General features: G+C 45.9%; 1 protein-coding gene across 1 annotated transcript; it reads right to left on the minus strand.

Moving 5' to 3' along the window:
* Positions 1-31,293: 31,293 nt before the first annotated feature.
* LOC119331641 (O-glucosyltransferase rumi-like) lies at positions 31,294-41,612 on the minus strand. Its single transcript, XM_037604801.1, has 3 exons — positions 41,268-41,612; positions 31,773-34,158; positions 31,294-31,694 (listed from the first exon to the last, which is right to left on the minus strand). Exons 1-2 carry the CDS (start codon positions 41,553-41,555, stop codon positions 32,746-32,748), a joined length of 1,701 nt encoding a protein of 566 aa, XP_037460698.1. The 5' UTR covers positions 41,556-41,612; the 3' UTR covers positions 31,294-31,694; positions 31,773-32,745.
* Positions 41,613-72,089: the final 30,477 nt, after the last annotated feature.

Below are 72,089 nucleotides of genomic sequence, written 5' to 3' on the forward strand. Positions count from 1 at the left end.
GCTTACGCGAGACTGGTTCTACCGACGTGCTTTGCACACAGGTGGTTGGCGGGTGTCAGTTTCTCCAACTTTAGTTGAACCGAGTGTGGCTACGCCCGGTCCTTGCGAAGGTTAAAACAGCACCAACTTGACAAACTATCGTTGTGGTTTTGATGCGTAGGTAAGAACGGTTCTTGCTCAGCCCGTAGCAGCCACGTAAAACTCGCAACAACAAAGTAGAGGACGTCTAACTTGTTTTTGAAGGGCATGTTGTGATGTGATATGGTCAAGACATGATGAGATATAAGTTGTTGTATAAGATGATCATGTTTTGTTGAAGTTATCGGCAACTGGCAAAAGCCTTATGGTTATCTCTCTATTGCATAAGATGCAAGCGCCAAATAATTGCTCTACTTTATCGCTATGCGATAGCAATAGTTGCAAGAGCAATAGTTGGCGAGACGACCATGTGACGACACATTGATATAGATCAAGATGATGGAGATCATGGTGTCATGCCGGTGATGATGGAAATCATGACGATGCTTTGGAGATGGAGATCAAAGGCACAAGATGATGATGGCCATATCATATCACATATTTTGATTGCATGTGATGTTCATCTTTTATGCATCTTATCTTGCTTTGATTGACGGTAGCATTATAAGATGACCTCTCACTAAATTTCAAGATAAAACGTGTTCTCCCTGAGTATGCACCATTGCCAAAGTTCGTCGTGCCCAGACACCACGTGATGATCGGGTGTGATAAGCTCTACGTCCATCTACAACGGGTGCAAGCCAGTTTTGCACACGCAGAATACTCAGGTTAAACTTGACAAGCCTAGCATATGCAGATATGGCCTCGGAACACTGAGACTAAAAGGTCGAGCGTGAATCATATAGTAGATATGATCAACATAGTGATGTTCACCATTGAAAACTACTCCATTTCACGTGATGATCGGTTATGGTTTAGTTGATTTGGATCACGTGATCACTTAGAAGATTAGAGGGATATCTTTCTAAGTGGGAGTTCTTAAGTAATATGATTAACTGAACTTAAATTTATCATGAACTTAGTCCTGGTAGTATTAGCATATCTATGTTGTAGATCAATAGTTCGCGTTTAGCTCCCCTATTTTATTTTTATGTTCCTAGAGAAAACTAAGTTGAAAGATGTTAGTAGCAATGATGCGGATTGGATCCGTGATCTGAGGTTTATCCTCATTGCTGCACAGAAGAATTATGTCCTTAGTGCACCGCTAGGTGACAGACCTATTGCAGGAGCAGATGCAGATGTCATGAACGTTTGGCTAGCTCAATATGATGACTACTTGATAGTTTAGTGCACCATGCTTAACAGCTTAGAATTGGGACTTCAAAGATGTTTTGAACGTCATGGATCATATGGATGTTCCAGGAGTTGAAGTTAATATTTCAAGCAAATACCCGAGTTGAGAGATATGAAGTCTCCAACAAGTTCTATAGCTAAAAGATGGAGGAGAATAGCTCAAGCAGTGAGCATATGTTCAGATTTTCTGGGTACTACAATCGCTTGAATCAAGTGGGAGTTAATCTTCCAGATAAAATAGTGATTGACAGAATTCTGTAGTCACCATCACCAAGTTAGTAGAACTTCGTGATGAACTATAATATGCAAGGGATAACGGAAACGATTCCCAAGCTCTTCGTGATGCTGAAATCGACGAAGGTAGAAATCAAGAAAAGCATCAAGTGTTGATGGTAAACAAAATCACTAGTTTCAAGTAAAGGGACAAAGGGAAGAAAGGGGAACTTCAAGAAGAACAGCAAGCAAGTTGCTGCTCAAGTGAAAAATCCCAAGTCTGGACCTAAGCTTGAAACTGAGTGCTTCTACTGCAAAGGGACTGGTCACTGGAAGCGGAACTACCCCAAGTAATTGGCGGATAAGAAGGATGGCAAAGTGAAAAAGGTATATTTGATATACAGATTATTGATGTGTATATTACTAGTGTTCGTAGCAACCCCTCGGTATTTGATACTGGTTCAGTTGCTAAGAGTAGTAACTCGAAACGGGAGTTGCGGAATGAACAGAGACTAGTTAAGGGTGAAGTGACGATGTGTGTTGGAAGTAGTTCCAAGATTGATATGATCATCATCGCACACTCCCTATACTTTCGGGATTAGTGTTGAACCTAAATAAGTGTTATTTGGTGTTTGCATTGAGCATGAATATGATTTGATCATGTTTATTGCAATACGGTTATTCATTTAAGTAAGAGAATAAATTGTTGTTCTGTTTACATGAATAAAACCTTCTATGGTCATACACCCAATGAAAATGGTTTGTTGGATCTCGATCGTGGTGATACACATTCTCATAATATTGAAGCCAAAAGATGCAAAGTTGATAAGGATAGTGCAACTTATTTGTGGCACTGCCGTTTAGGTCATATTGGTCTAAAGCGCATGAAGAAAATCCATGCTGATGGGCTTTTGGAATCACTTGATTATGAATCAGTTGATGCTTGCGAACCATGCCTCATGGGCAAGATGACTAAGACTCCGTTCTCCGGAACAATGGAGCAAGCAACAGACTTGTTGGAAATCATACATACTGATGTATGCAGTCCAATGAATATTGAGGCTCACGGCAGGTATTATTATTTTCTGATCTTCACATATGATTTGAGCAGATATGAGTATATCTACTTGATGAAACACAAGTCTGAAACATTTGAAAAGTTCAAAGAATTTCGGAGTGAAGTAGAGAATCATCGTAACAAAAATAAAAAGTTTCTACATATGATCACAGAAGTAAAATATTTGAGTTACGAGTTTGGCCTTCAGTTAAAACAATGTGAAATAGTTTCACTACTCACGCCACCTGGAACACCACAGTGTAATGGTGTGTCCGAACGTCATAACCGTACTTTATTGGATATAGTGCAATCTATGATGTTTCTTACCGATTTACCACTACAGTTTTGGGGTTGTGCATTTGAGACAACTGCATTCACGTTAAAAAGGGCACCATCTAAATCCGTTGAGACGACACCGTATGAACTATGGTTTGGCAAGAAACCTAAGCTGCCATTTCTTAAAGTTTGGGACTGCGATCTTTATGTGAAAAAGTTTCAACATGATAAGCTCGAACCCAAATCGGAGAAGTAAATCTTCATAGGATACCCAAAAGAAAATGTTGGGTACACCTTCTATCACAGATCCGAAGGCAAGTTATTAATTGCTGAGAATGGATCCTTTCTAGAGAAGGAGTTTCTCTCGAAAGAAGTGAGTGGGAGGAAAGTAGAACTTGATGAGGTAACTGTACCTGCTCCCTTATTGGAAAGTAGTTCATCACAGAAATTTGTTCCTGTGACTCCTACACCAATTAGTGAGGAAGCTAATGATGATGATCATGTAACTTCATATCAAGTTACTACCGAACCTCGTAGGTCAACCAGAATGAAATTCGCACCAGAGTGGTATGATAATTCAGTTCTGGAGGTCATGTTACTTGACCATGACGAACCTACGAACTATGAGGAAGCGATGATGAGCCCAGATTCCACGAAATGGCTTGAGGCCATGAAATCTGAGATGAGATCCATGTATAAGAACAAAGTATGGACTTTGATTGACTTGCCCAAAGATCGGCAAGCCATAGAAAATAAATGGATCTTCAAGAGGAAGACGGACGCTGATAGTAGTGTTACTATCTACAAAGCTAGACTTGTCGGAAAAAGGTTTTTGACAAAGTTCAAGGTGTTGACTATGATGTGATTTTCTCACTCGTAGCGATACTTAAGTCTGTCCGAATCATGTTAGCAAATTGCCACATTTTATGAAATCTGGCAAATGGATGTCGAAACTACATTCCTTAATGGATTTCTTAAAGAAGAGTTGTATATGATGCAACCAAAAGGTTTTGTCAATCCTAAAGGTGCTAAAAAATATGCAAGCTCCAGCGATCCATCTATGGACTGGTGCAAGCATCTCGGAGTTGGAATATACGCTTTGATAAGTTGATCAAAGCATATAGTTTTATACAGACTTGCGGTGAAGCCTATATTTACAAGAAAGTGAGTGGGAGCACTACAGCATTCTGATAAGTATATGTGAATGACATATTGTTGATCGGAAATAATGTAGAATTATTCTGCAAAGCATAAAAGAATGTTTAAAAGGAGTTTTTCAAAGAAAGACCTCGGTGAAGCTGCTTACATATTGAGCATCAAGATCTATAGAGATAGATCAAGATGCTTGATAAGTTTTTTCAATGAGTACATACCTTGACAAGATTTTGAAGTGGTTCAAAATGGAACAGTCAAAGAAGGAGTTCTTGCCTGTGTTACAAGGTGTGAAGTTGAGTAAGACTCAAAACCCGACCACAGTAGAAGATAGAGAGAGAATGAAAGTCATTCCCTATGCCTTAGCCATAGGTTCTATAAAGTATGTCATACTGTGTACCAGACCTATTGTATACCCTGCCCTGGGTTTGGAAAGGGAGTACAATAGTGATCTAGGAGTAGATCACTGGACAGCGGTCAAAATTATCCTTAGTGGAATAAGGATATGTTTCTCGATTATGGAGGTGACAAAAAGGTTCGTCGTAAAGGGTTACATCGATGCAAATTTTGACACTGATCCAGATGACTCTAAATCTCAATCTGGATACATATTGAAAGTGGGAGCAATTAGCTAGAGTAGCTCCGTGCAGAGCATTGTTGACATAGAAATTTTTGAAATACTTACGGATCTGAATGTGGCAGACCCGTTGACTAAACTTCTCTCACAAGCAAAACATGATCACACCTTAGTACTCTTTGTCGGATTCCGGGTTCCGGCAGACCCTTGAGGTTCAAACACTGGGGTGCGCGCGGAGATTTCGCCTTCTACCTACCTGCGCCCCACCGCCACGCTAAGATCTAAGGTAAGGAAAGAACAGCACAAGAGACACAGGGTTTATACTGGTTCGGGCCACCGTTTTGGTGTAATACCCTAATCTAGTGTGTGGTGTGGTGGATTGCCTCTTGGGCTGATGATGATGAGCAATACAAGGAAGAACAGCCTCGCGAGGGTCTGTTCTTGGCTAGGGCGATGAACTGCTGGGAGGAGTTCAATCACCCTTCTCTCTCTCTCTCTCTCTTCTCGATTCTCTCTCCGATTTCGATCCCGGTCCTATCTCTTGATCGCCCTCCTATCTCTTGAATACCATCCTCCCTTCCTTGTGGGTGGCTAGTCCTATTTATAGGCAAAGGCCCTGGGCCTCTTCCCAAATATTGAGCGGGAAGGGCGCCAACAATTGGCCATTTTGAAGGAGAACATCTGGTACACTTATCCTGACTAAAGTTGGTCCTCGCCTGCCAAAGACTCTGGTGATGTCGCTGGCTTGGGCTCCACAATGACTTCCTCCCTGTCGTTGGACTGGTCTTGGTCACGTTGCACCGAAACGGGTGCCTTTGCTTGATGCTCTCGCCTGCGCTTGCTCCCTTTGCACCAAAGAGGAAAGGAGGACACTGCACGGCTGGCGCCCGCCTGGAACCTTCGGTCGTCATGGCTTGCATCACGGGCACCACGTGAGGTACCCCGCCTTGATCTCTCCGCCTCCTCGCGAGCCAGCCTGATGAGGCCGTGCCTGAGGAAGCTCCGTGTCGTCTGCCCCGCGAGGCTTGGCCCCTCGCGAGGGTCTTGGGTCTGCGTTGAAGAAGATGGGCCGCGCTGGGCCCCCTTTTGAGCCACGCCGCAGGCCGCAGGCAGGCAAGTCTGGGGACCCCCGTTCCCAGAACGCCGACAGTAGCCCCCGGGCCCAAGGCGCGCCCGGACTTGGCCGTGCAGGGAGGCAAAAGGGCAAGTGCGAAGCGTCGCGGGCCCTAACAGCCTGTGGCCTTGGGCGCCGCGTGGCGGTTGACTGGACGTGGGCGCCTCAGTAACCGCGCGAGTTGATAAAGGAGCGGCATCTGCCTAGGCTTTGCTTTTTGCTTTCTCCGGTTGCTGCTCAGATCCCCTTTCTTGCGCCTCTCCTTCCTTCCTCCAAAATTTCCAGATCTACTCCGACCGCGTGACCTAGGAAGCCATGGCGCGTCGTCAGTCCCCGGCCAGAGCTTGGTACTCGTCTACCCTGGACTCGCCGAACATGTCGGAGGCGAGCCTCGCCCGGTTGCGCCGGATGGCGGCGACGCAGGGCATCGACGGGGCGAAGGTGTTCATGGCCGGCTCCGCCACCCCTGAGGGCCAGGGGAGCACCTTCTATCCGTTCTTTGTAAGCGCCATTGCTGCTGGCCTGGTGCCTCCCTTCTCCTAGTTCTTCTTCTCTGTCCTCCGCCATTATAAGATACAGGCTCTGCATCTCCACCCCAACTCCGTCCTTCTCCTGGCAATCTTCGCCTATTACTGCGAGGCTCATGTAGGGGTGCAGCCTTCAGTGGCCTTGCTGCGCCGCTACTTCTACCTCCGGACCTCTCGCGGTCCTGCTTCCGCGTGCGCGAGCTTCATCGCGTACGGTGGCGCCATTGCCATTTCGAACCCCGGGAAAAGGGTTGAGGGCTTCAGGAGCAAGTGGGTCTTAGCAGATGCTGGGCGCATCCACCCTCGGCTGATCTTGCCCACGGAGCAACCCACGAGCTCCAGCGATTAGGGTCGTGCGGAGCTCGCAGACCCCCGCGTGAAGCTGGTGTTGGAGAAGATGGACGCGGATCTGAGGCCGGCCAACATGAGGCGAAGCTGACAGGCGCGTCGCTGCTGAGGGAGTTCCTGGAGCACCAGCTGGCTCCGCTTCGGCAGTACTCACTTCCGATGTGGAGGCCCCATCCGAGCCCCGCGGCCTTGGCCAACAAAGATCTGGCTGCGGTCCTCCAATCTCTGGTCGGGGGCGATGTGGCAAGGTTGGAGGGCGCTCCTACGCCCTTGTTCCTCCGCGACGACTGGGAGCAGGTAGTGGAGTCCATGCACGTCTTCAACGGGGATGGGCCCGTCCCATGGAAACTCCCGAGGAACCGGTGGACGTGCCCTCCGACGACTCCAGCGAAGAGGAGGAAAGAGGGGAGCGGGAAAAAGGGCCTGACTCCTAGGCGACTGACGGAGAGTCGAGGGCTCCCCTCCCCCGGTGCAGGTCCCGCGTTCTCCGCCTCTCTCCGAGCAATGAGGATGATGACGAGCAGGACGGCAGGAGCTTGCCCCCGATCCCGAAGAAGGACAGGACCGGGCTGATCTCCCGCGGGTCTGCCCTGGCCCCGAGGCAGACCGCAGACGCGCCTTCCGCTCCCAAGCTTCCCGAGGTTGACCCTTCCAGCCGGCTTCTGGGCTTCAAATTTGGCCGGAGGCTGCTTGAGCTCACTGGCGACGACCCGTAAGCGCTTGATTCTTGTCTTTATTTCTTGTTCTGCTTCTGAGGCTTGACGTCCGCATCTCTTGGATAGGCTGGCGCTCGCAGCAAAGAAGCCGAAGGGAGCTCCTGAGGTTCCATCCGTGGCAGCGCCTATGCCCGCGAAGGAAGGTGACCGCGATGCACGGGCTTCTCCTGCCCGGTCGTCCTCGTGAGGCCTGGTTGAGCCGGCTGGGGCGAGCTCAACTCCCATGGACCAAGTGACTCCCGAGGTGCCTTTGCCTGCTGCCGCCACTTCAGCCGTTGGGGCGCAGCAAGCTCCGCCTCAGGATGCTGTGGTCGTGCTGCCGCCTTCTCCTCCTACTCCACTGACTGCTGTCTCTCCGACTCCTCCGGCCATTCTGGATCGTGCTGCTGCTGAGCTGGACCGGCTGCGACAGGATCTTCTTGGCGCCGACCCTCACTTGGTTGCCAGGCGCTTGGAGCTGGCTTCAGGATGGATTCGCTCCGACGCTTCAATTCGGGTGGCGCTGGTCCAGGCCTCGTCGGCTTGCGATGAGGAGAGGTAGGCCGTCCTTGAGGCAAAGGCTGCTCGTGACGCAGCCCTGGGGGAGGTGGTCGATGTCCGTGGTCGCTGCAAGGAACTGGAGGATGAGCTGCAAGGCCTGCGGGACCAGCTCGTGAAAGAGGTCCGCCTTCGCCAAGAGCAGGAAGAAGGCGTGAAGGCTCGCGAGGCGGCCGTCAAGGAGAGGGAGGTCAAGCTCAGGAGGCTCCGTGACCGCCTAGGCGCGCTGGAGCAGGAGTTGGAGGCGAGGAAGGTCGAGTGGACGACAAGGCCCAGGTTCTTGCCGAGGACCGCGTGGCCTTCGCGGAGATGGAGGCGAAGGCTCGCTCCTCGCTGAGGACGCTTTACGACAGCGGCCTGGAGAGCCCGCTGGCTGGCGCCGAGGACGGCCCCGCCAAGCTGCTTCCCTTCCTGGTTCGCGCTCTTGAAGATGTCGCCCTTGTCCTTGGCCCCACGGCCGAGGCCGAGGCGTGTGTCCTGTCTTCTGCAGCGCTGACGCGGGTCCTCACCCACATCTACCTTCGCGATCCCGGCGTCGACCTCGACAGCCTGCTGGAGCCAGTAAGCGGCGAGCGTGCCACTGCCGCTGCCGAGGCCGTGAAGGGTCATGCGGAGGCTCTGCTGGGGAAGTTCCGAGCCTTCAGCACCAAGCCGAAGCAGGGCGTTGCCGACCCCGCTGCTCCATGAGGCGAACCCACTCCGCGCTGCTCCACCGCCGACAAGTGACTCCGTTGTGGCTCCTGTCCTGCCTTTAATTCCTGCACATATATCATGCCTCGAGGAGGCGTTTAAACTTGCGTTTGGCATTGAGATAGCAGTGTGGACTATAATATTTGCTTTTTAATTCCTTGAAATTTATGCTTTTCCTTCCTACTTTCTTATGTTCTACGCCGGCAGAGCCCGACCCCGCGCATACCTCAGCTGCCGTTAGCCCCGACCGGAAACCAGGACGGGACCAAGGAGTGAGGGGCTACGTGACAAGTTAGGCTCCTGAGTCGCGATGCTCAGGAGTCCCCCTTGGTGCATGAACAACAAGTAGGGAGGTGTGATGTGGGTGGATCTACCGTTCTACGTCTGCAGAGCCCGGCTGCGCGCATACCTCAACCGTCGTTAGCCTTTCGGAACTAAGGAGTGAGGGGCTACGTGACCAGTTAGGCTCCTGAGTTGCGATGCTCAGGAGTCCCCCTTGATGCTCAAACGGCCTTCTTACCTTGGCTCCGCTTGGGGAGAGACGCGCGGCGAACCAGACCCGGGGGGGCTGGCTGGGTGGCGTGCGTCTGGGCGTGACCCAGGCGCAGCCCCCGTGCCCAGCCCCCTCGCGCGGCACTCCCGAGGGGAGGCGTTACGATGAGGCTAGACACTGAGCTCTGGGCTCCCTGAGGTTGATGCGGCGCGGGGGCCACCCTCAGTTGTTTATCACCAGCGCGGAGCATAGCGCTTCCGTATGTGTACGGGCATAGCCACTCCTCGGCAGTGTCGTCAGCCAGCACGGAGCATGGTGCTTCCACTGGTACGTGGGAGGGGGCTCCCCTCCAGGAGGAGTCCCCGAGGCGTGTACAGCCCCGCCCTGACACGTGGCTGGCACGGTAGGGCCTGGCGAGGTGTATCTGGGCACCCGTGAGCCAGCACGGGACTCACGGGGCCCTACCTCTAGGCGGGTTGCGCCTGGCACTGGGCCTTATCTTGTGATGTGTCCCTGCAAATTTGGTTAGATGCCGGCACTCTACGTCCTCGGGTCCCGGCCCTCGAGCTGGTCTTAGCCGTCACTGGTATGCCAGGTCGCGATGCCGTGGACAAGGCCAGAGGGTGAGGGCTGGAGAGCCAGTAAGAGCCCTGAGTCGCGATGCTCAGGTACCCCCCCCCCTTTAACGTGCAAGTGGTCAGCATGGAGAAGAAGAGGTGCCGTGGACAGGCATCAAATAATCAAGCATGGTGGGTCGAACGCATAGCCGGAAATAAACGCAAAAGGGATACATGCCGCTGGGTCTGGCCCGAGTGACTTGGGGATGATGCAGCCCGTGGGGCGCCCCCAACAAAGCAAGCTAACAACATGAAACAAAAGGGATACATGCCGCAGGGATGGACCCACGCGGCCTGGGAATAATGCGGCCCTGGGGGCGCTCCTAGCTGGAAATGAAACTTGAAAGATGTCACCGGATGATGTTGAGGACGAAGGAGTGCTGGTATACCAGGCTCGGTGGGCTGCGGAAGCCGCTCCTCACGAGCCCCCAGGCCCAGGGGCCTCGGGAGGCTCCGGAGGCGCTGGTGGCTCCTCGCGGACCATCTCCATCTCCGCCAGGGCTGCGGAACGCCTGGCCTCTTGAGCCTCCATGATACCCCTCATGAGGCGCTGGTACGTGGCAGCCGCGTTCGGCAAGCCGTAAGGCATGTGAACATAGCTGTGGGGTGGACCTTCGCAACGCCCCACTCGTGAGGGCCAGAGGCGCTCCAGAGAGGCAACCCGATTGAGCCCTGGTATGTCGATACAGACGCGCAGCCCACCATCCTCGCCTGGATGGGGAGCCACAGCTGGTAGGCGGCCACCGCCTTTCATGCCTCTTGACTCCTGTAGCTCCTGAATGGCCTTGCTGACGAACTCCTGAGGGTCTGGCTCTCCTTGCCTTACTCCTTCTTGAGGGAAACGTGCTTCGAAGCACGCCTCCATGTGGTTCCCAAGCGCCTCCCTTGTGACCTTAGCCAGGTCGGTGGCCCTCCAGGGGAGAGCCCCCGAGCCCTGCCTGAGGAGGGCGTCAGGCGCGCTTTACTATGCGATGGAAGGAGGTTCCCCCTGGGCAGGCGCGGGCCCTGAAGGGCCTGCCTCCTGAGGGGCCGGGCCGGACAATGTCTTCTTCTTCTTGGGGGTGGTCTCGGGAAGCCTCCTCCTTCCGCGATCCGGGTCTTCCAGTGATGCGGCCTGAAAGGCTCGTTCCAGGGAACACACCGCGTCCTTCTCTTCACAGGGCACCGTGATGACTCTGCCACTTCCTGGCATCTTGACGACGTTGTAGCCGTGGTGAGTTACGGCCATGAACTTGGCCAGCGCTGGGTACCCAAGGATGGCGTTGTACGGCAGGCGAATGTGAGCGACGTCGAAGTCGATGGGCTCGGTGCGGTAGTTGTCGCGTGCCCCGAAGGTGACAGGGAGGCGGACCTGCCCAATCAGGACCGTGGAGCCGTCGGTGACTCCGGAGAAAGGCTTGGTTGGCTGAAGCTGGTTGTAGGGCACTTGGAGATTGTTGAATGTTTCCACGGACAGGACGTTGAGCCCTGCCCCAACATCGATGAGGGTCCTGGTGACCACCATGTTGCTGATGATTGGGGAACAAAGCATCGGGAGGACTCCGGCTGTAGCCGCACACTTGAGCTGATCTGCTGAGCTGAACGTGATGGCGCACGCCGACCACCTGAGAGGGCGCGTGGCTTCCAGCTTGGGAAGGACTGCATTCACTTCGCGGGCGAACTGCTTGAAGATGCCTTGAGAGGCTGGGGCTTGAGCCCCTCCCAGGATGCATGCGATCGCGCGCGGCTCCTGGAAGCCCCCAGCACCCTCGTCCTGATGGCGGTCCTTGTTTCTTCTTGGCTGCGGCGGCAGCGGAAGGAGGCCTGCGTTGCCTTGCGGGCGATACTCGCGAGGCTGATCCCTCCAGTTTCCCTCGCGAGGCGGGTCTTGCCAGCGACCCTCGCGAGGTTGATCGCGCCACCCTTGGCGCGGGCAGCGGTCTTCCCAGTGTCCTACGTTCCTTCCTCCTCCTCGACCGTAGCCCCCGTCACCGCGGTCTGGGCGACGGCCGATCCTTCTTTCTCGCACAGCTCGGAGCTCTTGACATTTGTCGGTGTTGTGGGTGTGGAGGTCATGGAACACACAATACCGACTGCCCTCGGAAGGTTCGAGCTGATCTCTGCCTCGCTTGGTGTCTGGTTCTGCGCCGAGCACGGCAGCCCCCTTGCACTTCACATCCTTGGCCTTGGGCTTCTTCTCTTCTGGGTCTGCGGCAGGCAGCCCGTGGAGGAAGAGACGCCCTTCCTCAGCCCTGGCGCACTTGGTTGCCAAGTTGAACAACTCTAAGGAAGTGCACAGGTCTTCATGCATCGCCAGCTCCTCCTTCATCTTGACATCGCGCACGCCGTCGGAGAAGACTGAGATGATGGCCTCCTCAGTCACCTTGGGAATCTTGAGGCGTGCGTTGTTGAAGTGCTAGATGTACTTCTACAGGGTCTCTCTGGGTTGTTGCTTGATGCGGCGCATGTCGCTCACGGCGGGTGGCCGGTCGCGAGTACCTTGGAAGTTGGCGATGAAGCGGGTGTCCCAGGAGGAGATCGTGCCTGGAGCCATGTTCAGGAGCCAGGTGCGGGCTCCGTCCTTGAGCGCCATGGGAAACCAGTTCGCCATGACCTTCTTGTCTCCGTTGGCAGCTTCGATGCCCAGCTCATAGAGCTAGAGGAACTCTGCGGGGTCGGCCGTGTCGTCGTAACGAGGAGGCAGGTCTGGCTTGAACTTGCCGGGCCACGCGACGCTGCGTAGCTCGATGGTGAAGGCACGGCAGCCTGCCGTGTCCACAGGAGGCCTTGGGTGACGGAGAGCTTGGTCTTGCATGTCCCCACGCGCTGCAGCTAGGAGCAGCGCAGGGTCTTGACGTGCGGGAGCAGGAGCATGGTCGCGACGTGCTGGAGCAGGGAGCGCCTGGGCAGCTTCTTGCGGGCGAGGGACTTCTTGGCAGCTCTGCTCTTGACGCGCTGGCACCTGACGGAGCGGGTTCCGCCCAGGGGACACGCGCCTTGGAGCCATGGCGCCTTCTTGAGGAGGAGGAGGCTGGGAAGCCGCCGGAGCTTCGTCGCTCGCGCGGGGAGGGGTGCGGTGCAGCAGAACGGACGGCGCAGGAGAGCCCCCTGCGGCGCGGACGAGCTCGGCAACGTGGTCGAGCCATTCTTCGTAGACATCATCGACGGGACGGTAGCGCAGGACCTCGTTTGCCGCAATGAGCGCAGCTCGAGCCTCCATGGGTGCGCGGAGCGCGCGGGACGAAGAACCAGCTGGGGTGAGCGAGGGAGTAGCGGTGCGGCCGTCTTGCCGCACGGACAGATGCTGAGACGATGCTTGCTGCTCGTCCCCCGCCGGGCCGGTGGCGGCGTTGACGGCAGGTGACGGGGAACGGCGAGGACGCCCGCCGATAGGAGCCGTCTGGGTGACGCGGGAAGCGAGAGCGGCCCGGCGCTCGGCGCGGGCCCGACGAGCGTCAGACATGGACGCGATGGTCGGAGGAGAACGGGGTGGTGGAAGACGAATTCCGGTGCACCCCTACCTGGCGCGCCAAATGTCGGATTCCGGGTTCCGGCAGACCCTTGAGGTTCGAACACTGGGGTGCGCGCGGAGATTTCGCCTTCTACCTACCTGCGCCCCACCGCCACGCTAAGATCTAAGCTAAGGAAAGAACAGCACAAGAGACACAGGGTTTATACTAGTTCGGGCCACCGTTGTGGTGTAATACCCTACTCCAGTGTGTGGTGTGGTGGATTGCCTCTTGGGCTGATGATGATGAGCAATACAAGGAAGAACAGCCTCGCGAGGGTCTGTTCTTGGCTAGGGCGATGAACTGCTGGGAGGAGTTCAATCACCCTTCTCTCTCTCTCTCTCTCTCTCTCTCTCTCTCTCTCTCTCTCTCTCTCTCTCTCTCTCTCTCTCTTCTCGATTCTCTCTCCGATTTCGATCTTGGTCCTATCTCTTGAATACCATCCTCCCTTCCCTATGGGTGGCTAGTCCTATTTATAGGCAAAGGCCCTGGGCCTCTTCCCAAATATTGAGCGGGAAGGGCGCCAACAATTGGCCATTTTGAAGGGAAACATCTGTTACACTTATCCTGACTAAAATAGGTCCTCGCCTGCCAAAGACTCTGGTGGTGACGCTGGCTTGGGCTCCACAATGACTTCCTCCCTGCCGTTGGACTGGTCTTGGTCTCGTTGCACCGAAACGGGTGCCTTTGCTTGATGCTCTCGCCTGCGCTTGCTCCCTTTGCACCAAAGAGGAAAGGAGGACACTGCGTGGCTGGCGCCCACCTGGCGCCTTTGGTCGTCATGGCTTGCGTCACGGGCACCTCATGAGGTACCCCGCCTTGATCTATCCGCCTCCTCGCGAGCCAGCCTGATGAGGCCGTGCCTGAGGAAGCTCCGTGTCGTCCGCCCCGCGAGGCTTGGCCCCTCGCGAGGGTCTTGGATCTGCGTTGAAGAAGATGGGCCGCGCTGGGCCCCCTTTTGAGCCACGCCGCAGGCCGCAGGCAGGCAAGTCTGGGGACCCCCGTTCCCAGAACGCGGACACTCTTTGGGTGTTAATCACATAGTGATGTGAACTAGATTATTGACTCTAGTAAACCCTTTGGGTGTTTGTCACATGTCGATGTGAACAATGGGTGTTAATCACATGGTGATGTGAACTATTGGTATTAAGTCACATGTCGATGTGAACTAGATTATTGACTCTAGTGCAAGTGGGAGACTGAAGGAAATATGCCCTAGAGGCAATAATAAAGTTCTTATTTATTTCCTTATATCATGATAAATGTTTATTATTCATGCTAGAATTGTATTAACCGGAAACATAATACATGTGTGAATACATAGACAAACAAAGTGTCACTAGTATGCCTCTACTTGACTAGCTCGTTGATCAAAGATGGTTATGTTTCCTAACCATAGACATGAGTTGTCATTTGATTAACGGGATCACATCATTAGGAGAATGATGTGATTGACTTGACCCATTCAGTTAGCATAGCACTTGATCGTTTATTTTGTTGCTGTTGCTTTCTTCATGACTTATACATGTTCCTATGACTATGAGATTATGCAACTTCCGTTTACCAGAGGAACACTTTGTGTGCTACCAAACGTCACAACGTAACTGGGTGATTATAAAGGTGCTCTATAGGTGTCTCCAAAGGTACTTGTTGGGTTGGCGTATTTCAAGATTAGGATTTGTCACTCCGATTGTCGGAGAGGTATCTCTGGGCCCTCTCGGTAATGCACATCACTTAAGCCTTGCAAGCAATGCAACTAATGAGTTAGTTGCCAGATGATGTATTACGGAACGAGTAAAGAGACTTGCCAGTAACGAGATTAAACTAGGTATTAAGATACCGACGATCGAATGTTGGGCAAGTAACATACCGATGACAAAGGGAACAACGTATGTTGTTATGCGGTTTGACCGATAAAGATCTTCGTAGAATATGTGGGAGCCAATATGAGCATCCAGGTTCCGCTATTGGTTATTGACCGGAGATGTGTCTCGGTCATGTCTACATTGTTCTCGAACCCGTAGGGTCCGCACGCTTAAGGTTTCAATGACAGTTATATTATGAGTTTATGAGTTTTGATGTACCGAAGGAGTTCGGAGTCCCGGATGAGATCTGGGACATGATGAGGAGTCTCGAAATGGTTGAGACGTAAAGATCGATATATTGGACGACTGTATTCGGACATCGGAAAGGTTCCGAGTGATTCGGGTATTTTTCAGAGTACCGGGGAGTTACGGGAATTCGCCGGGGAGTATATGAGCCTTACTGGGCCATACGGGAATAGAGGAGAGAGACCAAAAGGAAGGAGGCGCCCCCCCCCCTCTGGTCCGAATTGGACAAGGGGTGCAGCCCACTTTTCCTTGTTCCTCCCCCCTCTTTCCTTTTCTCCTACTCCAACAAGGGAAGGAGGAGTCCTACTCCCGGTGCCGTGCTGAACGTGTGCTGAACTCGAAGGTGCCGTGCGTTCGGTACTTGATCGGACGGATCGTGAAGACGTACGACTACATCAACCGCGTTGTGCTAACGCTTCCGCTTTCGGTCTATGAGGGTACGTAGACAACACTCTCCCCTCTTGTTGCTATGCATCACCATGATCTTGCATGTGCGTAGGAAATTTTTTGAAATTACTACATTCCCCAACAGCGAGGACGTGGTGTGTCCGGTGTGTCGTTTGTGCGGTCGGTGAGCTGTGGATGAGCTCAAGCTGTTGGCATTCAAGCGAGAGGGGGCAGGATAGAGACGTGGCCATACGGGACTCGTCGGGCGGCGGTCTTGGTCGTCGTGGACGGCGGTGGACGGTGCTAGGGGACAAGTGAGGGTGTCGGTGAGCTTCCAGGCGGTCAAGCTGATCCAGAGGAGGATCGGGATGAGAGGGGGAGGCAACAGAGCGGTGGCAGCAGCTCGGTGCCGACGCGTGCCAAACGCGCGCTCTGGACGCGCTCCGGACGTGCACGTAACGTGCTCGATAAAATGCTACAGTGGTCTACGATGCTCTAATGGAGTTGATATTTGACAGGATGATCAGTCCCAGTGTGGAAAGGGTGATGGACATGCTGGTTTGGCCAAACGACCAAGTGTCCGTTGAAGTTCAGAAAGCTTTGCCAAATCCTGTCATGAGCTGAAGGTGTTCGACAGAATGCAAGGGCAAGCTAGAGGACTTTCATGGATTTGAAACTTGGCAAGATGGGGTCTCTTTAGATGATAGAGATGGTGGTGGAGTTAGTTTGGCAAGGAGAGAAACTTGATAGTGCAAGTTTTACTAGAATTTAGTTCTGGACAAAACCTTCAGTGGCATGTTTGGCGGACTAAAAAGATTCCAATGGAGCTGATCTTCTGGAGTTAAGGTTTTGGTTGGAAGGACTAGAAGATGACAGAGTTTCAGAATTAATGGAGCTAGGAAGATTAGGGTTGTAGTTGTAACTCAAAAATGGGACAGAACTGAAAAGAGTATGTTTCTCTCAAAATTTTCAAAAGACATAGTTAGGTTTTTGCTCAAAAGTGATTTTATAGGCATCATCTGACCTCTCATAATTTTTGTGGGATTTTGAAACAATTATTTAAAATACTTGTAGTGCAACAGAAGCATTCTAAGTATTGAAAATGCTTTTAAAAGAATTACTTGTGGCAAGTTTTATTATGAAAACATTTCCTTGAAATGATTTACACAACAAACAAGGACCACAACATTTCACAAAAATAATCTTCTATGGAGGGAAGAATTTTGTAAAACAGAAAATAGAAAAGCTCTGAAATTAATAACTGAGCTCATATAGCTCAAAAAATTTATTTCTGACCAAATTTTACTTACTGAAAATATGATTAAATTTTTGGGGTGTTACAAATGTTCCATCTCCTGTAAAAGGATTAGCTAGCAGTTTCTCTATCATACCCGAAGGAATTTCAAAGTAAACATTTTCAATAGGTTCAGTAGGTTGAGGAGCAACTCTTTGCTCTACTGGTCGGTGTAAAGATACCCTGAACAAGCCCCTCAAAGGATTACTTTCCATAGTAACAAGTGACAGTAAATTTCAGCACACTATATAAATTTTTCCTTACCAAATTCCACCTACCAAAGGCGCTTCCCTCCCCGGCAACGGCGCCAGAAAAGAGTCTTGATGACTGATACGTCTCCAACGTATCTATAATTTTTGATTGCTCCATGCTATATTATCTACTGTTTTGGACATTATTGGGCTTTATTATCCACTTTTATATTATTTTTGGGACTAACCTATTAACCGGAGGCCTAGCCCAGAATTGTTGTTTTTTGCCTGTTTTAGGGTTTCAAAGAAAAGGAATATCAAACGGAGTACAAACAGAATGAAACCTTCGGGAACGTGATTTTCTCACTGAATACAAGTCAGGAGAGTTGGACCCTACGTCAAGCCACGTAACAGGAGCCCACGAGGTAGGGGGCGTGCCTACCCCCCAAGCGCGCCCTCCACCCTCGTGGGCCCCCAGTTGCTCCACCGACGTACTTCTTCCTCCTATATATACCCACGTACCCCCAAACAATCAGAACAGGAGCCAAAACCCTAATTCCACCACCGTAACTTTCTGTATCCACGAGATCCCATCTTGGGGCCTGTTCCGGAGCTCCGCCGGAGGGGGCATCGATCACGGAGGGCTTCTACATCAACACCATAGCCTCTCCGATGAAGTGTGAGTAGTTTACTTCAGACCTATGGGTGCATAGTTAGTAGCTAGATGGCTTCTTCTCTCTTTTTGGATCTCAATACAATGTTCTCCCCCTCTCTTGTGGAGATCTATTCGATGTAATCTTCTTTTTGTGGTGTGTTTGTTGAGATCGATGAATTGTGGGTTTATGATCAAGTCTATCTAGGAATAATATTTGAATCTTCTCTGAATTCTTTTATGTATGATTGGTTATCTTCAAATTATCAGTTTGGTTTGGCCTACTAGATTGATCTTTCTTGCAATGGGAGAAGTGCTTAGCTTTGGGTTCAATCTTGCGGTGTCCTTTCCCGGTGACAGTAAGGGCAGCAAGGCATGTATTGTATTGTTTCCATCGAGGATAACAATATGGGGTTTTCTTCATATTGCATGAGTCTATCCCTCTACATCATGCCATCTTGCTTAAGGCGTTACTCTGTTTTTAACTTAATACTCTAGATGCATGCTGGATAGCGGTCGATGAGTGGAGTAATAGTAGTAGATGCAGGCAGGAGTTGGTCTACTTGTCTCGGACGTGATGCATATATACATGATCATACCTAGATATTCTCATAACTATGCTCAATTCTGTCAATTGCTCAACAGTAATTTGTTCACCCACCGTAGAATACTTATGCTCTCGAGAGAAGCTACTAGTGAAACCTATGGCCCCCGGGTCTATCTTTATCATATTAATCTCCTACTACTTATTTATTTACTTTGCTATTTACTTTGTCTTTATTTTACTTTGCATCTTTATCATAAAAATATCAAAAAATATTATCTTATCATATCTATCAGATCTCACTCTCGTAAGTGGCCCTATAGGGATTGACAACCCCTATTTGCGTCGGTTGCGAGGATTTATTTGTTTTGTGCAGGTACGAGGGACTCGCGCGTAGCCTCCTACTATATTGATACCTTGGTTCTCAAAAATTGAGGGAAATACTTACACTACTTTGCTGCATCATCCCTTACTCTTCGGGGAAAACCAACGCAGTGCTAAAAGAGGTAGCAAGAAGGATTTCTGGCGCCGTTGCCGGGGAGGTCTACGCAAAAGTCAACGTACCAAGTACCCATCACATACCCTTATCTCCCGCATTACATTATTTGCCATTTGACTCTTGTTTTCCTCTCCCCCCCCCCAATTCACCCTTGGCGTTTTATTCACCCTCTCTCTCTATCCTCCCTCTCTTTCTCTATTTGCCCCTTTTTGTCTGCTTGCCTTTTTGTTTGCCTGTGTGTTAGTTTGCTTGTTTGCCGCGATGGCTCAAGATAATACTAAATTGTGTGACTTCACCAATACCAACAACAATGATTTTATTAGCACTCCGATTGCTCCTCTTACCGATGCTGAATCTTGTGAAATTAATACTGCTTTGCTGAATCTTGTGATGAAAGATCCATTTTCCGGCCTTCCTGGTGAAGATGCTACTACCCATCTAAATAGCTTCGTTGATTTGTGTGACATGCAAAAGAAGAAAGATGTGGATAATGATATGGTTAAATTGAAGCTATTTCATTTTTTGCTTAGATCGTGCTAAAGCTTGGTTTTCGTCTTTGCCTAAAAATAGTATTGATTCATGGAACAAGTGCAAAGATGCTTTTATCTCTAAGTATTTTCCTCCTGCTAAGATCATCTCTCTTAGAGACGATATTATGAACTTTAAGCAACTTGATCATGAACATGTTGCACAAGCTTGGGAGAGAATGAAATTAATGATACGTAATTGCCCTACTCATGGTTTAAATTTGTGGATGATTATACAAATTTTTTGTGCCGGATTGAATTTTGCTTCTAGAAATCTTTTAGATTCGGCCGTGGGAGGCACTTTTATGGAAATCACTTTAGGAGAAGCTACTAAACTCCTAGATGATATTATGGTTAATTATTCTCAATGGCATACTGAAAGATCTACTAATAAAAAGGTGCATGCGATAGAAGAAATTAATGTTTTGAGTGGAAAGATGGATGAAGTTATGAAATTATTTGCTAATAAGAGTGTTTCCTCTGATCCTAATGATATGCCCTTGTCTACTTTGATTGAGAATAATAATGAATCTATGGATGTGAATTTTGTTGGTAGGAACAATTTTGGTAATAATGCGTATAGAGGAAATTTCAATCCTAGGCCTTATCCTAGTAATCCCTCTAATAATTATGGTAATTCCTACAACAATTCTTATGGAAATTATAATAAGATGCCATCTGATTTTGATTCTAATATTAAAGAATTGATTACTTCGCAAAAGAATTTTAATGCTATGATTGAAGAAAAATTGCTTAAGATTGATGATTTGGCTAGGAACGTTGATAGAATTGCTCTTGATGTTGATTCTTTAAAACTTAGATCTATTCCACCTAAGCATTATATCAATGAGTCTCTCAAAGCCATGAAAATTTCCATTGACGAGTGCAAAGAAAGAACCGCTAGGATGTGTGCTAAGAAAGATGCCTTTATAAAAGCGTGTTCTTCTAGTTCCTATGAAAATAATGATGAAGATCTAAAAGTTATTGATGTGTCCCCTATTAAATCATTGTTTTGCAATATGAATCTTGATAATGATGGGACTTAATATGATCCACCTTTACCTAGAAGGCATTCCAAGAATTCTTAATCTTTTGATCTTGATGCTAAATTTGATAAAAGTGGGATTGAAGAAATTAAAACCCTAGATGTTGCTAAACCCACTATTATGGATTTCAAGGAATTTAACTATGAAAATTTCTCTTTGATTGATTGTATTTCCTTGTTGCAATCCGTACTAAATTCTCCTCACGCTTATAGTCAAAATAAAGCGTTTACTAAGCATATCGTTGATGCCTTGATGCAATCTTATGAAGAAAAACTTGAATTGGAAGTTTCTATCCCTAGAAAACTTTATGATGAGTGGGAACCAACTATTAAAATTAAAATTAAAGATCATGAATGCTATGCTTTATGTGATTTGTGTGCTAGTGTTTCCACGATTCCAAAGACTTTGTGTGATTTGTTAGGTTTCCGTGATTTTGATGATTGCTCTCTAAACTTGCACCTTGCGGATTCCATTATTAAGAAACCTATGGGAATAGTTAATGTTGTTCTTATTGTTGCAAATAGGAATTATGTGCCCGTAGATTTTATTGTTCTTGACATAGATTCCAATCCTTCATATCCTATTATTCTTGGTAGACCTTTCCTTAGAACGATTGGTGCAATTATTGATATGAAGGAAGGAAATATTAGATTCCAATTTCCATTAAAGAAAGGCATGGAACACTTTCCTAGAAAGAAAATTAAATTACCTTATGAATCTATTATGAGAGACACTTATGGATTGCCTATGAAAGATGGCAATACCTAGATCTATTCTTGCTTGTTATGCCTAGCTAGGGGCGTTAAACGATAGCGCTTGTTGGGAGGCAACCCAATTTTATTTTTATTCCTTGCTTTTTCCTCCTGCTTAGTAATAAATAAATTATTTAGACTCTGTTTTGGTTGTGTTTTTTTGTGTTTAATTAGTGTTCGTGCCAAGTAGAACCGTTGGGAAGACTTTGGGAAAGTCTTGTTGAACTTGCTGTAAAAAACAGAAACTTTAGCTCTCACGAGAACTTCTGTCATTTTTATTTGGAAAGTGATATTTAGTTAATTCTTTTTGAAGATGATTAATAGATAAATTACTCACGTCCGTCAATTTATTTTAGAATTTTGGTGGTTCCAGATCTTGCGCTAGCTACAGATTACTACATACTGTTCTATTTTTGACAGATTCTGTTTTGCGTGTGTTGTTTGCTTATTTTGATGAATCTATGGCTAGTAAATTAGTTTATAAACCATAGAGAAGTTGCAATACAGTAGGTATAACACCCATATAAATAAAGAATGAGTTCATTACAGTACCTTGAAGTGGTCTTTTGTTTTCTTTTGCTAACGGAGCTCACGAGATTTTCTACTTTAAGTTTTGTGTTGTGAAGTTTTCAAGTTTTGGGTAAAGATTTGATGGATTATGGAACAAGGAGTGGCAAGAACCTAAGCTTGGGGATGCCCATGGCACCCCCAAGATAATCTAAGGACACCTAAAAGCCAAAGCTTGGGGATGCCCCGGAAGGCATCCCCTTTTTTGTCTACTTCTATCGGTAACTTTACTTGGAGCTATATTTTTATTTACCACATGATATGTGTTTTGCTTGGAGCGTCTTGTATGATTTGAGTCTTTGCTTGTTAGTATACCACAATCATCCTTGCTGTACACACCTTTTGAGAGAGCCATACATGATTTGGAATTTGTTAGAATACTCTATGTGCTTCGCTTATATCTTTTGAGTTATATAATTTTGCTCTAGTGCTTCACTTATATATTTTAGAGCACGATGGTGGATTTGTTTTATAGAAACTATTGATCTCTCATGCTTCACTTATATTATTTTGAGAGTCTTAATAGCATGGTAATTTGCTTAAAATCCTAATATGCTTGGTATGCAAGATTAATAATAAAACTTTCCTATGAGTGTGTTGAATACTAAGAGAAGTTTGATGCTTGATGATTGTTTTGAGACATGGAGGTAATAATATCAAAGTCGTGCTAGTTGAGTAGTTGTGAAATTGAGAAATACTTGTGTTGAGGTCTGCAAGTCCTGTAGCATGCACGTATGGTAAACGTTATGCAACAAATTTGAAACATGAGGTGCTATTTGATTGTCTTCCTTATGAGTGGCGGTCGGGGACGAGCGATGGTCTTTTCATACCAATCTATCCCCCTAGGAGCATGCGCGTAGTACCGAGGTTTTTGATGACTTGTAGATTTTTGCAATAAGTATGTGAGTTCTTTATGACTAATGTTGAGTCCATGGATTATACGCACTCTCACCCTTCCATCCTTGCTAGCCTCTTCGGTACCGTGCATTGCCCTTTCTCACATTAAGAGTTGGCGCAAACTTCGCCGGTGCATCCAAACCTCGTGATATGATACGCTCTTTCACACATAAACCTCCTTATATCCTCAAAACAGCCACCATACCTACCTATTATTGCATTTCCATAGCCATTCCGAGATATATTGTCATGCAACTTTCCATCATTCTGTTCATCATGGCACATTCATCATTGTCATATTGCTTAGCATGATCATGTAGTTGACATAGTATTTGTGGCAAAGCCACCGTTCATAATTCTTTCATACATGTCACTCTTGGTTCATTGCATATCCCGGTACACCGCCGGAGGCATTCATATAGAGCCATCTTTGTTCTAGTATCGAGTTGTGATCATTGAGTTGTAAATAAATAGAAGTGTGATGATAATCATTTTCTAGAGCATTATCCCAAGTGAGGAATATAAAAAAAGAGGAAAGGCCATAAAAAAGAGAAGGCCCAAAAAAAGAGAAAGGCCATAAAAATGGCCAAAGAAAAAAATGAGAGAAAAAGAGAGAAGGGACAATGTTACTATCCTTTGCCACACTTGTGCTTCAAAATAGCACCATGATCTTCATAGTAGAGAGTCTCTCATGTTATCACTTTCATATACTAGTGGGAATTTTTCATTATAGAACTTGGCTTGTATATTCCAACAATGGGCCTCCTCAAGTGCCCTAGGTCTTCGTGAGCAAGCAAGTTGGATGCACACCCACTAGTTTCTTTTGTTGAGATTTCATACATTTATAGCTCTAGTGCATCCGTTGCATGGCAATCCCTACTCCTTGCATTAACATCAACCGGTGGGCATCTCCGTAGCCCATTGATTAGCCTCGTTGATGTGAGACTTCCTCCTTTTTGTCTTCTCCACATAACCCCCCTCATTATATTCTATTCCACCTATAGTGCTATGTCCATGGCTCGCGCTCATATATTGCGCGAAAGTTTATAGGTTTGAGATTACTAAAGAATGAAACAATTGATTGGCTTGCCATCGGGGTTGTGCATGATGATAGCATTCTTGTGTGACGAAAATGAAACATGACTAAACCATATGATTTTGTAGGGATGAACTTTCTTTGGCCATGTTATTTTGAGAAGACATAATTGCTTAGTTAGTATGCTTGAAGTATTATCATTTTTATGTCAATATGAACTTTTGTCTTGAATCTTTCGGATCTGGATATTCATACCACAATTAAGAAGAATTACATTAAAATTATGCCAAGTAGAACTCCGCATCAAAAATTCTGTTTTTAGCATTTACCTACTCGAGGACGAGCATGAATTAAGCTTGGGGATGCTTGATACATCTCCAACGTATCTATAATTTTTTATTGCTCCATGCTATATTATCTACTGTTTTGGACATTATTGGGCTTTATTATCCAATTTTATATCATTTTTGGGACTAACCTATTAACCGGAGGCCCAGCCCAGAATTGTTGTTTTTTGCCTGTTTTAGGGTTTCGAACAAAAGGAATATCAAACGGAGTCCAAACGGAATGAAACCTTCGGGAACGTGATTTTCTCACCGAATACAACTCAGGAGACTTGGACCCTACGTCAAGCCACGTAATAGGAGCCCACGAGGTAGGGGGCGCGCCTACCCCCCCTCCCCATGTGCGCCCTCCACCCTCGTGGGCCCCCTGTTGCTCCACCGACGTACTTCTTCCTCCTATATATACCCACGTACCCCCAAACGATCCGAATAGGAGCCAAAACCCTAATTCCACCGCCGTAACTTTCTGTATCCACGAGATCCCATCTTGGGGCCTGTTTCGAAGCTCCGCCGGAGGGGGCATCGATCACGGAGGGCTTCTACATCAACACCATAGCCTCTCCGATGAAGTGTGAGTAGTTTATTTCAGACCTACGGGTCCATAGTTAGTAGCTAGATGGCTTCTTCTCTCTTTTTGGATCTCAATACAATGTTCTCCCCCTCTCTTGTGGAGATCTATTCGATGTAATCTTCTTTTTGCGATGTGTTTGTTGAGACCGATGAATTGTGGGTTTATGATCAAGTTTATCTATGAATAATATTTGAATCTTCTCTGAATTCGTTTATGTATGATTGGTTATCTTTGAATTATCAGTTTGGTTTGGCCTACTAGATTGATCTTTCTTGCAATGGGAGAAGTGCTTAGCTTTGGGTTCAATCTTGCGGTGTCCTTTCCCGGCGACAACAAGGGTAGCAAGGCACGTATTGTATTGTTGCCATCGAGGATAACAAGATGGGGTTTTCTTCATATTGCATGAGTCTATCCCTCTACATCATGTCATCTTGCTTAAGGCGTTACTCTGTTTTTAACTTAATACTCTAGATGCATGCTGGATAGCGGTCGATGAGTGGAGTAATAGTAGTAGATGCAGGCAGGAGTCGGTCTACTTGTCTCGGACATGATGCCTATATACATGATCATACCTAGATATTCTCATAACTATGCTCAATTCTGTCAATTGCTCAACAATAATTTGTTCACCCACCGTAGAATACTTATGCTCTCGAGAGAAGCCACTAGTGAAACCTATGGCCCCTGGGTCTATCTTTATCATATTAATCTCCTACTACTTAGTTATTTACTTTGCTATTTACTTTGCCTTTATTTTACTTTGCATCTTTATCATAAAAATACCAAAAATATTATCTTATCATATCTATCAGATCTCACTCTCGTAAGTGCCCTATAGGGATTGACAACCCCTATTTGCATTGGTTGCAAGGATTTATTTGTTTTGTGCAGGTACGAGGGACTCTTGCGTAGCCTCCTACTGGATTGATACCTTGGTTCTCAAAAACTGAGGGAAATACTTATGCTACTTTGCTGCATCATCCCTTGCTCTTCGGGGAAAACCAACGTAGTGCTAAAAGAGGTAGAAATGACCCACAAGTATAGGGGATCTATCATAGTCCTTTCGATTAGTAAGAGTGTCGAACCCAACGAGGAGCAGAAGGAAATGATAAGCAGTTTTCAGTAAGGTGTTCTCTGCAAGCACTAAAATTATCGATAACAGATAGTTTTGTGATAAGGTAATTTGTAACAGGTAACAAGTAATAAAAGTAAATAAGGTGTAGCAAGATGGCCCAATCCTTTTTGTAGCAAAGGACAAGCTTGGACAAACTCTTGTATAAAGGAAAGCGCTCCCGAGGACATATGGGAATTATTGTCAAGCTAGTTTTCATCATGCTCATATGATTCACGTTCGTTACTTTGATAATTTGATATGTGGGTGGACCAGTGCTTGGGTACTGCCCTTCCTTGGACAAGCATCCCACTTATGATTAACCCCTCTTGCAAGCATCCACAACTACAAAATAAGTATTAAGGTAAACCTAACCATAGCATGAAACATATGGATCCAAATCAACCCCTTACGAAGCAACACATAAACTAGGGTTTAACCTTCTGTCACTCTAGCAAACCATCATCTACTTATTACTTTCGAATGCCTTCCTCTAGGCCCAAACAATGGTGAAGTGTCATGTAGTCGACGTTCACATGACACCACTAGAGGAAAGACAACATACATCTCATCAAAATATTGGACGAATACCAAATTCACATGACTACTTATAACAAGACTTCTCCCATGTCCTCGGAAACAAACATAACTACTCAGAAATCATATTCATGTTCATAATCAGAGGGGTATTAATATGCATAAAGGATCTGAACATATGATCTTCCACCAAATAAACCAACTAGCATCAACTACAAGGAGTAATCAACACTACTAGCAACCCAGAGGTATCAATGAGGTTTTGAGACAAAGATTGGATAGAAGAGATGAACTTTGGTTTGAGATGAGATGGTGTTGGTGAAGATGTTGATGGAGATTGACCCCCTCCCGATGAGAGGATCGACGATGATGACGATGGTGATGATTTCCCCCTCTCGGAGGGATGTTTCCCCGGCAGAACAGCTCCGCCGGAGCCCTAGATTGGTTCTGCCAAGGTTCCGCCTCGTGGCTGCGGAGTTTCGTCCCGAGAGCTTGCTTCTGATGTTTTCCATGATGAAAGACTTCATATAGCCAAAGATGGGCACCGGAGGCCTGCCAGGGAGCCCACGAGGCAGGGGGCGCATCCAGGGGGGTAGGGCGTGCCTCCCACCCTCGTGGACGGTGGGTGGCCCCCCTCTGGTGCTCTCTTCGCCCAATATTTTTTATATAATCCAAAACTGACTTCCGTGGAGTTTCAGGAATTTTGGAGTTGTGCAGAATAGGTTTCTAATATTTGCTCCTTTTCCGGCCCAGAATTCCAGCTGTCGGCATGCTCCCTCTTCATGTAAACCTTGTAAAATAAGAGAGAATAGGCATAAGTATTGTGAGATAATGTGTAATAACAGCCCATAATGCAATAAATATTGATATAAATGCATGATGCAAATGGACGTATCATGGCACCTGGTCCTCCTCATCGCTGCAAGAGTTGGCGGACTCCTCCTCGTCGGAGGATCCAGATGTCGTTGAGAAAGATGGCCCCGGAGAGTGGCGGCAGTAGCGCCAATATGCGGAGGTGATCTGCAACCACAGCCGCCTGCCGGCGCAGAGAACCATGATTTGGGCATGGTGTGGAGACGGTGGTGTCACCGGCACCGGAGTAGAGAGGAGTGAAGAGGATTGGAGAGTGTTGTGGTGTGCATGGAGACGGAGTCCTGCTTAAATAGGCATGGCGGCCAGGTGAAGGGACTGGAAACCGTCTTCGAAGAGGTGCAGCGGCTGAAGTAGGCTTCTCGGTCTATTGAAGAAACACCTCTCGCTCGTCCGGTTGCATCTCTGACCGGCATCAACGTCGTGAAGTGACGTCCTCTCTGGAGCGGCTTTGACGGCATGAATGCACAGCAACCGCTTTGCGCTGGAGAGTTTTTTAGGTGGAAGGGTTTTCAGGTGGGACCGGGTTAATAGATACGTGCGTGGGAGCAGTCTGTACACCTGCAAAGCCTCCGTGGTTTGCCTCCGATTTGCAGAAATCGGATGCCCGGACTAGTCTACGGACCGATGGGGGACCGTGCTGAATGGGAAAATGGGTTCGGACCACTTAGTCCAAACGGATGCGAACGGTTTGAGGGTTAAGGTTGGAGATGCCTTTAGTACAATAAGATGAAGGGGAAATAATGGAAATCTTCTAAAGACCATATTTTGCACAACTGTGACCAACCCCGCTCAAATCTTTGTTGATATGATAGATCTTAAGGGAAAGAGCTCTGTATATGTTTCAGAGATTGAAAACATCCGACCTGGATTCCAATGGCCTGGATTTTAAAGAACATCCCCTGAAGTGGTAACTTCGGCAAGAATTTGGTTATCTGATAGAAGAGTTGTCACTGAAGACGGAGAGTTGAATCTATACAAGAAGCCAGTAGGAGGCCTTTAGTTTCAGCATGAGGAGGGGAGTTGACTGTGTCACATCAATCCAAGATCATAACATTTGATTTATGGCCCTCCTTTTTGTTTTTGAAGAGCAAATGATTTTATTGTTGATAGGGATGGCAGTTTTACCCATGGGCATGGGTACCCGCGGGTACCCTACCCGAAAACAACGGGCATGGGCAAGACTTGGAGAGATTTTGTACCCACGGGTAATGGGTATCCATACCCGCAAAATGTATGGGTAGGGCATGGGTATGAACTTGTGCCCATGGGTAACCCAATGAATACCCATAAAATAATAATAAATGAAAATAATTCCTATGACATGTGGGTCAACATCCAACTCCTATGGCCCCACTCTAAATCTTGTATTCTTTAAACCGTCCATAGCTCACACGCCCGTAATCACCTACTCGACACTCCTCCTACGTCCTATGTGACTCCCCAAAAAGATGAAATATCGATTATCGAATCTTCTCTGTTGGACTGTCGTCCAACTCTCGATCAAGTGATCCCCAATTCCCACCACCGCCTTCCACTGTGTCGGCTTCCACCAACCGCTGCTCGTACTCCCTTATGCTCCCAAGAGGCCACCCACGTGAGGAGGCCGTGGAAGTGATATACTGCTCACCCATCATCACTTAATTTTTAAACTCATTTCTCCACCTTTTAAAAATTTAAATGTTATACATTATATCCACTAGGTACCCATTGGGTATAGGATACCCGATGGGTATGAGCATGGGTGTCAATTTATGCCCATGTGTATTGAAATGGGTGGGTATAGAAAGTTTCTGTGGGTATGAGTTTGGGCAGAAGGAGGTTATTGTAGGGGAACGTAGCATGCGATTTTAAAAAAATTCCTACGGTCACGCAAGATCTATCTAGGAGATGCATAGCAATGAGAGGGGGAGAGTGTGTCCACGTACCCTCGTAGACCGAAAGCGGAAGCGTTAGGTTAACACGGTTGATGTAGTAGAACGTCTTCACGATCCAACCATCCAAGTACCGAACGTACGGCACCTCTGTGTTCAGCACACGTTCAGCTCAATGACGTCCCTCGAACTCTTGATCCAGCAGAGGGTCGAGGGAGAGTTCCACGCAGGGCTTCGCCTAAGCACTACGACACTATGACCGTAGGAGTAGACTGTGGAGGGGGGCACCGCACATGGCTAAGAACAATTGTCGTGCCTTTGGGGTGCCCCCTGCCCCCGTATATAAAGGAGGGGAGGAGGAGGAGGCTGGCCATAGGGGTGGCGCGCCATGGGGGAGTCCTACTAGGACTCCACTCCTAGTAGGATCCCCCCTTTCCTTCCAACGGAGAGGGGGAAAGGGAAAAGGGGGGAGAGGGAGAAGGAAAGGGGGTCGCGCCCCCACCCCTTCTCCAATTCGGATTGGGCAGGGGGAGGCGCACACCTCCTCCTGTGGCCTTCCTCCCTCTCTCCACTATGGCCCATTAGGCCCATTAACTTTCCCCGGGGGGTTCCGGTCACCCCTCCGGTACTCCGGTATGTACCCGATACACTCCGGAACCCTTCCGGTGTCCAAATACTACCTTCCAATATATCAATCTTTACCTCTCGACCATTTCGAGACTCCTCGTCATGCCCGTGATCTCATCTGGGACTCCAAACAAACTTCAGTCACCAAAACACATAACTCATAATACAAATCGTCATTGAACGTTAAGCGTGCGGACCTTACGGGTTCGAGAACTATGTAGACATGACCGAGACACATCTCCAGTCAATAACCAATAGCGGAACCTGGATGCTCATATTGGTTCCTACATATTCTACGAAGATCCTTATCGGTCAAACCGCAATCACAACATATATTATTCCCTTTGTCATCGGTATGTTACTTGCCCGAGATTCAATCGTCGGTGTCATCATAGCTAGTTCAATCTCGTTACCGGCAAGTCTCTTTACTCGTTCCGTAATGCATCATCCCACAACTAACTAATTAGTCACATTGCTTGAAAGGCTTATCATGATGTGCATTACCGAGAGGGCCCAGAATACCTCTCTGATACTCAGAGTGACAAATCCTAATCTCGATCTATGCCAAGCCAAGAAACACCTTTGGAAGCACCTATAGAGCATCTTTATAATCACCCAGTTACGTTGTGACATTTGATAGCACACAAGGCGTTCCTCCGGTATTCGGGAGTTGCATAATCTCATAGTGAAAGGAATATGTATAAGTCATGAAGAAAGCAATAGCAATAAAACTTAACGATCATTATGCTAAGCTAATGGATGGGTCTTGTACATGTGATCCCGTTCATCAAATGACAACATATGTCTATGGTTAGGAAACTTAACCATCTTTGATTAACGAGCTAGTCTAGTAGAGGATTACTAAGGACACGGTGTTTTGTGTATGTATCCACATACGTATCAAGTTTCCGGTTAATACAATTTTAGCATGAATAATAAACATTTATCATGATATAAGGAAATATAAAATAACAACTTTATTATTGCCTCTAGGGCATATTTCCTTTAGTTATACCCGCCCATACCCTATCCATTGCCATCCCTAATTGTTGAAAACACAATTTAGGGATGCGCATGCAGGTGTTGGTGCTGATATTTCAAAAACCTATAACACATGTAGTTCTCTTATGCTCCTAAATTTCCTGTTAATTATGTATTGTGTGGCAGTAGTTCTAGACATCTATTAATTAAGGAGATGCACCCAGACTGCTTTTTAAGGCCCTCCTATTCATTGCATATATATGGTCATTTTGTTGCATGTTATGCTAACAGAAAGGGGAAGGATGCTACCTAATACTCCCTCCGTCCGCAACACTTATTTTTTGGGACGGAGAGAGTATAAGAAGCACATAGCGTAACATTCTATGACTTCGACCATACTGTGAGGGCACCTAATGATCATCAACACCTAATGAGCATAATATGCAACAGGACTTGTTTACCATGGACATGAATGAACTTCTGTAAGATGGAAAATTTGTAGGCATTGGTCTGCTTTTGATCCACAAATACCGGTGGGGTAGTTTGCTGTAATAGCAGACATGGAGAAAAGAACAATTCTTAGTTGCAAAAGATGAGAAGATCACATGAATCTGAAGGTACACATCATCAATAGGTTGGTCAAACTGCATAATGTCAAAATCAATAGCCTATCGTTATTTCAATCCGTTCACAATATAATGAAGAACATAAGATAAGACGCGAGTATCGTTCGCAATATATCCAAGGCACCAAAATATCAAGAAAATATACAATATTAAACCTGTGAAATTACCCGAGTGCCCAAATATACAAATGATAGAAGAAAATACAAAAAGGATAGAAATATGTATAATATTAGACTTTATTTCTCTATCTCATTGATGCACGTTAGACTACATCAAACCTCAAAAGTATGGCACCAACTCCAAACATGCCATTATCTGAAATATTTTTCACGCGGAAGATCCTTTCAACCCCATTCTTATCTATAGAAAAGTTATTTTGCCCAAGTGTAAGGCCAATATCTAATTTTCAGAAATGCCTACCAGCTCTGTACGTGATTTTCGCCATGGCCCTTTTTATTTGCTGCCTAGGTTTCCTGGAGGGCCAAAAATCATAGTGGCATCCACGCCATCGTCCTGCGGTGCAAGGGAGGCATGAAGGTGTGTGTATGACCAAGGGAAAACAAATGGATTGCACTTTTAGTACGTGTGTACCTTGAACCTCCACCAATGATGATTCCATCGCCCGCCCATCCGAGTCGCCCAGAACCTTCCTGATCGTTCTGTTATTGCTTCATCTCCCAGTTTTCCCAGTTCTGCTTGCCCATGATTTTCGCTAAGCTTGGCACAAACCAAAGAGGGGATCGCATATCGTTTTGTTATTGCTTCATCTCCAAACTTTTCCAGTTATGCTTGCCCATGATTTCCACTAAGCTGGGCACAAACCGAAAGAGGGAATCGACATATCGTTCTGTTATTGCTATATCTCCAAGCTTTTTCATTTTTGCTTGCCCATGTTTATTTTTGCTAAGCTCAGCACAAAAAGAAAAGGGGATCAGCAGAGCGAGAAAGCGTCGAGCTTTCTCAAGGAGCTCGACCAAGGGCATCGAAGATGGATGTGATTGTGGCGCGAGGATGAGAATCCAAGACCTTTTTTAAGAGGGAATGAAATTCTATGACCTTTTAGGCCGCGGCAGTGTAGGGTTTAGACTCGTAATATCCTTCTTACATATAGGCACGTGATGGATTAGGACTCTGTATCTCCTAATCAATACACTTGTCTTTTAGCCAAATAAACATGGTTTGCATGTACTTTTTTTTACGCCTTTTATAATCAATCAATTCCAATCGGTGCTTCCTTCCGTTTACGATGTACCTTATTTTAGATGCTTATTATGCATAGACGTGACGGTTCAATATCCTGGATCGCATATGCTAGCATGTTACCCAAATAATTTTAAATCTCAGCCATTATTATTCTGATCAAACGGTGGTAATAATATTAGCACATGTGGATAAATGTGGTGTCTCGTTTGTCTTTTGTTTTCATAATATAATAGATAGATACTCTAAGCTTGTCTTCATCTTTGTATGTTTACCTGTTCCATTGGTTGATCTTGCTCTGTCACTCTTGCTCTGCCACACTAAATCAACTTGTATAATCTACCATTTCTAGTAAGGTGAGCTGCTACCTCCCCTCCATTTTAACTACTTTTCTTCGCACATCCTCTTCCCTCGCAGCCATCTCCCTCTCCTCCTCGGCGGTGAACGGCGGCGGCAACGTGCATGGCTCGTATCCGGCCACATACATCTCCCTGGACTCCATCATGAACTCCCTGTCCCGGCCTTGGGCGGAGCAGGCCATGGACTCGGGGCAGAGCTCCACGGCGTTCTCCGGCACGGTGGGCTTGTACCGGAGCAGGGCAGCGTACTGGATGAGCACGTGCAACATGTAGTCGTAAACGTAGTCCATGCTCATCTCCTCCCTCGCGAACCCGCTGCCCTCCTTGCCCATGCGCTGGGCCAGCGCCGGATGCCCGTTCCCCCAGTTGACGGCGAACTTGACCGCGCGGCACTTGTCCCTGGGGTCGATGGGCCAGTAGTGGCGGCCGGCGACGAGCCCCCGGGAGAAGAAGTCCTCGAAGGGCGTGTCGATGGCCAGCATCGGCGAGTCGCATGCGAGAATGTACTTCTCGCTCACCGACCACGACCGCCCCTGCACGTAGATCTTGTACCTGTACCGGCACTGCTCCGCCAGGTTGGAGCCCTTGAAGCCGTTCCGGTTGGCGGCGCCCCAGTCCAGCGCGAACAGCCGCGCGTTCCGGTCTTTGCCGGCGGCGGAATCGTTGCTGCAGCGGAAGAGGTCGCGGCGCGCTTCCGACACGTGAGGGTTGCCCTTCCAGAACGCGTATGGCTCCCTGTCCGGCCAGGGGAGCCGCGCGTTCTCCTTGGCGATCTCCTTCATGAGCGGCCCCCATGGACGGATGTTGACCTCCGGCCAGCCCCAGAAGGACCAGTCCGGGAAGAGGACCTCGACCGAGGTGCCGTCCTTGCAGTAGCGGAAGAGCGGCGGCGCGGCGGAGGTGTCCGGGTAGTCGGCGGCGCGCAGCTCCGGCATGTCCTCGCAGTTGAACATGAGGTCGAGGTCCGGGACGCGGCCTGGGTAGCGGGCGAGCAGCTGCGCGATCCCCCACTGCGTGAATAGGTCCCGCGTCTGGAACACGCGGTGGTACGTCTCCACGTACGCGCGCCCGAAGACCACCGTCAGCCGGAACGCTGCGTTCGGCTGGCCGTGCTCCACCGCCTCCCTGCTGATCCCCTTCTCGCGCCACGGCGCAAGGTCCGAGTGGATGTGCCTGAAGTAGTCCGGGCACGAAGGCGGCCGCGGCACGGGCCGTTCCGGCGCCGCTGGAGATGGCGATGCAGCCGGTGGTGGCATTGCCCCACGGGGGCGACGGCATAGTGGCGTAGACGACGATGACGTCCCGTTGCCGCAGCTGAAGGGTATGGGCACGGGCGGTGACGAGCGTTGGCGGCGGGGAGGATGGCGCCAACGACGGCTGGTGCCGCCGGTGCCGCTGCCGTTGCCCCGCAGGAACGACTGGCCGATCGTTTCAGCACGCATGTACAAGAGCAGAGGGATGAGTACAGCACATTGTAGTATGATGAGAAATTTTAGGGCTGTCCCAGTTAATATGAACAGTCTATTTCACGTCATCCGATGGCTTGTTGTATTACTATTACCTCTTGAAAGTTGAAACGTAAAATATGAACGAGAATCCTATAGGGTTATTATATGGACTTTGAAAGGTAAATATGGACAACAATCCTATAGGGTTATTATATGGACTTTTTTCCCTTTTTCCTTTATTTATACAGATATAAGGAAAAAAATATTTTGTGTCATTAAAGCATTGTGCTACCTACGGAAATGTATCTTGCATAGTTCTAAAATTTTCATGTGTGGTGCCTAAGGAATCTGCCCACACGCCGATAACTGCCACACGTATGGGCGTTAAGAAATCTGCCCACATGTTTTGTGTGGTGTTTAAAAGGATCAGCCCATACGTCTGTGTGTGGGCAAAACAATTAGCGCCCACACGTTTTTTTTCCCTCCCGGTTCCTCTTACACGCGTGCGTGTGGACGAAATAGATAACGCCCATACGTCCGGTACGTCAGGCCTCGTACCTCGTGGTCCCGCATGCCCCACGTGACACTTTACCGCGCGCCCCGCAGTTGCCATGGGCCGGACCCTCATCCATGTTCGTTTAAGTGCAGCTGTCATGTCGCTGAACTACGGTTGTCATGTCGGACAACTACAGTTGCCATGTTTACTCAACTGCAGTTGCCATCTCAGGTCAAAGTTCCAGATTGCCATTTTTTGGACAACTACAGTTGTTGCCATGTGTGGTCTAGTCTACTGCAGTTGTCATGATTTCAAAACTTTAGGAGTTGCCATCAACTAACACTAGGCAGTTGCCATGTAGCGCTACAAAAAAAGGCATGGCAAAAAACATGGTCGGGTAAAAGAGAGAGTTGACATGTGCTCACAAGCACCCTAGGGCAGTAAAAAGAAAAAGTTGTCATCTGCTTACGTGCATGCTAGGGCAGTTTGTCATGTACCATGCAAAACATATGGCAACTGACATGTTCGGGTAAAAAAAAAAGAGTTGCCATCTACTTGCAATCATATTAGGGCAGTTGCCATGTACGCTATAAAACGCATGGCAACTGGCAGCTTGGGTGTAGGAGAGGAGGCGGGTGTGTGGGCGAGATGACAAACGCCCACACACCAGTCCTTGTGCGTGACTGAAAAACTGGTGTGTGGGTGAACTGCTAAACGCCCACACACCGGCCCCTCCGTGTAGTAAAATGAATGTGTGGGCGACCTCTCTCACACACAACACACGCGAATTGTCCTACGTGGCATACAAAATCAGCTAATTTGTGCCAAGATTCGTGCAGAAGTTACTGGACGGTGATGGAGACGTGTGGACGAGTTGGCTAACGCCCACACGTGTGGGCGTTAACATTTTCGTTTTTTTAACATCAGTATGAACACAAAGCGCTCATACACACGCGCATACACTCATCCCTATGAACGCACACGCGCACAACCTACCCTTATGAGCACCTTCGAAAGACTGAGCTGGCATATCATCTTAAAATTTACGAAGTCACCGTAGGCAGCTTGTCGTCGACGGAAACATCTCCTTTAAAATTTTCATGTTATTCTCTGCATGTCACGCTCCCTAACATTATATCATTCTCGAGCGTGAAATGTTATTGTGCTACAAAAGAAAATATACGTGGATAGTGAACAGATGTGCTATTTTTATCACACAAAAAATGTAAATTTCATATGAGCAGTGTCACGCGTCGACTAACGTTTTTTTTAAGATCGTCGCCTCGCGAGCCGTCAGATCTGGCTGATTAAATAGTTCTCTCACCTCGTGGGAGGTAAGAGGGACCATCTTAAAAGAATTCTTGTTGTATTCATTACGGAACTCATTTGCTTAATCTAGGAGTAGTTCATATGTAACCAAATTAACTAGCTAGGTGTGCTTAAGAGTTACTTCGCTTTTGAGCTTGTATGCTCCGATTATGTTATACAGTATCTTGCAAAGTGCAGAGGGCTACAGTAAGTCGGCAGAACTTAGCCATCAGCTGATGGACTGAAAAGAGGCAACAGTTTCCACGGGACGCAAGAATTCTACGTGTCCTCCTGTAGTTAGGCAATGCATGATGTTACGCACGGTGCACTTGGCCACTAGCTAGAATCAGAACCTTGCTGGAATATCTTCTGTGAAGTAGAGCTAAACACGTCGTCGTCCAGTCCTTTGGTGCCGTACGTTGTGCTGCCTGGTCTGCTCATTCCTCGTACTAATCAGGGATTCAGGGGTCATCTTTACGTATACACATTGGCCGTCAAGGCCTGCAGCCTGCTGTTTTTGGCACTTCGTCTTGCAAGTGGGGGAGCATGCATGTGGGCCCAGGATTAATAGCCGATCACTTCCGGATTGATCTAGCAGGTCATCGGTTTTAAGTGGCGGTGATTCAAGGGAAGCTGATTTTGACCGCAGCTATGAAATTTCCTAGCACTTGCAGGTACACCCTCCCCACACACGTTTTCTGTTAAAGGTATGCTCATTATATACTTGGTGGAACTTTTTGCTGATTTCGCCATCAATATATCGTTTACATCGCTCTCAGGACTCTTATCACAAAGTCAAGACAATGGACCATATTTTGTGGAACTTCCATGCGTACGTGGGCTGGTACAACTGGAAGTTAGATCGCACAAAACTTAGCGAGTACTCTCTCCGTCATAAAATAAGTATAGTTAATTTAGTATAAAGTTGCACTAAATTAATGACATTTATTTTGAAACGGAGAAAGTACTACTCCCTTCGTTTTTAAATATTTGTCTTTTTAAAGATTTCAAATGGACTATCACATACAGATGTATGTAAACATATTTTACAGTGTAGATTCATTCATTTTGCTTTGTATGTAGTCACTTGTTGAAATCTTTAGAAAAACAAATATTTAGGAATGGAGGAAGTAGTTAGCATAATTAACGTATAAGAAAATCCTAGATGGGTTTCTCCATGCACGCGTGGTTAATTTAGACAAGAAGTAGCTTAAACATGAATTGATATGTCGAAATGTTGCAAACACTCGACTCCACATGTCAAGAGACTTAGCGATCGGATGATCTCAATGTCGGAATATAGAGTAGTAATTTGCACGGTCACGCATGAACTCTACTACGTGTCTTCTTATTCTTAGCCAGCCTGGCACGTATTACGCATGCAGCTGACTTGACTGAGACTTTAGTTTACTTGCTGCCAAGAAGAATTAGACACCTCACTATGCATGTCGTCACTTGGATCTCCTAATTCAGAATTACTACGCTTACGTTTGGTCATCTAATGCAATCTATGGGCACGCGGCGGTCTGACGTTTGGTCCATGTTTTTTGCCGTAGTATTTGAAAAGAAACTACGTATTGCGGCTTCTCCATCCTTCTCAGCTCCAGTTCTAGAGAACCAAGTCATGGCTCGCAAAGTCAAAGCAACGGAATATTTTGTCAGTTTCCATGCCCATGGCCGGGCCGGATCTTCTATTGGAGGGTACATTTATTCGAGATTACAATCGCACAAATATGTAGCTATAATTAATATGCAAATTCACCCGCAAAAAAAATTTAATATGCAAATATATTTGTATGATTCTTTTTTTTAACATTATTCGTATGATTCTGTTAATTGCAGAGTGAATGATACAGCGATTGCTTTAATACCTAAAGTTCCTCACCCTAAGGAGCTGAAGGACTTTAGGCCAATTAGCCTATGCAATGTTGTTTATAAGATCGTGTCCAAGTGCTTGGTTAATCGACTCCGACCTCTGCTTGGGGAGCTGATTTCGGTGAACCAAAGTGCATTTATTCCGGGTCGCCTCATCTCGGACAACTCTATTATTGCTTTTGAGTGTATCCATCACATTCAGAGCTTGAAGGATAATGGTCGGGCGGCTTATGCTATAAACTTGATCTTTCGAAGGCATACGAGCATGTTGATTGGGCATTCTTGGAACAGACCCTAGGTAAATGGGGTTTTTCGGACCAGTGGATAGCATGGATTATGACATGTGTTAAATCAGTAAGATACTCGGTAAAATTCAATGGGAAACTTTTGGAGGTGTTTACCCCTTCTAGGGGACTTCGACAAGGTGACCCACTATCCTCGTTTTTATTCCTATTTATTGCTGATGCCTTGTCTGCCCTGATCTCTAAATCAGTGGACAAGGGGAATTTGAAGGGGGTGAGTATTTGTCGTGGTGCGCCGATCATATCTCACCTCCTGTTTGCGGATGACACTATGCTGTTTTTCGAAGCTTCAGGCGAACAAGCAAATATTGTAAAAGGTCTGTTGAACACTTATTCCTCGGCGACGGGTCAACTCATTAACCCCGAGAAGTGTTCCATTCTTTTTTCGGACAATTGCAATGAGCCGGTGGCGGAAGAGGTGAAGAGCATTCTGGAGATAACACAACACGTGTTCGAGCCAAAGTATTTAGGCCTTCCTGCGCCAGAGGGAAGAGTGCACAAGGGATAGTTTGAAACGATACAGGAAAGGCTAAGAAAGAGGCTAGTTGACTGGAGTGAACAATACATGTCAGTTGGAAACAAGGAGATCTTGATAAAGGCCGTGGCTCAAGCAATCCCCACTTATGTCATGAGCGTGTTCCGGTTACCTGCATCAGTATGTGAAAACCTTACCAAGATGATGAGGCAGTACTGGTGGGGTGTGGAAAACGGTAAAAGGAAAATGGCTTGGCTAAGCTGGGAGAAAATGATGCTACCAAAAACTATGGGGGGCATGGGGTTTCGGGATATGCGGGCGTTCAACCAAGCGCTGCTGGCCAAGCAAGCGTGGCGCCTATTGGACTGCCCGGACAGCCTTTGTGATCGCTTATTGCGAGCTAAATATTACCCACGGGGTAATTTACTCGACACTGTGTTTTCCTCAAGCTCGTCAGCGGTCTGGAAAGGTATTGTTCATGGGCTGGAACTTCTAAAGAAGGGTATTATATGGCGTGTTGGCGATGGTACCTTAATCAAGACTTGGAGGGATGCTTGGATCCCAAGAGGACATAATTTTAGACCGGTCACACCAAAGAGGAACTGCCGGTTTAATTGGGTGGCTGACTTTTTGAATGAACACGGGGCATGGAATGTACAAAGGTTGAGGGAACACTTTTGGGAACTCGATGTTCGTGAGATTTTCAAGATCCGTACTTCACCACGGAATGGCCCGGATTTCCTTGCTTGGTTCCCGGAGCGGAGTGGTCAATTTTCGGTCCGGAGTGCTTATCACCTTGCAACAGAAGTTCAGTATGCAGTGGGTTTAGGCTCTTCGAGTGGGAACCCATCAGGCCGCAGACCGATTTGGCAGCGGATTTGGAGTGCAAATGTCCCTCTCAAAATGAAAATCATGGCCTGGAAAGCTGCGTCGGGGGCGCTGGCAACGAACGAATGCAAAAAGTTCAGACATATATCTATACAGGATAGTTGCCCGATCTGTGGAAGGGAGAAAGATACTAGCTTTCATGCCCGGGTGTCATGTATGCATGCAAGGGCAGTCTGGACACAAATGAGAAATATATGGAGGCTGCCCCACCACGATTTGTTAAGGGACACAGGGAAGGACTGGCTGCTGAATGTTCTGGCAAATTGTGATGACATGATGCGGGACTGCACAATCATGTTAATATGGAGGATCTGGAACCTAAGATCGGATTTAACGCATGGGAAAGAGTCGCCTCCTCTAGCGACTACGGCTGAATTTTTTGCAGAGTTATATGAACTCGTTGAATATTTGCAGGCGTTATTCCACAGAAGAAGTTATCAAGGGCAAGATGCCCATGCTTCAGGAAGCGGACACGGTGGATCCTGCACCGTGCATTACCTTGCCGTGGCCGAGGCCGCCGCCTGGCCGAGCGGCTCTGTCTGTGGACGGAGCGTTCATGCATGCGGATGGCACGGCGGCGGCGGGTATGATACTGCAACGACATGACGGGAGCGTGATCTTTGCGGCATACAGATGCATATTCAATTGCAACGACGCTCTTGAGGCAGAATTACATGCGATAATGCAAGGCATGGCTCTTGCCCTGCAGCACTGCACTAATCCGATCGTGGTGCAGTCCGATTCTTCACTGGCGCTTGGGGCAATGACTGGAGAAAGCTTATCCAGGTCGGCATATGGACATTTAGTAGCTGAGATTCGGCATCACATGGGTGTTCGAGAGTTTATTCCTACAAAAATTAGGCGTGAGCAGAATAGGGTAGCACATCGGTTGGCATTGTATAGCCGTATAGAAAATACAACTGTTGTATGGCTTCGTAGTGTTCCACCATGTATTGAGGAGTTGGTGTCTCTCAAGCGTAACCCTACCCTTTTGGAATAAAACTCTTTTACCATCGCAAAAAAAAAAGTTAGCTAAGCAAAAGGAAAATTAAGAAAGAAGAAAAATACTGATATGCTGACACGTATTACTACTATGGTATCATGCGCGTGCATCCCGCGAGGCACTTTCCTCGACCGTGAGCTCAAAGCTATACACTTATTGCCATCACAGGCCGACTTGGAACGACCACTTCTGTCCCGTCACTGGTCGAGGTTGACGCTGCCTAAAATACGAATTGATTTTTCTACACAGATGGTCTGTTTTTCTGCTCCTATGCTCAAAGTCCATCGTGAAAGCTTCCTTTGATAGGAACCGGTGCGCGCTCATTGGTCCAGCGAGCTAGTGATCTCCATGGAGAGTACTGATTTGACTCCTAGCGCGTGATTCCGTTTGCCCGTCGCGGACGGCGTATGGAATAGTAGTACGAGTGTGCTTGACCTTGGAACCGGTCCAAAAAATATCTCATCATATCCTCACGTATCAATGCACTCCATTAGTCCATTTAATTTGCTGTTCCATTAGCTCGGCTCACTGCGCGCGTGGTTAATTCTACTCCATGTGTGTGTCTGACTCCTAGCACGCATGTGTGTGTCCTGACCTTGGAACGGCGCACGGAGTAGTAGAATGATCGATCGAAATAGATGGATAGTCACCCGCAAAAAAAAATAAAAAAAAATAGATGGATAGTCGCACGCACGTGTGTGTCTGACTCGATGGGGTGTAGGGTGTACTTACGGCGTCGAGGTCGATCCATCTGGCGCCGGCGAGCAGCGCGAGGAGCACGAGGCCGCCGATCACCAGCCCCACGGCGCCCTTCGTCGGAGACAGCAGCGAGGCCTTCCACCACGGCTTCTTCGTCGTCGTCGCTGTTGATGGCGAAGATGGCGACGAGCGTTCAACCGCCGTGTCAGCAGCTTTGCCGCCGTCGACGACGACCTTGCGCGGCGCCTCGCCGTCCTCCTGAGGCGGCACCAACGCCGCCCCCTCTTCCTTGTCGCCGGAAGGGACCAGGAAGCTCTTCATCGGCGGGCGATCAAAGCTTACGTTGGCGTTGTGCTAGTGGGGTTGCGAGTTGCGACTCTGCCTCCCTCTTTCTCTGTGTGTGTCTGTGCATATATAGGTGCGCGGTTGCGCCGTCCGGCCAAAACAAATACGCCACACTACTAGTCGTAGTGACACGGTGAGCCAGATGGTTCAGTAATCCCTGGTTTCCGTTCCGAGCTTCCGTTTCTTCGTGTGGGGCCCTCGCAACGACGACCCGAAATGAACCGTAAAATTCTGCGATTCGTCGGAAAATGAATAGCATTAGCGAGATTCAGAGCACATATGCTTTTGACATTTCAGCCACAACTTTGTCCGGTCGATCGAGGGTGTGGAATGTGGACGAGACTTGCCTACTCCTCCGGCGTGTGCCCATCCGTGCTCTCGTGTACGTGGCTTGATTTAATTGAAATAAAATAAGGCTCAGCCCCACTCCCTTAAAATCAGAGGGAGATGATTAGATTAGAAAGAAAAAAGAAAAAAAGAAAACCACGGGATGAAGTGGGAGCACAGATGGGAGCATGGAGAGAGTAGGCAAGCCAGATCCGTGAAATGTTCCTCAGATCCTACACGGTGGCATCCCCGGGTAATCTACCCTGTCACACGATCTCCCCTCATAGGAGGTGTTTGCTTCGGGGAGAAATCCCCGATACCTGTTTACGATGTAATCAGAAAGCGATACGCATGTTTGGTACGTGTACACTATAATCGCTTGCCTCCATTAATGACTCTGGGCCAGCTCTGGATTGATACCACCCACACTCCCCTGTAAACGATTCTGTTACCGCACCTCCTCCCACGACTCCCTCCACCTCAACCAGCGTCGCCGCCTCCCTGGTCCCTTTCGCCTCCCCTTGACCCTCCTCTCCAGGTCCGGCGCCACCGCATCCGCGGCACACCCGCCGGCAGGGACGACCTGCATCTCATCTAGGGATTCTGAATCTCGAATGTTCCTCTGCTCTCTCCTGAAAAAACCCAGCGCCGCCAGGCTCGAGCCAGCTCTTCCTGTGTCCGATGGCCCGCGAGTCACCCTTCTCCTCCCCCGGGTGCGGCCCTGTCGCCTAGTAGCCATCGCCGCCGCCACCCCCCCTCCCCTCCTTCCTCGGTTGCTTTTCCGCCCCAGATTCCTTTACAGGCATGAACCAAACAAAACAAGGATTTCTCCATTACATCCCTGTTACCAGCGTGATCTCATTCCTTTACCATTGACGTTACCACTTTCTAATCCAAACACCTCCATAAAATCTACTAACTGGTTTTGGCATTGGCAATAAAGAAAAAGGAATAACTTCTGTAATACAACATTTTAATCAGGGTTGTATGTACGTGGGTGGGTCAACAGTCTGTCAGCTACACGTACGTCAGGTGCCGTCTGTTTACTTAGCCAATAGTGATGGAGGTCGGCCAATACACCTACTTTTCGTGCATGCATGAATCCGTTGGAGAAATTGGTTCAGTCTTCAGAGATAGGCACGTGACATCATCGGCCATAGCAGTTTCATATTACAAGGTTACATGTATTTTGCTGTGTTAGAGCATCTACAATCGGGCGCCTTAAACCTGTCTCATACGTATGATCACTGTCCGGTCATGAAATTTTGATCGAGACAGGTGCCTCAAACGGGCCTCAAACGCCCGGGCTGATCGGCACCCCCTCATATCCAGCCCAAATATGCGGCAGATATGGAACGCCCGGGCACGCCCGTCACGTCAGACTTGACAGGCTGACCCTACGGTAAATTGCACTCCACCCCAAGACCTGCTGGATCCATTTGCTATCTCCTCTCTTATTCCTCCTCCCCGTCGTGTGTCTCACAGCTCTACCGCTGCGCGCGCTCCGCAGCCGTTCCTAGCCTCTGTGTCGTCAGCTCCGGCAAAGCAGTCCTCACCGCGGGGGACGCCGTTGCCGGCCCGGATGCCACCGGGGTACATCCGGCAACTCTCTGCCTCCGCCATGCGCTTGATGTGTTCGACACATTGTCTGATCGGATTTTTTGTGATTTTATTCGGGTAAAACGACGGATTTCGTTGTTTCGTCGGACGAGCAGTATGGACCGACGGAGCTTGATCAAATGATTCAGGATGATATCTTTGATTCCTCGGATTCGGACGAAGAAGTGGACATGATCATGCTCATGAGCATGCAAGAGAAAATGGACCGAAAAGTGTAGCATATTCTCAACTTCAAGGGATCAATCAAAGGGAGAAGAGTGATTAAGAGGGATAGGTTGTCCGGAGCAAAGCTATTGCACAACGACTACTTTGCTTCCAATCCTACTTTTCCGGATGATCCATGGTTTCGTCGATGTTTTCGCATGCAAAAACCATTGTTTTTGCGCATTGTGGAGGGAGTGGAGGCACACGACGACTACTTCAAGCACACAAGGGATTGTTGTGGACAACTCTCTTTCTCTACCAAGAAGAAGTGCACAACTGCTAAGGAATCCTTCACTTGATACTGCTGCAGATGCCGTTGGTGGGATGGTCAGGATGGGGGGAGTGTTGGGGAACGTAGTAATTTCAAAAAAATTCCTACACACACGCAAGATCATGGTGATGCATAGCAACGAGATGGGAGAGTGTGATCTACGTACCCTCGTAGACCGACAGCGGAAGCGTTATGACAACGCGGTTGATGTAGTCGTACGTCTTCACGGCCCGACCGATCAAGCACCGAAACTACGACACCTCCGAGTTCTAGAACACGTTCAGCTCGATGACGATCCCCGGACTCCGATCCAGCAAAGTGTCGGGGTAGAGTTCCGTCAACACGACGACGTGGTGACGATCTTGATGTTCTACTGTCGCGGGGCTTCGCCTAAGTACCGCTACAATATTATCGAGGACTATGGTGGAAGGGGGCACCGCACACGGCTAAGAGAACGATCTTAGAGATCAACTTGTGTGTCTAGGGGTGCCCCTGCCCCCGTATATAAAGGAGCCAAGGGGGGTGCGGCCGGCCCTAGGAGGAGGCGCGCAGGAGGAGTCCTACTCCTACCGGGAGTAGGACTCCCCCCTTTCCCTAGTTGGATTAGGACTTGGGGAAGAAGGAAGAGAGGGAAGAAAGGAAAGGGGGGGGGGGCGTCGCCCCCCTCCTTGTCCAATTCGGACTTGGGGGGGGAGGGGCGTGCAGCAGCCCCTAGGCCTCCTCTCCTCTTCCTCCACTAGGCCCATTAAGGCCCATTAGGTTACCGGGGGGTTCCGGTAACCTCCCGGTACTCCGGTAAAATGCCGATTTCACCCGGAACACTTCCGATGTCCAAACATAGGCTTCCAATATATCAATCTTTATGTCTCGACCATTTCGAGACTCATCGTCATGTCCGTGATCACATCCGGGACTCCAAACTAACTTTGGTACATCAAAATATATAAACTCATAATGAAACTGTCATCGTAACGTTAAGCGTGCGGACCCTACGGGTTCGAGAACAATGTAGACATGACCGAGACATGTCTCCGGTCAATAACCAATAGCAGAACCTGGATGCTCATATTGGCTCCCACATATTCTACGAAGATCTTTTATCGGTCAGACTGCATAACAACATACTTTGTTCCCTTTGTCATCGGTATGTTACTTGCCCGAGATTCGATCGTCGGTATCTCAATACCTAGTTCAATCTCGTTACCGGCAAGTCTCTTTACTCGTTTTGTAATACATCATCTCACAACTAACTCATTAGTTGCAATGCTTGCAAGGCTTATGTGATGTGCATTACCGAGAGGGCCCAGAGATACCTCTCCGACAATCAGAGTGACAAATCCTAATCTCGAAATACGCCAACCCAACATGTACCTTTGGAGACACCTGTAGAGCTCCTTTATAATCACCCAGTTACGTTGTGACGTTTGGTTGCACACAAAGTGTTCCTCCGGCAAATGGGAGTTGCATAATCTCATAGTCACAGGAACATGTATAAGTCATGAAGAAAGCAATAGCAACATACTAAACGATTGGGTGCTAAGCTAATGGAATGGGTCATGTCAATCACATCATTCTCCTAATAATGTGATCCCGTTAATCAAATGACAACACATGTCTATGGTTAGGAAACATGACCATCTTTGATTAACGAGCTAGTCAAGTAGAGGCATACTAGTGACGTTTAGTTTGTCTATGTATTCACACAAGTATTATGTTTCCAGATAATACAATTCTAGCATGAACAATAAACATTTATCATGATATAAGGAAATAAAATAATAACTTTATTATTGCCTCTAGGGCATATTTCCTTCAGTCTCCCACTTGCACTAGAGTCAATAATCTAGATTAGACAGTAATGATTCTAACACCCATGGAGCTTTGGTGCTGATCATGTTTTGCTCGTGGAAGAGGCTTAGTCAATGGGTCTGCTACATTCAGATCCGTATGTATCTTGCAAATCTCTATGTCTCCCACCTGGACTAGATCCCGGATGGAATTGAAGCGTCTCTTGATGTGCTTGGTTCTCTTGTGAAATCTGGATTCCCTTGCCAAGGCAATTGCACCAGTATTGTCACAAAAGATTTTCATTGGACCCGATGCACTAGGTATGACACCTAGATCGGATATGAACTCCTTCATCCAGACTCCTTCATCCAGACTCCTTCGTTCGCTGCTTCCGAAGCAGCTATGTACTCCGCTTCACATGTAGATCCCGCCACAACGCTTTGTTTAGAACTGCACCAACTGACAGCTCCACCGTTTAATGTAAACACGTATCCGGTTTGCGATTTAGAATCATCCGGATCAGTGTTAAAGCTTGCATCAACGTAACCATTTATGATGAGCTCTTTGTCACCTCCATATATGAGAAACATATCCTTAGTCCTTTTCAGGTATTTCAGGATGGTCTTGACCGCTGTCCAGTGATGCACTCCTGGATTACTTTGGTACCTCCCTGCTAGACTTATAGCAAGACACACATCAGGTCTGGTACATAGCATTGCATACATGATAGAGCCTATGGCTGAAGCATAGGGAACATCTTTCATTTTCTCTCTATCTTCTGCATTGGTCGGGCATTGAGTCTTACTCAATTTCACACCTTGTAACATAGGCAAGAATCCTTTCTTTGCTTGATCCATTTTGAACTTCTTCAAAACTTTGTCAAGGTATGTGCTTTGTGAAAGTCCAATTAAGCGTCTTGATCTATCTCTATAGATCTTAATGCCCAATATGTAAGCAGTTTCACCGAGGTCTTTCATTGAAAAACTCTTATTCAAGTATCCCTTTATGCTATCCAGAAATTCTATATCATTTCCGATTAGTAATATGTCATCTACATATAATATCAGAAACGCTACAGAGCTCCCACTCACTTTCTTGTAAATACATGCTTCTCCAAAAGTCTGTACAAAACCAAATGCTTTGATCACACTATCAAAGTGTTTATTCCAACTCGGAGAGGCTTGCACCAGTCCATAAATGGATCGCTGGAGCTTGCACACTTTGTTAGCTCCCTTTGGATCGACAAAACCTTCCGGCTGCATCATATACAACTCTTCTTCCAGAAATCCATTCAGGAATGCAGTTTTGACATCCATCTGCCAAATTTCATAATCATAAAATGCGGCAATTGCTAACATGATTCGGACAGACTTAAGCATCGCTACGGGTGAGAAGGTCTCATCGTAGTCAATCCCTTGAACTTGTCGAAAACCTTTTGCGACAAGTCGAGCTTTGTAGACAGTAACATTACCGTCAGCGTCACTCTTCTTCTTGAAGATCCATTTATTATCAATTGCTTGCCGATCTTGTGGCAAGTCAACCAAAGTCCACACTTTGTTCTCATACATGGATCCCATCTCAGATTTCATGGCTTTAAGCCATTTTGCGGAATCTGGGCTCACCATCGCTTCTCCATAGTTCGTAGGTTCATCATGATCTAGTAGCATGACTTCCAGGATAGGATTACCGTACCACTCTGGTGCGGATCTTACTCTGGTTGATCTACGAGGTTCAGTAGTATCTTGTTCTGAAGTTTCATGATCATCATCATTAGCTTCCTCACTAATTGGTGTAGGTGTCACAGAAACCGGTTTCTGTGATGTACTACTTTCCAATAAGGGAGCAGGTACAGTTACCTCATCAAGTTCTACTTTGCTCCCACTCACTTCTTTCGAGAGAAACTCCTTCTCTAGAAAGTTTCCGAATTTAGCAACAAAAGTCTTGCCTTCGGATCTGTGATAGAAGGTGTATCCAATAGTTTCCTTTGGATATCCTATGAAGACACATTTCTCCGATTTGGGTTCGAGCTTATCACGTTGAAGCTTTTTCACATAAGCATCGCAGCCCCAAACTTTCAGAAACGACAACTTTGGTTTCTTGCCAAACCACAGTTCATAAGGCATCGTCTCAACGGATTTTGATGGTGCCCTATTAAACGTGAATGCGGCCGTCTCTAAAGCATAACCCCAAAACGATAGCGGTAAATCAGTAAGAGACATCATAGATCGCACCATATCTAGTAAAGTATGATTACGACGTTCGGACACACCATTACGCTATGGTGTTCCGGGTGGCGTGAGTTGCAAAACTATTCTGCATTGTTTCAAATGTACACCAAACTCGTAACTCAAATATTCTCCTTCACGATTAGATCGTAGGAATTTTATTTTCTTGTTACGTTGATTTTCAACTTCACTCTGAAATTCTTTGAACTTTTCAAATGTTTCAGACTTATGTTTCATTAAGTAGATATACCCATATCTGCTTAAGTCATCTGTGAAGGTGAGAAAATAACGATATCCACCACGAGCCTCAACATTCATTGGACCACATACATCTGTATGTATGATTTCCAACAAATCTGTTGCTCTCTCCATAGTACCGGAGAACGGTGTTTTTGTCATCTTACCCATAAGGCACGGTTCGCAAGTACCAAGTGATTCATAATCAAGTGGTTCCAAAAGTCCATCAGTATGGAGTTTCTTCATGCGCTTTATACCGATATGACCTAAACGGCAGTGCCACAAATAAGTTGCACTATCATTATCAACTCTACATCTTTTGGCTTCAACATTATGAATGTGTGTGTCACTACTATCGAGATTTAATAAGAATAGACCATTCTTCATGGGTGCATGACCATAAAAGATTTTACTCATATAAATAGAACAACCATTATTCTCTGATTTAAATGAATAACCGTCTCGCATGAAATAAGATCCACATATAATGTTCATGCTCAATGCTGGCACAAAATAACAATTATAGGTCTAATACTAACCCCGAAGGTAGATGTAGAGGTAGCGTGCCGACCGCGATCACATTGACTTTGGAACCATTTCCCACGTGCATCGTCACCTCGTCCTTAGCCAATCTTCGCTTAATCCATAGTCCCTGTTTCGAGTTGCAAATGTTAGCAACAAAACCAGTATCAAATACCCAGGTGCTACTGCGAGCATTAGTAAGGTACACATCAATAACATGTATATCACATATACCTTTGTTCACCTTGCCATCCTTCTTATCCGCCAAATACTTGGGGCAGTTCCACTTCCAGTGACCAGTCTGCTTGCAGTAGAAGCACTCAGTTTCAGGCTTAGGTCCAGATTTGGGTTTCTTCTATTGAGCAGCAATTTGCTTGTTGTTCTTTTTGAAGTTCCCCTTCTTCTTCCCTTTGCCCTTTTTCTTGAAACTAGTAGTCTTGTTTACCATCAACACTTGATGCTCCTTCTTGATTTCTACCTCCGCAGCTTTCAGCATTGCGAAGAGCTCGGGAATAGTCTTATTCATCCCTTGCATATTATAGTTCATCACGAAGCTCTTGTAGCTAGGTGGCAGTGATTGGAGAATTCTGTCAATGTCGCAATCATCTGGAAGATTAACTCCCAATTGAATCAAGTGATTATTATACCCAGACATTTTGAGTATATGCTCACTGACAGAACTGTTCTCCTCCATCTTGCAGCTATAGAACTTATTGGAGACTTCATATCTCTCAATCCGGGCATTTGCTTGAAATATTAACTTCAACTCCTGGAACATCTCATATGCTCCATGACGTTCAAAACATTGTTGAAGTCCCGATTCTAAGCCGTAAAGCATGGCACACTGAACTATCGAGTAGTCATCAGCTTTGCTCTGCCAGACGTTCATAACATCTGGTGTTGCTCCAGCAGCAGGCCTGGCACCCAGCGGTGCTTCCAGGACGTAATTCTTCTGAGTAGCAATGAGGATAATCCTCAAGTTACGGACCCAGTCCGTGTAATTGCTACCATCATCTTTCAACTTTGCTTTCTCAAGGAACACATTAAAATTCAACGGAACAACAACACGGGCCATCTATCTACAATCAAACATAAACAAGCAAGATACTATCAGGTACTAAGTTCATGATAAATTTAAGTTCAATTAATCATATTACTAAAGAACTTCCACTTAGATAGACATCCCTCTAATCCTCTAAGTGATCACGTGATCCAAATCAACTAAACCATGTTCGATCATCACGTGAGATGGAGTAGTTTCATTGGTGAACATCACTATGTTGATCATATCTACTATATGATTCACGCTCGACCTTTCGGTCTCCGTGTTCCGAGGCCATATCTGTATATGCTTGGCTCGTCAAGTATAACCTGAGTATTCCGCGTGTGCAACTGTTTTGCACCCGTTGTATTTGAACGTAGAGCCTATCACACCCGATCATCACGTGGTGTCTCAGTACGAAGAACTTTCACAATGGTGCATACTCAGGGAGAACACTTCTTGATAATTAGTGAGAGATCATCTTAAAATGCTACCGTCAATCAAAGCAAGATAAGATGTATAAAAGATAAACATCACATGCAATCAATATAAGTGATATGATATGGCCATCATCATCGTGTGCTTGTGATCTCCATCTTCGAAGCACCGTCATGATCACCATCGTCACCGGCGCGACACCTTGATCATCATCGTAGCATCGTTGTCGTCTTGCCAATCTTATGCTTCCACGACTATCGCTACCGCTTAGTGATAAAGTAAAGCATTACAGCGCAATTGCATTGCATACAATAAAGCGACAACCATATGGCTCCTGCCAGTTGCCGATAACTCAGTTACAAAACATGATCATCTCATACAATAAAATTTAGCATCATGTCTTGACCATATCACATCACAACATGCCCTGCAAAAACAAGTTAGACGTCCTCTACTTTGTTGTTGCAAGTTTTACGTGGCTGCTACGGGCTTAGCAAGAACCGTTCTTACCTACGCATCAAAACCACAACGATAGTTTGTCAAGTTGGTGCTGTTTTAACCTTCGCAAGGACCGGGCGTAGCCACACTTGGTTCAACTAAAGTTGGAGAAACTAACACCTGCTAGCCACCTTTGTGCAAAGCACGTCTGGAGAATCGGTCTCGCGTAAGCGTACGCATAATGTCGGTCCGGGCCGCTTCGTCCAACGATATCGTCGAACCAAAGTATGACATGCTGGTAAGCAGTATGACTTATATCGCCCACAACTCACTTGTGTTCTACTCGTGCATATAACATCAATGCATAAAACCTGGCTCTGATACCACTGTTGGGGAACGTAGTAATTTCAAAAAAATTCCTAGCACACGCAAGATCATGGTGATGCATAGCAACGAGAGGGGAGAGTGTGATCTACGTACCCTCATAGACCGACAGCGGAAGTGTTATGACAACGCGGTTGATGTAGTCGTACGTCTTCACGACCCGACCGATCAAGCACCGAAACTACGGCACCTCCGAGTTCTAGCACACGTTCAGCTCGATGACGATCCCCGGACTCCGATCCAGCAAAGTGTCAGGGAAGAGTTCCGTCAGCATGATGGTGTGGTGACGATCTTGATGTCCTACTGTCGCAGGGCTTCGCCTAAGCACCACTACAATATTATCGAGGACTATGGTGGAAGGGGGCACCGCACACGGCTAAGAGAACGATCTTAGAGATCAACTTGTGTGTCTAGGGGTGCCCCTGCCCCCGTATATAAAGGAGCCAAGGGGGGTGCGGCCGGCCCTAGGAGGAGGCGCGGAGGAGGAGTCCTACTCCTACCGGGAGTAGGACTCCCCCCTTTCCCTAGTTGGATTAGGACTTGGGGAAGAAGGAAAAGAGGGAAGAAAGGAAAGGGGGGGCGCCGCGCCCCCTCCTTGTCCAATTCGGACTTGAGGGGGAGGAGGGGCGCGCGGAAGCCCCTAGGCCTCCTCTCCTCTTCCTCCACTAGGCCCATTAAGGCCCATTAGGTTACCGGGGGGTTCAGGTAACCTCCCGGTACTCCGGTAAAATGCCGATTTCACCCGGAACACTTCCGATGTCCAAACATAGGCTTCCAATATATCAATCTTTATGTCTCGACCATTTTGAGACTCCTCGTCATGTCCGTGATCACATCCGAGACTCCGAACTAACTTCGGTACATCAAAATATATAAACTCATAATGAAACTGTCATCGTAACGTTAAGCGTGCGGACCCTACGGGTTCGAGAACAATGTAGACATGACCGAGACATGTCTCCGGTCAATAACCAATAGCGGAACCTAGATGCTCATATTGGCTCCCACATATTCTACGAAGATCTTTTATCGGTCAGACCGCATAACAACATACTTTGTTCCCTTTGTCATCGGTATGTTACTTGCCCGAGATTCGATCGTCGGTATCTCAATACCTAGTTCAATCTCGTTACTGGCAAGTCTCTTTACTTGTTTCGTAATACATCATCTCACAACTAACTCATTAGTTGCAATGCTTGCAAGGCTTATGTGATGTGCATTACTGAGAGGGCCCAGAGATACCTCTCCGACAATCGGAGTGACAAATCCTAATCTCGAAATACACCAACCCAACATGTACCTTTGGAGACACCTGTAGAGCTCCTTTATAATCACCCAGTTACGTTGTGACATTTGGTAGCACACAAAGTGTTCCTCCGGCAAACGGGAGTTGCATAATCTCATAGTCATAGGAACATGTATAAGTCATGAAGAAAGCAATAGCAACATACTAAACGGTCGGGTGCTAAGCTAATGGAATGGGTCATGTCAATCACATCATTCTCCTAATAATGTGATCCCGTTAATCAAATGACAACACATGTCTATGGTTAGGAAGCATAACCATCTTTGATTAACGAGCTAGTCAAGTAGAGGCATACTAGTGACGTTTAGTTTGGCTATGTATTTCACACAAGTATTATGTTTCCAGATAATACAATTCTAGCATGAACAATAAACATTTATCATGATATAAGGAAATAAAATAATAACTTTATTATTGCCTCTAGGGCATATTTCCTTCAGGGAGCATGTGCTTGAAGACTACTGCAATTTTGCCCGTGCCGTGGTGGAGGTGTTTGGACCTGAGTACCTCAGAGAACCAAATGAACATGACACGTAGAAGTTGTTGGCTATTGGAGAGGCAAAGGGATTCCCAGGAATTCTCAGATCAATTGTTTGCATGCATTGACAATGGAATAACTGCCCGAAAGTTTTGCGAGGAATGTATCAAGGTCACACCAGAGAGGCCACCATCATATTAGAAAGCAGTGGCATCACATGACTTATGGATTTGGCATGCTTTTTTTTGGAATGTCAGGTTCTCACAACGACATCAACGTGCTTTAGCAATCTCCGGTGTTCAGGAGGCTTTGCAATGGGGAATCACTCCGTGCAACTACACCATGAACGGTCGAGAGTATAACATGGGATACTATCTTGCCGATGGTATCTATCCTCAGTGGGCGGCGTTTGCGAAGACCATATCCGAACCACATGGCAATAAACAGAGCCTCTTTGCAACAATGCAGGAAGCGGCTAGGAAGGATGTGGAGAGGGCATTTGGTGTACTTCAAGCTCGTTGGCGAATTATGTGGAGCGCTGCAATGATGTGGGAATCAGAAACTTTGTGGTAGTTGATGACATGCTGTGTTATTCTGCACAATATGATTGTTGAGGATGAGGGTGATGGTGTAGCCCAAACCAATGATTTTGAAGCACCTGGAGAACAGGTTGAAATCTTGGAAGATCAAGATGCGGCTCAGCTTATGAACTTTCTGCAGATGCATTAGAATCTTTGAGATCATCAGGTGCACACACAGCTACTCAATGATCTTATGGAGCACATTTAGACCCACAATGGAAACCAAGGAGCTAATGCTTGAGGTGTGCACTTAAAATAAATTTTATGTAAACACTATCTATGCTCGGTACCAACATTTGTTATTTACGTGCGACATTGACTTTTATGATCAATGTCCATGGATTGCATGGATTTGAGGGTCCAGATTTGAGATATGTGGATGCAGGGAGCGAAATATGAGGGGCCTTCCAGATGCGCCCGCGGGCGTGCTCGGGCGCGTCCGCAGACATATAGGGGGTCGGTTTAGCCAAGTCTAGATGTAGATGCTCTTAGGAGTCAGACCAAAATTTTCACACACAGTTGAAATATTTAGTTTTTAGTGGAATACTTTTTTTATATATACTTCATTCATGTCCTATTAGTTTTGCCATTATATTTGTATTAATAAATTACTATTGTTTTTATATGCTATTAAAGGGGAGTTGGCAATAGCATGAAAGAGAAATAATCACAACACAACAGACCTCTCGTTCCCCCTAACCCTAGATAACAAGGGTAAACTTTCCCTTCCAGACTTCTCGGGTGAGCCTGTCAATTCGCCTCCCCTCTGCCCGTCACTCTAGCTGGTGAAGGCGACTGGAATCCCGGTGCCTCCGCTCCAATTAGTAATTTAGGTTAGGGTTTTTAGTCCTCACACGCGCGGCGTTCAGGTAGATGGCTCCGCTTCTCCTTCGAGTTTGTCTACGGGCTTCGATCCTGCTCGAGTTTGTCTATCTGGATGTAGTCGATGAAGCTCATGCATAGATCCCCGTCCTCTCCTTGCGGCAGTGAGGTTAGGGTTTCTCGTCATGTGACAAGATTTGGTGTCAGATGCTCCAGATCTATGCAAGGGTTTAATTACAATGACTGCTCCAAGGCGCTGGTCCTTAGGGGCACATGCACGAAGACTTTCCAGTTGTCATTGACAAGGTCAACCCAACCGCGGTAGGGGAGTGGCTGCAGTGGTCAATCAGTGGTCTCAGAATCTCGATGTTATTTTTATTATCTTTGAAATGCTTTGTACTTTCTATGAACTTATAATAGATCTGATGCTTTTTGCAGAAAAAAGGGAGTTGGTAGCTTCGCCTCCCTCGGGTTTTTCCTGGCCACACCTCGTTCCTTCTCTGGTTTTTGTTGGACATTTTAGTAATCTCAACTAATGGCACACAAAATGAAAAGCAACACAAAAAGAATAACTTGGAATAATCTAAACTAAAATCGATACTTTGCCAAAACCATGTCGTGCATTAACTCAATTTAATCGAATCTTCGCAAAATCTCCACTAAATCCAAAGTTTTCCTGCTACAACTACTCATAGCCAAGTGAAATGAAATCTTACCAAACCCTCAACTAAATCAATACTTTCTTTATCTTCTCTTATCCATACTCATATCAATTAAATCTTACCAATATCTAAATATGGTTGATGTCCAAAAACAATAGAAAACAGGAAATGACATTTGGCATTGCATTAATAAGTTAGTCAAAATAAAAATGATATAAATTATGTGCCGTCTGTTATTACCATAAGACTCAACTGCCAAAGAATATTTCTTTAGTGGGTTGAAATAACATATCTCATGGTTTTGTTAGGTCTAACAAAAACCCGAGTTGTACTTTGTGTGCAACTATGTCCCTAGAGCTATTACAAGTGCACTTACCAAGGCTGCGATATTGAGAAGCACATTGAGAGACCTTCCCAGGAACCACATGTTGTGATAAACACATGTGAACTAAATAAAGGTGTACTTGATCTTCATGAGATCTTTCACTCTAAAAAAGGGATATATTTTAAAAAAATATGTTGCATTGGGCATCTAGAGTTTAGGGTTTTAGAGTTTTCTACTAGCACCATTTTTATGGCGTTGTAAAAAAACATGATTCAAGATAAATGAAACATTTCCTATATACAATCAGCTTAATATTGAAGGTTGTGTCGATAGTTTATTGGTTCTTCTTGTAGGAAATATACCCTAGATGTAATAATAAATGTTATTATCATTTCCAAGTTCATAATTATGTTTATGTTCCATGCTATAGTTATGTTTATGTTCCGTGCTATAGTTATGTTTATGTTCTGTGCTATATCCAAGAGGCTTAGAGGAAAACCCATGTGCATGTGTAGAATAATAAACATTAATATATATTACTAGTCATACCTCTATGAGTAGCTTAAGTGTTGCATGATGGTCATGTTTTCCTGATCATGGGCATGAGAATGCCGGCAAATTTGAGGAGACAATTTGTTAAATGTCATCTATAATAGGGTGACTATTACGACAGCTTGCGACTTCATAGAAAAGTATGACAAGGGATTAGGTAGCTAAAGACTAGGATTTGCTCTTCTGACAATGGAGAGATATTCTTAGGGCCATCTTGGTGTTACGGTATCCATCATTGTATGGCCAAACACAGTGTTATTTCATAACAGGATGATGGAACACGAGAACGAGAAAAGAAAACAAAACTGCTAACGAGAAAACTGGGATACTGAACAAGTTGTTGATTCACGAGGATGTCGATAAATCTCACGTCAGGTTTTATAGCATATCACGAAGCAAAAGGAATAACACATGGTAACTATAGGTTCACTCTAATATCCATTCTTATGGGTATAGGGATCGATATGGATGTCCACAGTTCCATTTTTGATCATTAATCAGAAAGAGTTCCTGTCATGTCTATATTTCACCGAACCTGCAGGGTCATGCTACGTCTTGAGCTTGCGTTGGTTTTCCCCTAAGAGGAAGGGATGATGCAGCAGAGTAGCGTAAGTATTTCCCTCAGTTTTTGAGAACCAAGGTATCAATCCAGTAGGAGCCCACACTCAAGTCCCTCGTACCTGCACAAAGCGATAGCTATTGGCAACCAACGCGATTAGGGGTTGCCAAGCCCTTCATGGTCACTTACGAGAGTGAGATCTAATAGATATAATATTTTTGGTATTTTTGGTATAAAGATGCAAAGTAAAAAAGTAAAAGCAAAGTAAAAAAGCAAAACAAGATTAAAGTGATGGAGATTGATATGATGAGAATAGACCCGGGGGCCATAGGTTTCACTAGTGGCTTCTCTCGAGAGCATAAGTATTCTACGGTGGGTGAACAAATTACTGTTGAGCAATTGACAGAATTGAGCATAGTTATGAGAATATCTAGGCATGATCATGTATATAGGCATCACGTCCGTAACAAGTAGATCGAAACGATTCTGCATCTACTACTATTACTCCACTCATCGACCGCTATCCAGCATGCATCTAGAGTATTAAGTTAAAAACAGAGTAACGCCTTAAGCAAGATGACATGATGTAGAGAGATTAATTCATGCAATATGAAATAAACCCCATCTTGTTATCCTCGATGGCAACGATACAATACGTGCCTTGCTGCCCCTTCTGTCACTGGGTAAGGACACCGCAAGATCGAACCCAAAGCTAAGCACTTCTCCCATGGCAAGAACTACCAATCTAGTTGGCCAAACCAAACGGATAATTCGAAGAGACTCGCAAAGATAACCAATCATACATAAAAGAATTCAGAGAAGATTCAAATATTATTCATAGATAGACTTGATCATAAACCCACAATTCATCGGTCTCAACAAACACACCGCAAAAAGAAGATTACATCGAATAGATCTCCACAAGAGAGGGGGAGAACTTTGTATTGAGATTCAAAGAGAGAGAAGAAGCCATCTAGCTACTAACTATGGACCCGAAGGTCTGAGGTAAACTACTCACACTTCATCAGAGGGGCTGGGATCATGTAGAAGCCCTCCGTGATGACGGCGCTCTTTCGGCGGAGCTCCGGAACAGGCCCCAAGATGGGATCTCGTGGATACAGAAAGTTGCGGCGGTGGAATTAGGTTTTTGGCTCCTGTTCTGATCGTTTGGGGGTACGTGTGTATATATAGGAGGAAGAAGTACGCCAGAGGAGCAACGAGGGGCCCACGAGGCAGGGGGCGCGCCCTGGGGGGGCACCCCCCACCCTCGTGACCGCCTCTTTTGTTCCTTGGAGCAGGGTCCAAGTCTCCTGGATCACGTTCGGTGAGAAAATCACGTTCCCGAAGATTTTATTCCGTTTGGACTCCGTTTGACATTCCGTTTATCCGAAACACTGAAATAGGCAAAAAAACATCAATTCTAGGCTGGGCGTCCGGTTAATAGGTAGTCCCAAAAATAATATAGAAGTGGAATATAAAGCCCAATATAGTCCAAAACAGTAGATAATATAGCATGGAGCAATCAAAAATTATAGATACGTTGGAGACGTATCAGGCATCCCCAAGCTTAATTCCTGCTCGTCCTCGAGTAGGTAAATGATAAAATGAGAATTTTTGATGCGGAGTGCTACTTGGCATAATTTCAATGTAAATCTTCTTAATTGTGGTATGAATATTCAGATTAGAAAGATTCAAGACAAAAGTTTATATTGACATAAAAAATAATAATACTTCAAGCATACTAACAAAGCAATTATGTCTTCTCAAAATAACATGGCCAAAGAAAGTTATCCCTACAAAATCATATAGTCTGGCTATGCTCCATCTTCACCACACAAAGTATTTAAATCATGCACAACCCCGATGACAAGCCAAGCAATTGTTTCATACTCTAACTTTTTCAAAACCTTTTCAATCTTCACGCAATACATGAGCGTGAGCCATGGATATAGCACTATAGGTGGAATAGAATGGTGACTGTGGAGAAGAGAAAAAGGAGGGGAAGATAGTCTCACATCAACTAGGCGTATCAACGGACTGTGGAGATGCCCATCAATAGATATCAATGTGAGTGAGTAGGGATTGCCATGCAACAGATGCACTAGAGCTATAAATGTATGAAAGCTCAAAAAAACTAGTGGGTGTGCATCCAACTTGCTTGCTCATGAAGACCTAGGTCAATTTGAGGAAGCCCATTATCGGAATATACAAGCCAAGTTCTATAATGTAAAATTCCCACTAGTATATGAAAGTGACAACATATGAGACTCTCTATATGAAGAACATGGTGCTATTTTGAAGCACAATATATGAGACTCGCTATATCATGGTGCTACTTTGAAGCACAAGTGTGGAAAAAAGATAGTAGCATTGCCCCTTTTTATTTATTTTCTTTTTTTGGGCCTTCTTTTTTTCTTTGGCCTTTCTCTTTTTTTATTAGGACAATGCTCTATTGAATGATGATCATCACACTTTTATTTATTTACAACTCAATGATTACAACTCGATTCTAAAACAAAGTATGACTCTATATGGATGCCTCCGGCGGTGTACCGGGATATGCAATGAATCAAGAGTGACAAGTATGAAGAAATTATGAACGGTGGCTTTGCCACAAATACTTATGTCAACTACATGATCATGCTAAGCAATATGACAATGATGAATGTGTCATGATGAACTAGATGGTGAAAAGTTGCATGGCAATATATCTCGGAATGGCTATGGAAATGCCATAATAGGTAGGTATGGTGGCTGTTTTGAGGAAGGTATATGGTAGGTGTATGATACCGGCGTACCGGCGAAAAGTGCGCAGTATTAGAGAGGCTAGCAAATGTGGAAGGGTGAGAGTGCGTATAATCCATGGACTCAACATTAGTCATAAAGAACTCATATACTTATTGCAAAAATCTAGAAGTTATCAAAGCAAAGTATTAAGCGCATGCTCCTAGGGGGATAGATTGGTAGGAAAAGACCATCGCTCGTCCCCGACCGCCACTCATAAGGAAGACAATCAATAAACAAATCATGCTTCGACTTCGTTACATAACAGTTCACCATACGTGCATGCTACGGGAATCACAAACCTTAACACAAGTATTCTTTAAATTCACAACTACTCAATTAGCATGACTTTAATATTATCACCTCCATATCTCAAAACAATTATCATGCTTCAATCTTTTCTTAGTATTCAACACACTCAAAAGAAAGTTTCACAAATCTTGAATACCAAGCATATTATTATTAAGCAAATTACCATGCTATTAAGAGACTCTCAAAATAATTTAAGTGAAGCATGACAGATCAATAGTTTATTTAAAACAAATCCACCACCGTGCTCTAAAAGATCTAAGTGAAGCACATAGAGCAAAATTATAACGCTCAAAAGATATAAGTGAAGCACATAGAGCAAAACTACTTAGCTCAAAAGATATAAGTGAAGCACATAGAGTATTCTATAAAATTTTAATTCATGTATGGCTCTCTCAAAAGGTGTGTACAGAAAGGATGATTGTGTCATACTAAGACACAAAGACACAAATAATACAAGACGCTCCAAGCAAAACACATATCATGTTGGTGAATAAAAATATAGCTCCAAGTAAATTACCGATGGAAGTGGACGAAAGAGGGGATGCCTTCCGGGGCATCCCCAAGCTTTGAATTTTTGGTGTCCTTGGATTATCTTGGGGGTGCCATGGGCATCCCCAAGCTTAGGCTCTTGCCACTCCTTGTTCCATGATCCATCAAAAGAATTCACCCAAAACTTGAAAACTTCACAACACAAAACTCGAAATAGAAAATTCGTGAGCTCCGTTAGCGAAAGAAAACAAAATACCACTTCAAGGTACTGTAATGAAATAATTATTTATTTATATTTGTGTTAAACCTACTGTATTCCAACTTCTCCATGGATTATAAACTATTTTACTAGCCATAGATTCATCAAAATAAGCAAACAACACACGAAAAACAGAATCTGTCAAAAACAGAACAGTCTGTAGTAATCTGTAGCTAGCGCAAGATCTGGAACCCCAAAAATTCTAAAATAAATTTCTGGACGTGAGTAATTTATCTATTGATCATATTCAAAAAGAATTATCTAAATAGCACTCTTAAAATAAAAATGACCACAGTTCTCGTGAGCGCTAAAGTTTCTGTTTTTTTTACCGCAAGTTCAACAAGACTTTCCCCAAGTCTTCCCAACGGTTCTACTTGGCACAAACACTAATTAAACACAAAAAACACAACCAAAACAGAGGATAAATAATTTATTTATTACTAATCAGGAGCAAAAAGCAAGGAATAAAAATAAATTTGGTTTCCTCCCAACAAGCGCTATCGTTTAACGCCCCTAGCTAGGCATAAAAGCGAGGATAGATCTAGGTATTGCCATCTTTGGTTTTGGGGAAAAGAGAGCAAACTTGTTATCTATGGAATTAATCTTCCTATTTTGACAGAGCACATGTCCATTAATGGTAGAAGAAAGATTAAGAATATTGCGGAAATTGGCATCTAGGCTAGCTTTTATCTCTTTAATAGATTCGTTTTGGTAAGAAAGCAAGAGAGATGTAATTTTAGTTTTCTCATTAATGGGGTGCCCAAATATAGTTTTCATCCTCTCATAGGTATCTATGGGGTCTCCTTCAAGAAAACCCCCATCGAAAATAGAATCTAAGACTTGTTTGAACGAAGCGGGTAGCCCAACATAAAAGCTTTTCAAGTAAACCTCAATTTGATATTGGGGTACATAGCTAGCCCGGATCCTTAACAGCCTATCCCAAGCATCTTTCAAAGATTCATCAATTAAATAACGAAAAATTCCAGAATCATCTTCATCAAAATTACTAAGGTTCTCATTGATAACTCCGGCAAGTTGTTCTATAGCATTCCGATTTATGAGTTTAGATAAGATAGCAGGATTGTCTAAAACACTAGAACTTGGGAGAGAACCCCCAACTCTTTTTGGTTCTGACATGGCGAGGGAAAAGAGGCAAATAGAGAGGGAGGATAGGGAGAGAGAGGGCGAATAAAACGGCAAGGGTGAATTGGGGGGGAGAGGAAAACGAGAGGCAAATGGAAAATAATGTAATGCGGGAGATAGGGATTGCGATGGGTACTTGGTATGTTGACTTTTTGCGTAGACTCCCCGGCAACGGCGCCAGAAATCCTTCTTGCTATGTCTTGAGCTTGCGTTGGTTTTTCCCGAAGAGGAAGGGATGATGCAGCAGAGTAGCGTAAGTATTTCCCTCAGTTTTTGAGAACCAAGGTATCAATCCAGTAGGAGCCCACGCTCAAGTCCCTCGTACCTGCACAAAGCGATAGCTACTCGCAACCAATGCGATTAGGGGTTGTCAAGCCCTTCATGGTCACTTACGAGAGTGAGATCTGATAGATATAATATTTTTGGTATTTTTGGTATAAAGATGCAAAGTAAAAAGTAAAAGCAAAGTAAAAAAGCAAAACAAGATTAAAGTGACGGAGATTGATATGATGAGAATAGACCCGGGGGCCATAGGTTTCACTAGTGGCTTCTCTTGAGAGCATAAGTATTCTATGGTGGGTGAACAAATTATTGTTGAGCAATTGATAGAATTGAGCATAGTTATGAGAATATCTAGGCATGTATATAGGCATCACATCCGTAACAAGTAGATCGAAACGATTCTGCATCTACTACTATTACTCCACTCATCGACCGCTATCCAGCATGCATCTAGAGTATTAAGTTAAAAACAGAGTAATGCCTTAAGCAAGATGACATGATGTAGAGAGATAAATTCAAGCAATATGAAATAAACCCCATCTTGTTATCCTCGATGGCAACGATACAATACGTGACTTGCTGCCCCTTCTGTCACTGGGTAAGGACACCGCAAGATCGAACCCAAAGCTAATCACTTCACCTATGGAAAGAACTACCAATCTAGTTGGCCAAACCAAACAGATAATTCGAAGAGACTTGCAAAGATAACCAATCATACATAAAAGAATTCAGAGAAGATTCAAATATTATTCATAGATAGACTTGATCATAAACCCACAATTCATCGGTCTCAACAAACACACCGCGAAAATAAGATTACATCGAATAGATCTCCACAAGAGAGGGGGAGAACTTTGTATTGAGATTCAAAGAGAGAGAAGAAGCCATCTAGCTACTAACTATGGACCCGAAGGTTTGAGGTAAACTACTCACACTTCATCGGAGGGGCTAGGATGATGTAGAAGCCCTCCGTGATGACGGCCCTCTTCCGGCGGAGCTCCGGAACAGGCCCCAAGATGGGATCTCGTGGATACAGAAAGTTGCGGCGGTGGAATTAGGTTTTTGGCTCCTGTTCTGATCGTTTGGGGGTACGTGTGTATATATAGGAGGAAGAAGTACGCCAGAGGAGCAACGAGGGGCCCACGAGGCAGGGGGCGCGCCCTGGGGGGGCACCCCCCACCCTCGTGACCGCCTCTTTTGTTCCTTGGAGCAGGGTCCAAGTCTCCTGGATCACGTTCGGTGAGAAAATCACGTTCCCAAAGATTTTATTCCGTTTGGACTCCGTTTGATATTCCGTTTATCCGAAACACTGAAATAGGCAAAAAACAGCAATTCTGGGCTGGGCCTCCGGTTAATAGGTTAGTCCCAAAAATAATATAAAAGTGGAAAATAAAGCCCAATATAGTCCAAAACAGTAGATAATATAGCATGGAGCAATCAAAAATTATAGATACGTTGGAGACGTATCAGGTCACACGCTTAAGGGTCATCTATCTGTTGAGTACTGGGGATGGAGTCTAAGAGAAAGTCACCGGAAAGTTTCGGAGACACTAAAAATATTTTGGTGAAAAAATCGGAAGTGTTTCAGAGAAACCATCAAGCCGAGAGAGTTTTAGAATGTGTTTGGAATTTCTTGGAGCATGCTGGAAATGTTCTGGGACCTTCTCGAATATTTTCAAAGAGAACGTGCGCAAAAAACACCATGTTACCGCAAGGTGGACAAGATCTTGATAACCCACAAGTGTAGGGGATCGCAACAGTTTTCAAGGGTAGAGTATTCAACCCAAATTTATTGATTCAACACAAGGGGAGCCAAAGAACATTCTCAAGTATTAGCAGCTGAGTTGTCAATTCAACCACACCTGAATGATTTAATATCTGTAGCAAAGTATTTAGTAGCAAAGTAATATGGAAGTAACAGTAACGGTGGCAAAAGTAATAGTAGCAGTTTTGTAGCAATCGTAACAGTGGCAATGGAAAAGTAACTTAGCAAAGATCAATATGAAACGAGCTCATAGGCAATGGATCAATGATGGATAATTATGCAGATGGCATTCATCATGTAACAGTTATAACATAGGGTGACACAGAACTAGCTCCAATTCATCAATATAATGTAGGCATGCATTCCATATATAGTCATATTTTTTGGAAAAGAACTTGCATGACATCTTTTGTCCTACCCTCCTATGGCAGTGGGGTTCTATTGGTAACTAAGGGATATTAAGGCCTCCTTTTAATAGAGTACCAGACCAAAGCATTAGCACTTGGTGAATACATGAACTCCTCAATCTACGGTCATCACTGGGAAGTGTCCTGACTATTGTCACTCCGAGGTTGCTGGATCATAGCATGTATTAGGTGACTATTACTTGGAAGATAGGATCAAGAACAAAAATATATTCATGAAAATATAATAGGTTCAGATCTGAAATCATGGCACTCGGGCCCTAGTGACAAGCATTAATCATAGCAAAGTCATAGCAACATCAATCTTAGAATATAGTGGATACTAGGGATCAAACCCTAACAAAACTAACTCGATTACATGGTAAATCTCATCCAACCCATCACCGTCTAGAAAGCCTATGATGGGATTACTCACGCACGGTGGTGAGTATCATGAAATTCTTGATGGAGGATGGTTGATGATGACGATGGCGTCGGTTTCCCCTCCCCAGAGCCCAAAACAGACTCCAGATCCGCCCTCCCGAGGAAGAACAGGAGGTGGCGGCGGCTCCGTATCGTAAAACGCGATGAATCCTTCTCTCTGATTTTTTTCTCCCCGAACATGAATATATGGAGTTGGAGTTGAGGTCGGTGGAGCCTCATGGGACCCACAAGACCGGAGGGCACGCCCTAAGGGGGCAGGGGGCGCGCCCTCCACCCTTGTGGACAGGTGGTGGGTCGCTTCTGGTTGATTCTTTCGCCAATATTTTTTATTTATTCCAAAAATAATCTCTGTGAAGTTTTAGGTCATTCCGAGAACTTTTATTTCTGCATAAAAATAACACCATGGAAATTCTGCTGAAAATAGCGTCAGTCTGGGTTAGTTCCATTCAAATCATGTAAATTAGAGTTCAAAACAAGGGCAAAAGAGTTTGGAAAAGTAGATACGATGGAGACGTATCAACTCCCCCAAGCTTAACCCGTTGCTTATCCTCAAGCAATTCAGTTGATAAACTGAAAATAATAAAGAAAAACTTTTACAAACTCTATTTGATCTTGTTATTGCAAATTGATACGTCTCCAATGTATCTATAATTTTTGATTGTTCCATGTTGTTATTTTATCAATATTGGATGTTTTATAATCATTTTATAGTCATTTAATATCATTTTTTGGTACTAACCTATTGACATAGTGCCAAGTGCCAGTTCCTGTTTTTTCCGTATTTTTTACATTTCAGAAAATTAATATTAGACGAAGTCTAAATGCCACAGAACTTTACGGAGATTTTTTATGGACCAGAAGGAACATGTTGGGCCCTGGTTGCACCCAGGGGGAGTCCCGAGGAGGGGACAACCCACCAGGGCACGCCAGGAGGCCCAAGCGCGCCCTCGTGGGTTGTGCTCACCTCGGGTGCCCCCAGACCGCCTCTTTGCTCTATAAATACCCCAATATTCCAGAAACCCTAGAGGCATCGACGAAATATTCATCCAGCCGCCGCATAGTCCAGAACCACCAGATCCAATCTAGACACCATCTCGGATGGGGTTCACCACCTCCATTGGTGCCTCTTTAATGATGCGTGAGTAGTTTTTTGTAGACCTTTGGGTCCATAGTTAGTATCTAGATGGCTTCATCTCTCTCTTTATTCCCAATACAATGGTCTCTTGGAGATCCATATGATGTAACTCTTTTGCACTGTGTTTGTTGGGATTGATGAACTTTGAGTTTATGATCAGATCTATCTTTTTATATCCATGAAAGTATTTGAGTTTCTTTGATCTATTTTATGCATGATCTCTTATAGCCTCGTATTTCTTCTCTGATATTTGGGTTTTGTTTGGCCAACTTGATCTATTTATCTTGCAATGGGAAGAGGTGCCCGGTAGTGGGTTCGATCTTACGGTGCTTGATCCCAGTGACAGAAGGGGAACCAACACGTATGTATTGTTGCTACTAATGATAAAACGATGGGGTCTATCTCTACATAGATAGATCTTGTCTACATCATGTCATCATTCTTATTGCGTTACTCCATTTCTCCATGAACATAATACACTAGATGCATGATGGATAGCGGTCGGTGTGTGGAGTAATAGTAGTAGATGCAGGCAGGAGTTGGTCTACTAATCTTGGACGTGATGCCTATGTAATGATCATTGCCTGGATATCGTCATAATTATTTGAGGTTCTATCAATTGCCCAACAGTAATTTGTTTACCCACCGTTTGCTATATCTTTCTCGAGAGAAGCCACTAGTGAAACCTACGGGCTACGACCCTCGGGTCTTATTTCTCATATATTTGCTTGCGATCTACTTTTCCTTTGCATTTTTATTCAGATCTATTAAACCAAAAATGCAAAAATACTTTGCTGCACTTTATTTTATTTATGATCTATTATTTCAATCTACTACAAAATTTTGGCATCGTTACCCGAAAGGGATTGACAACCCCTTTAACACGTCGAGTTGCGAGGTGTTGTTATTTGTGTGCAGGTGATATTTATGTTGTGTTGCTTGGTTCTCCTACTGGTTCGATAACCTTGGTTTCATCACTGAGGGAAATACCTACCTTCGCTTTGCTACATCATCCCTTCCTCTTTGGGGAAATACCGACGTAGTCCTAGCAGACAGGAGTTTTCTGGCGTTATAGTCAAGGAGCAATCAAAAGGAATTTCTGGCGCCATTGCCGGGGAGGATCTTCAACATAACGAGGTTCCTAATCACAAACCTCATCTCCTTGCAATTTACATTATTTTCCATTTTCCTCTCGTTTTCCTCTCCCCCACTTCACAAAATTTGACGTTTTATTTTCCTCTCTTTTTCCGTTCGCCATTTTCTAGCCATGTCCGATCTTAGAAGAGCTAAGAGTTTTCTCCCGAGTCTTAATACTTTGGATAGCCCCTCTGTCCTCTCTAAGCTCATAAACAATGATGCTATGGAAGGATCTACCGGGGTGGTTAAGGAAAATCTTAACCAATATGATGAAGATGATTCCGGAATTTTTTTCGTTATTTACTTGATGAATCTTTGAAAGATGCTTGGGATAGGTTGTTGAGAATTCGAGGTAGCTATGTGCCCCAATACCAGATAGAGGTATATTTGAAAAGTTTTTATGATGGTTTACTCTCTTCCTTAAAGCAAGTTCTAGATTCTATATTTGAAAATGATTTTCTTGAAGGGGATGCCGTTGACACTTATGAGAAGATGAAAGCTATATTTGGGCACCCCGAAGGAGAAAATGTTGAATCTAGCACTCTTATGTGGTTTTATCAAAATGAAACAATTAAAGAGATGAAGGCTAGTTTAGATAAGAATTTTCGCAACATGCTCAATCTTTCTTCTGCTATCAATGGCCATGTGATTTCACAAAATAGAAAATTAAATGCCATTGATAGAAAATTTTCCCTTTTTCCAAAGTACAAGGATGACAAAACTTAGATCCTTGCTTTATGCCTAGCTAAGGGCGTAAAACTATAGCGCTTGTTGGGAGGCAACCCAATGGATAAATTTTATTTTTTGCTTTCTGTTCTTGTGTGCTAGCACAATTATGCTACTATAATGATTGTGTTTTTATGTTTTAATTAGTGTTTGTGCCAAGTAAAGCCTTTAGGATCTTCTTGGGTGATAGATATTTGATCTTGCTGAAAAAACAGAAACTTTTACTCTCACGAAAATAATTTTCACTTTTTTCTAGAGAGCGATAAAATACCAATTCCAGTTGAAGTAGATCAATATACAAATTTCTCAGGTTGTCCTAATTTTTCAGAATTTTTGGATTTACAGAAGTATTCGAAATAGTCAGACTGCTACAGACTGTTCTGTTTTGACAAATTCTGTTTTCTTTGTCTTGTGTGCTTATTTTGATGGCTCTATGATTTTATTTGATGAGTTTTTGCCATAGAAAAGTTGGAATACAATAGATATAATACAAAAACAAAATATGAATTGGTTTGATACAACACTTATAGTAGTGATTTATTATTCTTATACTAACGGATCTCACGACGGTTTTGTTGAGTTTTGTGTGATTGAAGTTTTCAAGTTTTGGATTATCTTATGATGGATGAAGGAAGGATGGAAGAGCCTAAGCTTGAGGATGCCCTGGCATCCCAAGCTATTATCCAAGAATGAGCAACCAACTAAGCTTGGGGATGCCCCAGAGTGGCATCCCCGCTTTCTTCCAATGACAATCGGTATTTTACTCGAAACTATATTTTTATTCGTCACATGATATGTGTTTTGCTTGGAGCGTCTTGTATGATATGAGTCTTTGCTTGTTTTATTATGTGTTTTAATTCATCAATCCTTGCTGGACACACCTATTTGAGAGAGCCAAAATTATTTCATGACTTGTTAGAATTGCTCTCTATGCTTCACTTAAATCTTTTATGAGCAATGGACTTGCTCTAGTGCTTCACTTATATCTTTTTTAGCACGGTGTGCTTAATATTTTTGAAGAAATGCTCTCTTGCTTCACTTAGATTTATTTGAGAGTTAGTAAAATTTTGAAGAAATTCTCTCTTGCTTCACTTAAATTATTTTGAGAGAAAGAGAAAATTTATTATGCTCATGATCTTCACTTATATTTGTTTGAGCTTATTAAAAACAACATGAAAATTAGTCCCAAAGTGATAAATATCCAAGAAGGATAAAGAAAAAAAATATGTCATGAAGATCATTCGACAAAATAAACTTGATTCTCAGTAATAGTTTTGAGATATGATGATGTGATATGTGAGTTATGTTGTTGAGTAATTGTGCTCTAGCAAGAATATTGGTGTTAAGGTTTGTGATTACCTATGCAAGTACGAAAGTCAATAGTCATGCAATGAAATTATATCCTACTTATGGTGCATTATTCGGTGTTATTTATGCTTAATGCTTGCTTATGAGATTATCTATTTCTTAGTTGGTTGCTTCCCAATCTTTTGCTAGCCTTCATTTTGCACTAAGTATGATCACTACTTGTGCATCCAAAAATCTTTAACCCAGTTTTGCCACATGAGTCCACTATATCTACCTATATGGGGTATTCTTTTGCCATTCTAAGCAAATTTGCATGTGCCATCTCTAATTTTCAAAAATAAACTTCTCTTGTGTGTGTTTGTTTCACTCGCGGAGCGGTGAGGGGTGGCTAATATTTTCCATGCTAGATGTGTTATTCTCAAGATGAGTGTTTATTCACTTGTCATTGCATGAGAGTAAGGCAAAGGTCTTAGGGATGCCCAGTCCCGAAATGCAAAAAAATGAATTAACTTTATGTTGTCAAATAATAAATTCCTGGGAAAGTGTTGGTATGGAGGGTGATACGTCGGATAATTTTTGATTGTTCCATCCTATTATATTATCAACCTTGGATGTTTTATATGCATTTATATGCTATTTTATATGATTTTTGGGACTAACCTATTAACCTAGAGCCCAGTGCCAGTTTCTGTTTTTTCCTTGTTTTAGAGTATCGCAGAAAAGAAAAATCAAACGGAGTCCAATTGACCTGAAACTTCACGAAACTTATTTTTGGACCAGAAGAAGCCCATGGAGTATCGGAGTTGGACTAGGAGAGTCCCGGGCTGCCCACGAGGGTGGGGGGCGCGCCCACCCCCCTAGGCGCGCCCCCCTACCTCGTGGACAACCCGGAGGTCCACCGACGTACTTCTTCCTCCTATATATACCCATATACCCTAAAAACACTAAGGAGCACAATAGATCGGGAGTTCCGCCGCCAGAAGCCTCCGTAGGCACCGAAAACCAATCTAGACCCGTTCTGGCACCCTGCCGGAGGGGGGAATCCCTCTCCGGTGGCCTTCTTCATCATCCCGGTGCTCTCCATGACGAGGAGGGAGTAGTTCTCCCTCGGGGCTGAGGGTATGTACAAGTAGCTATGTGTTGTTCTTGAGGTGGTACGATCTTGATGTATCGCGAGCTTTGCTATTATAGTTGGATCTTATGATGTTTCTCCCCCTCTACTCTCTTGTAATGGATTGAGTTTTCCCTTTGAAGTTATCTTATCGGATTGAGTCTTTAAGGATTTGAGAACACTTGATGTATGTCTTGCGTGGGATACCCGTGGTGACAATGGGGTATTCTATTGATCCACTTGACGTATGTTTTGGTGATCAACTTGCGGGTTCCGCCCATGAACCTATGCATAGGGGTTGGCACACGTTTTTGTCGGCGTTCTAGAAACGGGGGTCCCCAGACTTGCCTGCCTGCGGCCTGCGGCGTGGCTCAAAGGGGGGCCCAGCACGGCCCATCTTCATCAACACAGACCCAAGACCCTCGCGAGGGGCCAAGCCTCGCGGGGCGGACGACACGGAGCTTCCTCAGGCACGGCCTCATCAGGCTGGCTCGCGAGGAGGCGAAGAGATCAAGGCGGGGTACCTCATGAAGTGCCCGTGACGCAAGCCATGACGACCAAAGGCGCCAGGCGGGCGCCAGCCCGCGTAGTGTCCTTCTTTCCTCTTTGGTGCAAAGGGAGCAAGCGCAGCCGCGGAGTACCGAGGCATCAGGCAAAGGTTGCCATTTCAGTGCAACAAGACCAAGACCAGGAGGACTGCAAGACGGAGGTCATTGTGGAGCCCAAGACGGCATCACCACCAGAGCTTTGTGCAGGTGAAGACTACTTTTGTCAGGATAGTTAGTACTAGCTGTCCCCCTTCAAATTAGCCTGCCATTGTTGGCTCCCTTCCCGCTCGATATTTGGGAAGAGGACCAGGGCCACTATAAATAGGACCAGCCACCCACAGGGTAGAGAGAGAGAGAGGTTTTAGGGGGATCGAGACCAACGAAAGGAGAGAGAGGTTCAGGGAGACCGAGATAAACAATTGAGGAGAGAGAGAGAGAGAGAGAGAGAGAGAGAGAGAGAAGGGTGACTGAACTCCTCCTAGCAGTTCGTCCCCCCCAGCCAAGAACAGACCCTCGCGAGGCTGTTCTTCCTTGTATTGTTCATCATCATCAGCCCAAGAGGCAATCCACCACACCACACACTGGAGTAGGGTATTACACCACAACGGTGGCCCGAACCAGTATAAACCCCATGTCTCTTGTGTTGTTCTTTCCATAGCTTAGATCTTAGCGAGGCGGAGGGGTGCAGGTAGGTAGGAGGCGAAATCTCCGCGTGCACCCCACTGTTCGAACCTCAAGGGTCTGCCGGAATCAGAAATCCGACATTTGGCACGCCAGGTAGGGGTGCGCCGGAATTCGTCTTCCACCACCCCGTTCTCCTCCGACCATCGCGCCCATGTCTGACGCTCGTCGGGCCCGCGCCGAGCGCCGGGCCGCTCTCGCTTCCCGCGTTGCCCAGACTGCTCCTGTCGGCGGGCGTCCTCGCCGTTCCCCGTCACCTGCCATGAACGCCGCGACCGGCCCGGCGGGGGACGAGCAGCAAGCATCGTCTCAGCATCCGTCCGTGCGGCAAGACGGCCGCACCGCTACTCCCTCGCTCACCCCAGCTGGTTCTTCGGCCCACGCGCTCCGCGCATCCATGGAGGCTCGAGCTGAGCTCATCGCGGCAAACGAGCTCCTGCGCTACCGTCCCGTCGACGACGTCTATGAAGAATGGCTTGACCGCGTCGCTGAGCTCGTCCGCGCCGCAGGGGGCTCTCCTACGCTGTCCGTTCCGCTGCACCGCGCCCCGCCCCGCGCGGGCGACGAGGCTCCGGCGGCGCCCCGGCCGCCTCCTCCTCAAGAAGGCGCCATGGCTCCAAGGCGCGTGGCCCCTGGGCGGAACCCGCTCCGTCAGGTGCCAGCGCGGCAAGAGCAGAGCTGCCAAGAAGTCCCTCGCCCGCAAGAAGCTGCCCGGGCGCTCCCTGCTCCAGCACGTAGCGACCATGCTCCTGCTCCAGCACGTCAAGACCCCGCGCTGCTCCCAGCTGCAGCGCGTGGGGACATGCAAGACCAAGCTCTCCGTCACCCAAGGCCTCCCGTGGCCACAACAGGCTGCCGTGCCTTCACCATCGAGCTACGCAGCGTCGCGTGGCCTGGCAAGTTCAAGCCAGACCTGCCTCCTCGTTACGATGGCACGGCTGACCCTGCGGAGTTCCTCCAGCTCTACGAGCTGGGCATCGAAGCTGCCAACGGAGACGATAAGGTCATAGCGAACTAGTTTCCCATGGCTCTCAAGGATGGGGCCCGCACCTGGCTCCTGAACCTGCTCCAGGCATAACCTCCTCCTGGGACGAGATGCGCACCCGCTTCATCGCCAACTTCCAAGGTACTCGCGACCGGCCACCCGCCGTGAGCGACATGCGCCGCATCAAGCAACAACCCGGGGAGACCCTGCAGAAGT

This window comes from Triticum dicoccoides, chromosome 7A (genome assembly GCF_002162155.2).
Source record: "Triticum dicoccoides isolate Atlit2015 ecotype Zavitan chromosome 7A, WEW_v2.0, whole genome shotgun sequence".
In the NCBI taxonomy this organism is placed as follows: domain Eukaryota; kingdom Viridiplantae; phylum Streptophyta; class Magnoliopsida; order Poales; family Poaceae; genus Triticum; species Triticum dicoccoides.

Bases quoted from the DNA above. Each gene is read 5' to 3' on its own strand.
- LOC119331641 (XM_037604801.1), bottom strand. From the start codon at position 41,555: ATGAAGAGCTTCCTGGTCCCTTCCGGCGACAAGGAAGAGGGGGCGGCG. The intron at 34,159-41,267 runs GTAAGTACACCC...ACGATCGGCCAG, and splicing joins GATGGATCGACCTCGACGCC to TCGTTCCTGCGGGGCAACGG.